The sequence below is a fragment of the Scomber japonicus genome, chromosome 8 (assembly GCF_027409825.1).
Source record: "Scomber japonicus isolate fScoJap1 chromosome 8, fScoJap1.pri, whole genome shotgun sequence".
Lineage (NCBI taxonomy): Eukaryota > Metazoa > Chordata > Actinopteri > Scombriformes > Scombridae > Scomber > Scomber japonicus.
The window spans coordinates 20,604,754-20,658,200 of NC_070585.1; the positions used below are offsets into that span (position 1 = coordinate 20,604,754).

Consider the following 53,447-nt stretch of genomic DNA (forward strand, 5'->3'; position numbering starts at 1 on the left):
CCACGTACACAGATTGGTGTAGAGATAAATGAAATTCATAGCCTCATGCTTAGCACTCAGGCGTTGCGTGACACTTGGGTTGAATTGTGTCTTTTAAGTCAACTGAGTCAGGCTGCCCAATTGTATTACTGTTCAAGTAAAGGCTTTGGGAATGTTTCTTTTAACAAATGATCAAAATATATTTCACATTTTTATTTTTATATTTAAGAGAACAACTTTAATGACACTAAAATAAACTGTGTGGTTTTCTGTAAGGAGCCTTGTATCCAGCGTTTCCTTATGAAAGGATATTATGAGGGGTTCAGGGAGTACTGTACATGCCTGTTACTGCTTTGTGTGTCTATAAAAAATAGTCCAGAACTGATTTAAAAGACACACAAAGCAGTAACAGGCTGTCCTTCATTCAATGGCATTGTGTCTATATACTGTTCTTTCTCTGACGCTATATTTACATAAATAGGAAATGAGTTTTGTCACGGTTATAAAACAGTACACATATCGCCTTTTCCCATTTTTCTTCCTGTCCTCCCAAGCTGTGTGGCCAAAGATAATACAGTTTATTATGAGAGCAGGGCAGTTTCTTAAGTGGACACAGAAAAAATTATAGCATCTAAATTTTGCTTGGAGTTCTGTATAAAATGGCTTGGGGTGGAACAGTACTTTATATTTGTGTCTGACCTTTTTGTACCCTCTTGCCGTCATGTTTAGAATGCCAGACATGACATACAGGCCTTCAGGTCTTTTGCACAATTTCATAATTCTGTTTAATGAGGAAATATAGTTAGTGGACTGCTCCTTTTTGATGTCTGTACATTAACAATAAAGCTACACGGTTTACAGCTGTTTATGACATAATTGACATTTTGTGATATGAAAATGCTTTTATGACCAACTTGTAGGTTCATGATGTAATTGTGGTTCAGCGATTGTCATGAATTAATTCTCACTTTCTGTCTCTTCTCTCTAGAAGGACAAGCCGTCGACACCGCCTGGGGGTCAACGTCCCCCCTCCCCATCTACCAGCCTGGGACGCCATCGTTCACCATCCCCAGCCCCCAATCCATCTCCAAAGAGGACTCCCTCCCCAGGAGCAACCAAGTAAGACTACAAGACTGCTGTTATTTATTGCTTTGATTAATGGTTAACAGTCTAATATTGTGTGTTTGTATGGATAACTGATGGTGGCTGATCAGTCTAATTATTAGCTCATTACACTACGTTTCTATTGGCAGTATGCAGTGAATGGTTGCCCCTTGTGTGCATGTTTTCAAATTACTTTCCTAATTAAAATTGATGTGCTTGTTGGAGTTATTAATGACACCTGATAAAACTTGGAACCTCAAAATTCTTGTTGCCCTTCAGCTTCCCATTTTTAAAGGACACATTCATATTTATTCACCCAGAAAGAGCTGATATTTATTATATGATGTCCTCTTTCTGTCAGCTGCTTTTTGTCTGCAGTGTATCTACTGGTTTTTACACATGATTTCAGGCCACTTGGAGGAGTTAAACCTGTATTATGTACTTCTGCTGTTTCTACTGTATTTTATGCAGTTTGCCGAGTTTCCAAATAGAAATACTTGAACATACATTAGCTTAAGGTGCCAAGATACGTAACAGTTTCTGTGGTTTCTGTGGGCAGTTGTATAGACAGTGTAGCTGTTTTAATGTTGTAAAAATAACTTGTTTCCGCTTGCGTCCAGGATGAAACCTTTTTGAAATGTGATCTAAGAAACGTTAACCCCCCCCCCCCCCCCAAAGATTTATTTTTAAAATTGGTCAATAACAAGAAAAATCAGTATTTAGTGTCACACTTAGGCCAGATGTGGCTTATGTTTCTGCTCCATTCAACAGTTTTTCTTTTTGTAAATTTCCACCAGGAGCAGGATGGGAAATAATCTCAAAATAAATCTAGTTGTGGTCTTGCCAATAATGACCCTATAAGATCTCAAGGCTCGAACAAAGTCAGTCTGTGACTTAACGCAATGATTTATGACACATTGTCTTTGCATGTCAGAGTTAAGTTTTATGTATGGTTGGTATAATCCAACTCCTTGACGACTCACCCAGGAAGTAACCCACCTCTCTACCTTTTTATTGTGTTTAATTAAACAAAACTCACATTTTCTTCCAACAGGCAAAGTTCCAAGACACGCCCACCCTCACCTGGTGCAATGAAACAACGTCCCCCATCACCCCAGCCAATGTCTTCCAAACCCCCACCCATCCAGAAACCAGCTCTCACCCCAACAGGGCCACCCATGTTGCGAAAGAGAGACTCCAAGACTAAGGATGGGTTGTCTCTCCAGGGTGTAGGTTCACAGTCCTCTGATTCTAGCAAGACCAAAGACAAAGATGGTAAGCAGTTCTCAGTAATGTGTAGTCCACAGTGTGAATCTATTTACACACGTATCACAGTGTTTCATATGAACACAAAGGATCCATTAAGAATAAAGGTAGTTTTAACAGCAATGGTCAGCTGACAGATTTCAATTTGTCAGTATCAATATTTGCTAAGACTGAATGTTAAACTGGTAACCAGGATGTTTGCAGTAGTCCATGCAGACATGTAGTCAGGGAAGCTGAAATTAAACAGATGATAAATATTATTGAAATTCTTAGTTATGCAGGTCCAAACCTACCTATATAAAACTCCCCAAAAAAGTAATTAATTTGGACATTTTACTGCAGTCCATCTTGTTCTGGATTACTATTGTAATGTGATAATTGTTCTGGCACTTGCAGTCATCTCCTCTGTATTCATTGTCCTGATCTCACTCCCATTTACACTTAACATTGTACACAGAGCTGAGGAAGTACAGATGGAAGTAAAAACAAGAAATGAAACAATCCAAAAGAAATTATTTCAAGACACAGTGTCAGGAAACCAAAAAAAAGCTTCTCTAGTAAAGCAAGCTATTGAAGCTGCAGGGAAAAAAATTGTATTGTTCTCAACATTTTTGATATTGTCATCTTTTTTTTTAGTGTGTTTGTAAATTAGTTTAACTTAGCCAGTTGCATTGGAACTAGGATAATACAACGTTCCTGCTCTGTGTACAACCTCTGTAATCATGGTTTAAACAAATTTGGTTTGTAGATAATGGTGTATCATCTGTTTTAATAGCCTGACAATACACAGAACTGTGTGTGTGTGTGTGTGTGTGTGTGTGTGTGTGTGTGTGTGTGTGTGTGTGTGTGTGTGTGTGTGTGTGTGTGTGTGTGTGTGTGTGTGTGTGTGTGTGTGTGTGTGTGTGTGTGTGTGTGTGTGTTGCAAACTGATGTGGCAGCAGCTCAGTTTGCTGTGAATTCCAATGGAACAAGAGACCTTTTAAGCTGGAGTGACATCCTGTTACAGTTCTGCTGCTACCTCCTGGAGATAATTACATGGCTGATAGTATTCAGGTGCCGTGCCGGATCTCTGGCGTACCGGCGTGAATGTGGGGGAAAAAAAGGGGGTTCTCTGGATCCAAGAGAAGCGCAACTTTCACTCTCAACCACACTAACAATAGGCCAATGACCAATCAGAAGTGTGGGGGGGGGGGACTTGGGTCTTGACAATCCCTATTCAGCGTGCAGGTGATTGAGTGGTTAAGAGCGCATGCCATGTACGCAGCAGACCCCGGTCCTGGCCGGCAGACCTTTTCTGCATGTCAAATCCCCCTCTCTCCTCTCTCTCCCTGTCTCTATACTGTCAATAGAGGCGTCTGTGGCGGAAAAGAAAAAGAAATGATTCCCAGATGGTGCATATTTTGCACTTATGTTTAAAAAAGTTAATCAGTGTCCTTGTTCATGCCCTTAAGTCAATGGTTAGGCTACTAATCAAATCTTTTTCTACTTTGGAGTTCTATTGCCACCTACTGACCTTTCTTTGTATTGCTGTAGTATAATCTGTAGTCAGAGTATACTAAAAGCAATGTGACAATATGGCAGATAAGTTGCGAGATAGTTAAAAGGGTTATTTTCAAATAATGTTATTTATATTATGTGTTAAAATGGTGCCGCATACATAGCACCCCCACCCCTCACCTCCGGGGCACGGAAAAAAGTTCAGGCTCAGGATTTTTTTCCACTATCAGCCCTGCATACTCTGCAAGATGAAATTGCTTTGTAATGGTTGAATATTACATGCCGCTGGGCAAAGACTGTTGTCCAGTTTTCATTATAATATTGTGAAGATGACGTTGTTCTCAGAGTTACAGGACCAACCATCTCTGACCCTGGCTGTTTACACACATACTTCAAACATATAAAGACAAAGACAATGGTTTTTCCAAGACCATAGTGGTAGTGTTACACAACTCAGTCATGGGTTACAAAATGTGCTGAGCTCATCCTCTGTATTTGTCTTTCAACCTGTCAGACTCAAAGGGCGCAACAGGCACCAGTTCGGCTGCTGAGGCGGCCAAGATCCTGGCTGAGAACCGCAGGCTGATGCGAGAGCAGAAGGAGAAAGAAGAGCAACTCAGGAAAGAGAAGGAGGAGGAAGAGAAGTGAGAATATTTCTTTTTCTTTTTTTTACTTGTTTTCTTGTTTTCATCAAGTTATGATACACAGGCATGTATTATGCATACAGAAATAAATCAGAAAGATCATTGACTAGTTTCAACTACTAAAACACTGTTGTTTGACATTTTATAAGGATTAAAAGTGCAATTAACAAGTTTAATCAAGATTCCAAATATCAATGCAGCTGAAAAGTACCCTAAATGTCTTATTTTAGAAATCAAGTATGTAATATGCTTTCAAACCAAGTGCTGCTGTTTTTTCTCAACTCTAGACTGAGAAAAGAAGAGGAGCAGCGTTTAGCGGAGGAGGCTCGACTAATACGCCTGGAGGAAGAGAAAAAGCTTGCAGAGGAGAGGAAAATTAAAGAAGAAGAAGATGCTGTTAAAGCAGAGGAAGAACGAATAAGGCTGGCAGAAGAGGAGGCAGTGAAGCAGGCTGAACTCCAGAAGGAACGAGAGGAGGCGGAGGCCAAGGCCGCAGAGGAGGCAGAAAGAGTCCGTCAGGAGCGAGACCGCATCATGCAGCAGAACCAGCAAGAACGTATGGAGAGGAAGAAGGTACGGAAAGATAGATGGAGAGAATCTAATCTTTCCTTGTGTCTTGCCTTCTAAAAAAATATCTAAATAAAGTGGGTGTATGTGTGTTAAGAATTTAGTGCTTTTTCACATCCAACAGTGAAAGAAATTCAATTTTAAGATAAATTGGCATATAGATCCTATTAAAAATGTATTGAAACAGTCAACCCTTCAGATCAAAATATCTTCTTTCCAGGAGCCTTCACCAAAAAAGACAGTTTTTCACAATTTATTGAGTTTCTAAAACTGTTTTCATACTGCATTGTATAGATCCCAATGAAAGAAATCAGTTATATAAATATGCTCTGTTTTATTCTTTTTCAGAGAATTGAAGAAATCATGAAGAGAACTAGAAAAGGGGAACAAGGTGACTTGAAGGTGAGCTCATTTTAATTCAGCCTGTATGTTTGAAATCGTCTGTGGGGAAAATCCCTTACACTGAATATATGTTAACATGTTTGTTGTGAATACTTTACAGAGAGAGGACGATAAAGGCATGCAGGAGAATGAAGATGAGGAAGTGGATGAGATGAACTGTGAAAGCAAGGGTAAGTGTTCTCATTGCCAAGCCTTTACTTTGATGACAGTTTCAAGATATCAAGTATATAGAGCGCATTGAGATCCGTGCATCACTGCATTTTTGAATTGGAAATTCTGTCAGAGAGCGTGCTTTCCCATCTTTGTGTTTGGTTTGTATATACTTTACATAAATAGCTAGTTTGTGTGAATTTACATACTTGTCCATGTGACTTATGACTTGTCTCATCCAATTGCGCAGCTGAGATGCTTGACATGGCTGACTACGCTACAGAGGCTGACAGAGATGACTGTGGTCTGTCCTCTGGCGAGCCAGTGCCACAACGAGAAGAGCCCCTCGGCAGCGTGAATGGAAAAGGAGAGATGGACGACAAGGAGAATAAAAATGGCATGAGCACAGATGAGACTCAGGCTGTTAGGTATGATTACAGGAAGGACAGTGGTCATCACAGAAACTGCAAAGTCACTCAGAGTTCAAAAATAACTATGGAAACAGGAGACATACTCAGAGTTCTGCTGACAGCACTGTAATTGTCAGCTGCAGAAAATATAAATATATTCTTCTTTTTAATCCATAATTTACTTGCTAAAAGGATAATGCTGGTAATATATATTTTCCTTAATGTCATGAAATCCTATGAATATGAGAACCAAGAATGAATTGATCCTGCTAATGTACATATTTACTGAAGTAAATAGTCTTTGTAGCCAAAGCCAGATTTTCTCTTAATCATCTATGTTAGAGAGCTTCATTGTTGGTCAAAAACCATTTAAATTCAGAATGAGTCATGCTGTTGCTCTGGCTTACATGTTCCTTCATTAGCATTAAAACGGTTGCTGTAGTTTTGAGTCAATCCCACATACGCAGTCCTGCGTCTGAATTACTCACTGGAGCTGCAGCTTTGTGTTCTGCTCAACTGTTTTTAGGAGATTCATTAATTAGCCTTTTTAAAAAAAATTAAACTATGAATGTGTAAATAGTTTTTAAACATTTATATCTTCAGTTGGACTACATGGCTGAGTGCCACAGACAGGATAGGGAAGTTAAAAGGTACTGAGAAACAGATTCATGAATTGTTGGTTATCATATTTTCATGGTATCTGGTAACAACAAGAAAAATATAGAATAATATCAATTTTATCCTTAAATGGGCTTCCTTTTTGTCACTATAATTGCTGCTTTATCTTTCATTTTGAAAAAGTTGTGTGTACTCACTTTCCCCACTACCTATTTCCTTCTCTCCTCTTTAGCCCACTACCTAAGGGCCGTCTTGTGGAGGGTTCAGAGTTCACGAACGAGCAGGACTCTGCCATGGTAGTCTCAAACCTCAACGGTAAGTCCAACCAGTGGAGCTTCGAGGAACTCATTGACCTCAATGTACACTCAAAGACCCGGCCCCTTATCGAGGCAGAGGACTGCAACCAGGTATTGATTAACTGTGATGGCCCAGATGGGACCAGGGTAGCCTTTGAAGACAAGGGAACCCCAGTCAACACCCTGCATTCCTCAAATCAACCTATAGAAACCCTGTCAGGTGAGGAGTCGCAGTAGTTCTGTATCACATTAATTCAACCACATTTACTTAACTCTAAAATGGACATGAACGTTTTTTCTCATGTGTCTCTGTAGAGATTTGATGCTGCAGCTGTCGCTGAGAAGTCTCTCTTCTTGTTGCACTCCTAAAGTTCCTGTCCAGCTGAGCTCCTTAAAAAGTTCTCTACCAGTTCCAAACAGCTTCCTCCTCTTTCTCCTCCACCTATTCCTGGGGGAGGAGCACAAGGTGAAGCGGAAAGACCACCCTAAGTGCTAAATTTGCACCCTATATGATGAGGAAAAGATTTTATGATTAGTCTATATAAGAAAACATGTTACGCTTCAGGGAAATTCCATATATTCCTTCAATGTGCTTGCTTCAGGTCTCTTTCCTCTTCCTCTTGTGTCTAGTTCTTTTTTTTTTCTATGTCATGTCCAATTTCAGTGATGTTTTTTAAGAGTTTTGTGTTTGTCAGGGGTGCATTGTTGTAATTTATTAATTTTGGCTTCTTTGTTATTGTAATTATTGTTTAGGTTTTTTTCCTCTTATAACAAAATATTCCAGGACATATGCACAACAGGCTGTGACCTGAATATGAGGTTAATATCGTGAGTTTATGGAGGGGTTGGAGGGGGTGGGGGTGGGGGGGTAACATCCCAGATTTAGCATGTGATTCATCTAAATTTACTTGACTGGCTGCTTTTTGCAGCATCCAGCAATATGGCCTTAACTTCCAATTTATAAGTGTGAATATACTAAATTGCTCACACACGCACAGTTTAGCAGTCTCCTGTCATGTGCTTACAGTTGGGGAATCTGTATTCATGCTTCACTTCACATAACTTTGTCCTTTCAAGCCCATTTTGCTCATGCGCATCACATTGCATTTCCTTCCTTGGCCACTAGAGGGCTTTACAAGCACAACTCTTTCTGTTCTAGCTGAAACTGAAAAGTGCTGGGATTCATGACAACACTGTAATGAATTCATATGTTCAGTGAAGTTTAAGCAGTTTGTTAATTTAGAACTCATGGTTCATTAAGGTTTTGTCATTTTTTACATATGTAAATAGATTCTACTACTAACAACATTGTTGTAATTTACACCGGATTCTATGTTGCATCCAATTAAAGACGAGATCTGTTCCACACAACTGAATAACCATACCTGTAACATACTAATATAATTAATTCATAGCTGCTTCTGAGCTTCTTATGTTACTGAACTAAAATGTTGAGCAGTTTTGTCATGATGCCCAGAAATTCACCCTTGTTAAAATTAGAAATCAGGTTTTGAAGAATCTGGTTTTAACTCAAGCTTTTACTGACATATGGATCCATCTTTCTGTCTGTGTGGCTCTTTTATTAATTACCCACTACCCTTCTCTAAAATTCCCAACATACTAGCTGCTACATCTGAAAAAATGCATTTCAACTATTTTTTATAATATAAAATCCGGCTGTTTGTTTATATATGAAAATACATTTCTACATATATTTAAGTGTTATTGTATTGTGTATATAATCAGTATTAGGCAAACAAAGCCATGTTTAGGATGGGATGACGTCAAGATGTGGATAATTGAAGTCTCTGTGTTTGTGACTGTGCTATAAATTAGCTTTCTGTTCGACTCGTGCCCTGCGACAGGGTAGTCAGGTTAGGTTTGGGCAGCCTCAAAACCCAACATTTACAGAAAGCCTCTTCCACAAGAGCTCTACTAAACAAGGGGCCCAGTGGGGACCCACTCTATGTTTCCCAGCACTCAATGTGTGTATTTGTGTGTACGTTTATTAAGAGCTTTCATCTATTACTTCCCTGAGCGTCGGTTCTTGATACTGCCTCACAGAGACTAAACTAGCTAACACTTAGATGGAGAGTGGTTCTGTTCGAGCCCTTGGCAACGTGACTGACCCATGATGAGGGTCGTTGCTATGCCTCACTACGATGCTTTAAATGTCATCCGAACATTTTTACAGGATTTGAGGTGCTGTTGGACAGTTACAGTAGACACACCAGCACAGTTTGTAGCCATTCTGCTTTGTAATAGGAGTCAGCGGACATCCAGCAGTATGAGCTGAGACAGCAACAAAATATGACAGCTCAGATTGGTTTGCATATTGTTTTATCTGTTCTGGGTTTTTCCATGAGCTGTATTGAAATCTTGAAATTTCCTATGCTTGAATAGTCCAAGCAAGAGGTTTGGGAACGTTGATTTTTGCCTTGTTCTTTGCTGGCTTTCACACCCTCTTACTAACTAAAATGGCATTGTACATAAAGACTAGGGCTTTAGATCTTTGCTTTGATTAATAAGCTCAAAGAATGTAACAGACTCAATAAACCGTCCTTCATTATTTACCACTTCTACTCAGAGCTGCCCGCTTTTAGCTTTCATACATTATTCATCCAGGAAACATGAGACACTTTGCACTGTCACAAATGACTTGCTATGTTTAAAGACTTGCTAATGGTTACTGAGGAGTAGCTTTACTGTACAGACTCGTAGGAGAGTTGTGTGACGTTTTGATGTTTTAGAAGTGTCACTCATTACCCAGAACTTGCCTATACCCAAATGGTTTTTACTCCCTAACTCTTGGAGGCTTGTTGAGTAGAGGGGTTGCTCATATGGCACGACCACTCATGAGCAGCACCTGTTGGGGGGGGCTGTTGTAGCTGCTGCTTGAACAGATACTGTATCTACTCCAGGTCCTGCTGCATGTCTGAGGGCTCGAGTCCTCAACGACATCTATAACAATAGGATAGCACGGTGCCTTAGATCAAGATTTAGTATTTTTATTGTATCACTGTTAACTAAGAAAGCTTGTCCTTACCTCGGCCTCGACAATCAGTCTACCCAACCAGGGCAACTTTGTGAATATGAATATGAAATTTCTCTGGAAGATTTACAAACTTAACAACACCCTGTCAACAAATAAAATTTGTATTGTAAATATATCTAAAGTGTACTGAGATGATACAAATCGTTAAACAATAAAGTCTTGCAAAAACATTTATTTTCTGTGTTGTAATTTCTTGCTGCAGAGAAACAAGAGACTTTCACATTACTTCCTCCTTTATTCTTGTTTTGCATTGAACTTCACTCAAAAAGTCTTGAATACATGAGCAGTTTATATTTCAGCAGTTTAGCATCAGTCTCAAAACCCTAATTTATATTTCAATTCACTCAAGATCTCACAATCTATTCAGATACTCAGAGACACAACAGATTATTAATCAAAGCTGATATGTATGAGCAGCAGTGTGCATGTAAGAAGCATCATGCCATCTAGATTCCAGTAAGGCACTGAAAAGGCTTTTATTCAGAATCCTGAATCAGATTAAACTAATAGTGCATATCATGGGGTTAGAGCACCCACCCTATGTGTAGAGGCTACAGTCCTTGCTGCAGGCGACCCCGGTTCAAATCCCGCACCGAGCAGTCCTATCCTGCATGTCATTCCCCCCCTCTCTGCCTCCTGTTTCCTGTCTCTCTACCAACCTATACAATAAAGGCAAAAAGCCCCAAAAATATACTTAAAAAAAAAATACCATTTAAGGAATTCCGTTTGCATGGTCGTATCACACCCTGACAAGTTGCATTTACATATATGAAGATAAATGAGTCAAGCTAATACATATTTAGTTGAAATAACTGCAAGTTTCCACATGAACAGACATTTCACTAAATTTGACTGTTGACATTGTTATGCTATTTCAGAAGCTGTAGCTGCATTTCGAATACATGAAGGCCTCAAACATTTTTTTTATATTTTTATGAGAAAATATGTTCTTTCGAAGAGTAACCGTCAAAAAGTTGGTTTTGGTGAACTTTAAAACCCCTGCACAGGTGATTGTACAGCTCACAGTTTCTTAGCACAGTCAGGGCAGTAGATATGATCTCCATTGAGGACAAAGCGCTTATTGGCCAAGGAGAGACTGCACTTCTTGCAGTTGAAGCAATACTCATGCCAGGAGAATCCCTCGTAGTTCACCACATTGGTGCCATGGCCAAACCCTGCAGAGACAGAGGGACTAGTGTCATATAGCAGCATGAAACACAGGGACCGAAGCAATGTTCAAAACACTCAGCATAGATTCAGCTTTAATGAGGAAATATTGAGGCTTTATCGACATATTTAAACAAGGACGTTTGCATTTCTGTGTGTGTGTGAACTATCTCTGCACTTAAGTGTATTGAGACAAATCAGAACATTTGGTATGATGATACCTCAAACCAAGACCTTGTCCAACAAAGAATAAAATAAAAGTAGCAGGTAGAAAAGGTTAGAAAAATAATCCAATTTCTCTGCTAAGTCACTTTGATGAAATGTCTCGGGGGTATATCATCAATCTGTGAGAATTACAGCTCCTCCTTGTGGCCCTATTGCATCATGGCCTATTGAGACATCCGTCAGTGGAGAAACTGGCCTCTCTTACTCCTCAATGGATATAAACTGTCCCTGTAATTCTGCTGGAGACATCCAGAAGAAGAACGTGTTCAATGTTTGTGGACATCCATCAATCCTCCTATTGTGTAGCTACATTCAAGACATTCCCAGTGTGCATTTGCGTCTCAATACTCATATACTCAGGAACATCTGTGCATGCTGGACCTCACCTGTGATAGGGTTCTTGCAGCCATGGCACTTCTTGGCCACATCAGTCTTGTAGCAGTCCACACAGTAAACACTGTCCTCATGGGAGGTGAAGCGAGCTCCTGCCAGAGGCTTATGGCAGGTTTTGCACACAAAGCACTCAGAGTGCCAGGGATGGTCCTGGTAGCTGATCCCTCCAGAGGAGATTGGCTTAGAGAGAGCACAGAGGAACACTTTCATCATTATACTGGAAGATAATTCATTCTGATGAAACAGGGTAAACTACCTACTGTATAGTTTGTTTTTACATGGATTATTCTCAGAGTTTCGAGCTCACTAAATAACTCAAAAAACAATTACAGTAACAATACAATCAGTATTTGTACCTGCTTGCAGTGGAAGCATTTCTTGGCAAACTTCTTGTCATGGCAGGGTACACAGTAGATCTCATCACCCTTAGCCAGGAAGCTCTGTGTGCGGATTGGCTGCTTGCAATCAAAGCAGGTGAAGCATTCCTCATGCCACACCTTGTTCTTGTACTCCACATTCTGTGAACCTGATGCACAAAGAAATACAATGTGTTACAGTTTGTGTCTTTGAGTTGGACTGCATTGAAGATATAATAATTAAATTCCTCAACATATAGTTTAAAATTTTTGTCTCCTTTTTAGTAGCTTTAAAATCATTGCTTAACTCTCTTTATTCAACACTATCTGACAGTATTAAATATATTCTATATCAGCTTCTTCCACCTCTCCATTATGATGTTTACAAACCAAGACTCCATGTTTTTTTATGGCTGCACCTGCATCAAATGGAAATATTCTGCATGTTTTATGCATAGTGTTTTCACATTTCTCTAAATGTATACTACTTTATAAACTTTAGGATCTCTACTAGAGTTTTAAATAAGCTTTTGTGGGTTTGAACCTAATTTGGCTGCACTACATCCCATCCCAATGGATACTAGGATACCAAGTGGCACAATGATGAAGCTGGCTATTCTAGGTGCTTGGGGGTAACTATGATAATAATCTCCATTTATATAGCACGTGATTGAATTACACAGTGCTTCATATAGAGCAAAACAAAGTCAAACCACAGTTTATGTTTAGTAGCAAAATGTGTTGAACTGTTTTGGAGTCATTATGACAGGAAAAACCTGCTTTTTGTCTTCTTCAAAGCGAAACAGAATGACTGCAAACCCACCTGGCATGACCACCTTGTAGCAGCCCTGGCACCGGTTGCCATCCTCCCGGGAGCCGCACTTGCCGCACATTATCTTGCCGTCATCCCTGGCGTTGAATGCCTCACCGGCCAATGGCTTGTAGCACTTGGCACAGCGGAAACAATCCTCATGCCAGTAGCGGTTCTTATGGTGCAGTTCCTGAACACAGAGAGGAGGCACAGGGTCAGCAGAGGTGCCCTCGCTAAGTCCTCAGGCAGACCTCATTAAAGTGGAGCTTGTTTACTCATCATGTGGACTGAGGCTCGAAGCCAGAACGCAAAACAAGCCCATGTGGCAAGCATTAAAGTGGAGATGAAGTGAATTGGGATGTGGTGAGGCATGAAGGAGTTAGGGGGACTAGCATGGTGAAAATGTGATATAAAGTACAGTATTTAAGCCCCATTAGTAGTAATGACACATCTATTTCACACATTTAACTGCCTGTGACTGAGTGCTGAGAGGACTTTGGAAGAAAGGGTGGCTGCTGGCTGCTCTTTGAACAGATAAGAGAGGACTTGATGAAAACACACACAGAAACATTTTCAGTTTATGTCCTATCTAACTCTCTTGTTATCTGTTTGCATTAACCCAGTAACATCCATAAGTTCAAGGTGGGCAGACCTTGTTCACAGAAGAAATTTCGACAAAAGCAGAGGTATAAACGATCAAATTAATGACAGCTGAATTCAATTTAGATGCTTCGGTTTCAGGGTCCTGCTATTGTGCATGCTGGCTCACTGTCACACTGTCCTTGCTTACTGGTGTACTTGAATACAAAAAAGCCATCATTAGTGTTTTAATACCAGCTTAAAATGTCTGTTGAGAAAAAGTCATAACAGCAGACCATAAATGTGCTGTTTTCTAACAACTAAAAATAGAAAAAAGCTGTGAAACTTTTAGTTTGATGATTTGTACTGGACCAAATTTGACAATGTGTGGGTTTAATTAGGCGTCTTGTACAGATGTGAAAGTCTGCATCTGCAAGCAAGTGAATGATACAGTAATATTAATTTACTGATTTCAACTATTATTTAAACTATCACAAACTGAAATGTTTCTAGAAATTACAATCATCACAATCAACATTAAACTTTTCTGTTTATTATGTTATCACGTCTTTTTTGTTATTGTTATATATTTTTTTATTCCTGGCGTCACTCATTCATTCTTTCCATCACTCACACTCTCAGATACACTGTGTTTTCACCTTGGCATCAGCACCAATGGGGCGTCTGCACTCTGCGCAGGTGTTGGCACAGAGCTTATCAAAGCACTTGGTGCACACATGCTTTTCGTCCTTCTTCACATACTTCTTCCCATGCAGGTTGTCGCGACAGTAGTAGCAGTCGAAGCGATCAGTCATGGTGGAGGTAAGATAACTCCTGGGACCTATAAAAACAAACAAGCCTGTCAGACAGAGCTTCAACAAGGCTGGAGGTTTTTCTTTTAAACACCAGATGGGGACAGTGTTGCCTTTTCTATCACATCCACTACATCCACAATACAGGCTAGAGCTGGAACATCCCATTTGGCAGCTCAGCTCAGTTTATATGTATAGTATGTCAGACACAATGTAATTGACCTAAAGACAAGAAATACAAATTTAAAAAAAGTTCAAGATGAGCAACAAAAGAAAACATGAAATGACAGGAATTTTGTTGACCAGTACATACCCATGGCTACATCTGACCTTTATACCCTCAAATGCAAAAGTCTGTAATGGAGGAAGTACCTCCATTTACCTGTTTCCCCCTCAACATGAGTAGGAAACAGTGAGGTACAGCTCTAACAGCGGCATACCAAACTGATGAGGGAAGTGTGAGTGAGATAAAAAAGCAGCCAACAGATGTCTAGTTGTTGTTTGCGTGCCTGCCAACTTTTTATCAAGCTCTCCCTGGAAAGCTTAGGTCATATTTTTAGGTCGTCTGGCCCATTCCATGAACCCCCCACTGCGCCGACCTCTCTCATTTGTCTGCATTTTGGCGTGGTCATTTTATTGGCTGTTTGTATAAACACTGTAAACTGAGTTGGCTTGATCCTTCATACATCAACATTCCTCTGCTCCCATCACAGGCTGTGTCCTCTGGGAGCAGACTGAGTAGTTTCCTGGAACAACTGTGTGTAGAGTGGAGTGTGGACATTTATATCACTGTCGCTGCTAAAGCTTCTCTCACACAGAAGATGTCAGAGCTGAAGGACAGCGGAACAGTGTGTGAACTTTAACAAAAGTGTTTTATTCCAAACGACAAATATCATTTTAATCTGGTCAGTAGGCTATGACCAGGAGTGATGGGGGAAACAATGGATGGAATGGCATTTTGTCCTAGTAACGATAGGAACAAGGAAAATATTTATGAAAGGGGACTTCAGCTGTTTCAGTAAACAGCCATGTGAAGGGGATGAGCCTCCTGGAGTGCGGCATGTGTCTCTGGTGTGTGAGTGGATGGATGGACAGATAGATGGAGGACTGACTATCTGCAGCTGTGCTCCAGGGATAAAAAGCTAGACTGATGACTAGGCCCTGACACACCCACTCCGCTTATCCATTACGACACTAAAACAGGCAAACTCACACAGTCCAATACAGTCAAATCGCACATAGAATACTCAGGTATCAGGCAGGCCTATTTTAGACATGGAGTCTCTATTTAAAGAGCATTGGCCTTCAAAAAGGGACAAATGGAGAAAGATGCAGAGTGATGACCACTGGGACCATGCAGCTATTGTGGTCCCAGCTGAGACGTGTCCAGTACTTTAATCTTTTGTTACAAACAGTGTGACAGCTGCGTCCAAACAGATATGGTATGCACCGTTGCTAAGCTGTGGCGGGAGAGGGAGTTTGTCACTGTGGTCCCTTAGGGGAGGACTCCTCTTAAGTCAGAAAGGTCACAGAGAGACCAGTTTGAGAGGTGAGTCAGAGCAGCATGAGATAGACTGGTCAAATACAGACTGACCTACAGCAAACACAGTGTTGAAACTTTCCATTCTCTGCCACCTTTGGTAATGACAATGTGTTCTTTTAAATGTAAACCTCTGACACAATCTGCTCATTTTAACACAATCACCTGTTATTGAAGTGCTACGCAGGGAAAAATAAATGAAAAAAGGTCTTTAAATATTCTAATATCTACAAATATTAGACCACATATCTACTTCAAGAATAATATTTCTACAATGATATGATATAATTACAAATTATTAGTTCATTTGTCATTGATTTAATCACAGTAAAAGATTCAATTGTCTGTTCATTAAATACAAATTCCAAATTATTCATACTATTAATGAGTAAAAAAGGCACTAATCCACTTTTAGGTCCTCAATAATTAAATACTCAAACTTCAGTACTTGTCTGTGTTTTTAAAAAATCACAGTTTTGTTGTTGTTGTTGTTGTTTTTGTTGTTGTTTTACCTAAATTAAAAAGAAGTGCATCAACAACATATTATGGACTACAATTTAGGACATAATAATTAAACAGCCCCGCCCTACCAGAGAGTTGGACTTTAGTTTACTTTTTAATAGAAAATGTTGTTTGAATATGTGAAACATCAGCAAAACATCAACGAAAAGCTCCAAAAAGGTGAATGGACCTTTGACCTTAGAATATATTTTTACACCTGTTTACTGCAGCTGGTCGAAATGTTGCAAATAACATTAAAAGATGCTTTGATTTAGTTTGTGGGAGCATCTTGCATCGCATTCACACCATTTTACAAATTCACTTTAAATTGATGCAGAATTCTTCCTGATCTTTAAATAAAGGCACACCAATAGTACACAGGTTTTTCCATTTGCACCTGATTATGAGATATTACATTCAATCACTTGTTCAGCATCCGTACCTGAGTGTCTGTAAGTCATGATTGGTTCCAGTCGGGACGAAGAGTGGAAAAGAAAACAACGCAAGTACCAGAGGAGACGGTAGCATCCACAGAGGGTCAAACCCAGAGACCATATGCCTCGTTATGTTATGGGGGGCTGTATATACCCCTCTGTGACCCTCACACACCCCCAACTCCATGTCCTAATCCAACCTTCGTCCCTCCATTCCCTTTTTGGGTATGCATTAGAGAATGGATGAGTGAGGGGATGGATTAGCTGATAGACTGCATTCCACTGCTGTAACATCAGATGGTAAAAAAAAGAAATGAATGAATGAATCATGGCCATGAGGGATAACAGATACTCCCAATGCCCCAACATAAGATGTTTTGATAATTTGGCTGTTTAGATGACATGCTGGACCAATTAACATCATCACTCACAGGGATGACTCAAAGAAGGAGCAAGTTGACATCAATGACTGAGCTATGGAGAAACAAAGTGGAGTGTTACATAACTCTCCTCCTTGTGTGCATACATATACTGTATGTCAACAAGTATGCCAACATTTCCAAAAGATAACATGAATGTTAAAAACAAAACTATAAAGTAAGCCACAGTCGAATATTTTAGAATGGGGGACCATGACAAGTATACAAACAGATTCTCTTGAACTATCCCACCAATACCAGTAAATAATAAACAACCAGTACTAGAAGAACCTCCTTCCAAAAAAAGAACAATAAAGGAAAAAAGAAAATATTTTATCCTAAAAGGTAGAGATATTAAGACTTTTAGTCCTTTGAATGGGTCAAGTTCAAACAAGCACTGGATTCTACATTTCCCACAATTCACCTCCAGTTTCTAATGTTTTAAACATATAAAAATCATCTGCTTGGAATCATAATTTATGTCTGATGTGAATTTTCCACAAAAAAAAGTTTAATTACATCTTCTCCATTTCCCTCAACAAAAATCATGATTCTATGAATATGCAAATAGTTTTCATTCCTAAAGTTTATATGCCAGACACAAAATATTTCCTACTTCACTGAAAAGTCTCAGTGTGTGTGCACTGGAGGATTCAAATTTCCACATCATACTTGTGTAAATTGCCTACTGGACCAAGATTGGCTGCACACTAATTACACAAATTGCACAAATCATGATTATAGGTGTAAACCTTTAATTCAGATTTTCAATGTTTGAGAAACTTTCCACCTTCAGGAGATTCATATTGAAACTTCCAGATTCATCATTCTGCACAGTGAAGCTCAAACGTCCAACTGCAGGAACAAAAAGAAAAACACATTTTTGAGTGGAGGGGGACTTTAAGTCTTAAGCCTGATGACATCATTAGGGGTTATTTGTTTAAACTTAGGAAAACTCCCTTAAGGCCAAGAAGACTGAACTGAACATCTAAAACTGAAGGAGTGTCCCTTTAATATACATTCAACTTTTTAAGTGTATATTGTGTATTAAATATAAAACCCTCTGTGATGATGATGATGATGATGATCATTATCATCATCTATTCTGCAGTGGAGCAAATGGGGCACCACAGATGATTGTTTGGAGTCTCTAGACTCAAACAACCTTAAATAAAGAAATCCTGGATCATTATGAGAATGAAAGGAAACTGGTGAAGATAAAGTAAATTACAGTAGACGGTTAGATCAATCAAGAATAGGAACCATAATACATCCAAGGTAAAAGGAAAGACTCATACTTTAACTATACTGAATAAACCACTTCATATATCAGACACAAAACAAATCAATGCAGTTAGCTGTCTTGTGTGTGTGTGCGCTTGGTTGTTTAAAGGGCATCTGGTTTTAATTATTGATTTGATATGATCCATTACCATAGAAAATAGAATTATGTTTGTCCTCGTTCATAATCTGTCACCCAATTACCCTAAACCCACAAAGACTATATAATGACTAGGAAGGCGCCATGACTCAAGCCTACAGAAACCTCCCTGATAGAAAAGCTGCTGTGTGTTACATGAGGAAATCTGGTCTTCCTCTATTTCTTTACACACTTGATTTAAGTCAAATTGTTCTCCTCGTTCTTCTTCTTCGTTCCCCATATTTTACATTTTTCAGTCATCCTGTCTTTATTTTTGTCATTATGGATTTCTCTGGTTCCTCAAAGTGTTTAACGAGGATTTGCTGTCAGAGGTGGGGCAGAAGGCTGAACCAATGACAAAACTATATTTAAAACCAGTGTTGACGGATGGAATAATGAAGATTATGACAACAATGAGGCACAGCAAAATTCCTATGACTATGAAATGTTGTCTACAGAGTTGGACCAATATAATTATGGTCTAATATTATCAACCAGAATTTAATTAAACAGTGTATAATTCAGATTAAAGTAAGTGCTTGAGGTAGATTATAAACAGTAACATTATTATCATTAACATCAGTTGCTTGTCCAGCCTCATCTTCTGTGTTAAAGAGGATGTATTATGCACATTTCCAGGTCTATATTTATATTCTGGGGCTCTACTGGAATATCTTTGATTGGCTAGCTTCCACCTCCAAAGGCTACAAACAGGTAAACGAACAGTAGCAGTTGGATCTCTCTTCTTTGTTCCCATTCTTTATTTGAGATATAAACTTGTGTACATGTTTGAACCCGAATCTGGAATAAGTGAGTGGACAACGTGAACAACCTGTGGAACAACTGCAGTAACAAAGGCTACAGATGGATATTTGTGGGCATGTATGAACAATCAGATGTTGACTTGATGGGAATGTAACTGTGCAAATGAAGCAGAGAGCATGCTGAAGCCTTTGACTTGAAAGTGGCATTTACATACTTCAGTTTTGGAACTTTGACTATGTTTAACATAGAACATCTAACATTATAACAGTACATAAATGACAGAACATCACAAAAAGCATGATGAGTGTTAGTGGAACCAAATGGATGAACACAAAAGTTACATGCAAGATGAACACATTGAACGTCCGATTTATGGATTTACATATGAGTGAACAATGAATGTTTTTCATGAAAAAAAAAGCTCTGGAAGCAAAATTGACACGTTTATATGGTCTAAAAAATGGAGTTCATATGTAAAAGCTCTATTTCAAGTTTTTAAGCAGTTAGCGTGCATATAAAATGGAAAAAATGGGAGAATATTATCATTATCCTCTATTACCTTGTAGCAGCCCAGTACATTAGTGTAACAGTTTCCTGAGGCAATGTTGTTAAAGAGCACATGACCCTTGCAATACAAAGGCATATAACTTCCAACTAGATGCTCTGTTAACAAAGTATTTATTTTGCAGCATGTGAGGTGGCACATGATGTCAAATATATTGCTGATTACCAAATATGGGCAATATATCGTTGCAGTTTCTTTCAGCAAAATCTGCTGGTCTTCTGGGTCAAGGCTTTCTCGTGGTGCATTCAAAAACCACTTACTTTATCAGACAAAAACATGTTTCCTTCTTTGAAATTTAATATGAACACCATCCAAAGTCTAATGATGGAATCACAAAGATAAAACTTGGCAATGACTCTAACACACTTGTTTAAGTACAAGTTGTTATATTAGCTTTTCAACTGCAGGACATGTTTGTTTATAGATTGTGTTTCTGCTCTTTCTGTTCACCACTAATATAAGGCATGCACATCTGGTTTCACATAGTCAGTTCAATGTTACCAGTCTCATCTGCAGTGATTATATCAACTGTACCGAGTGTCTGCTGTCTTGATAGGCTTCAAATTGTCACTAATGGAAATAAAGTGTAGTAGTGACATACACTCTTTTGAAATCCTATCATGAAATGCAATACATAATAAAAATAATAATAATAATGATAATGCATTTTATTTATAGGGACCTTTCAAAGCACATATAACACAACAACAGTACATCAAACAATATAAATCAGGTAACTTTTAGTGCAAAGAGAGCATATTCTCATTAGGTGTTGCCTCTTGGCTACAGTCCTATCACATATCACCTCTGGAACTGGAAGTGGTAGATTTGGGCTATGAAGGCACAGAGAAACAGGAAATCTGGCCTGTACTTCCTGAACAAATGAGAGCAAATGGCTCACTATGACTGGAAAAAGCAGCCACCCTCCCTTCACTGTTACCAACAGCAACGAAAGCCTAGCCTGTGTGTCTGAGAGCTCAGTTTTCAACATGACCTCTCCCTGGACATCCATGTGTCTCCTTCACCCTCCATATCTGGTTAGTGAACAGACAGAGGAGTGACAGACCGAGCCACACTATCTCTGTCAGGGGAACAATGACTCATCATACACACACAGAAAACCACAGCGACAAGACAACAACACACTCTCATCTGTAATCACACTGAGTTATGTTACAACACGGACATAAAGTCACCAAGTGGCTAAAGAAATCAAGGAGTGGCTGCAAGACCCAGACACATTGAGGTCAAATATTTGTGGACAAAAGGCCATAAGGGGAGCTCTGTCAACACAGTAACACTCCTGTCCAAAGGATATGTCTTGGGTAGAAGTGTGGCTAACACATTCACACAGCCAAGCACACTCAGATAAAGCCTTCAATTCAGCTCTCATTGGTCTCACATGATTCAGGCTTCTCATTCCTTCCTTCTGAAGTGTCAAGAGGAAACCCAACTGAAGCATGACCATGGATTCAATACTTCAGAAGAGAGAACACATTAAACATTACAAAACATTTTTATATTCCTGATGGAAAGAGCATTTCAGTCTGCCACATTTGAGGATTACAGCTCAAGAATAACATTATTCTACCCTCAGAAAGTTAAAGTGATAACTTTATATACAAACTTTGGGTTTGTATGTAAAAATGGTCAAAAGAAGAAAGCATTTTTCATCCGTCTGACTTCATTCTCCCACCTGAACTACCAAGCCCTGTTTGCTTGGTATCATTTCTTGCTCTGGTTAGTTGAGCGTTGGCAGTTTTCCTATTAAATAAAGGAAGTCATTTTCAACCACTTGTTAAACCAGTGGTGGAAAGTACATACAGTATGCTCAAATACTGCAATTAATGCAGGACTATTACTTACAGGGTGGCATGTGTGGTACTGACACTAACTACTTCCATCACTGCATAAAATTGTGACCACACTGGCTTCTTCATTGGCTTTTGATCTCTTTTAGAAATTTCACAAAAGGCATCCAATCTATTTAGTCTTATTGTCTTTGCTGCATCTATCAATTTGTTCACAGTATAATAAACTGCAGTTCAGTTAAGACTTTTTTCAGCTGTATAGCACAGAAGGGTGAGGACAGTTGTATACAGAAGGTGCAGCTAAGTATCCTCAAATGAGAATACTGTTTCTACTCAGCTTGCTCAGCCCACACAGGATAACAAGCAGCATTGCCTATTTAGGAGTAGCGCACTTGGCCAGTGAAAGCGCTGTTTCATGTGTTTCATCAACCCGGTCATCTACACTCAGACACACCCTCTCTCTCTCTTTCTCTCTGCTCCATTTGCAACGATAAAAGAAATGATGAAACCGTCTTCTCAACAAAAACATGTCTCAACCTCAATAAACTGCAGGCACCAAAGCCTCTTGTTGCCTCAGTGTGGCAAATATCCTGCTGGTGGGATGACGAAGTGGAGACCTCCTGGGTAGTGACATACAACAGCCCCCTTGAAGATTAATATAAATTATAAATTACAGGCTTTATAAATCAATAATCCATTGCTTTTGTTCTGATTTTGCATCAAAAATTGAAAATAAATTACTTCTAACATACATATTATAGTCTTAGTGATTTATAAAATGCACTAAAAAAACATAAACCCCAAGAGAAAAGGTGGTCTTTTTAAGTTGAAAGAGGTTATTTATAATATTCTTTATTATTATTTATAACACAGTGAAGTACAACGTTTTTATGGGTTTTGAAGGATGGTGAAGTCATACTGGAGCCACAGGGAAGCTCAGTGTACCAAAGACAGACCACAATCTTTAGGTCTCTCTAATGACATAATGCGTTTGGTTTGGCAGCTGCCCAAACCAGAAGGCAGGAGGCAGTATATGCTGATGTATGTTTCAACAGTTGCTGGCCACGTGTGTTTGGGAACTTCTGTTTACTATATGGATATTAATATCATCACACACCATTTGATCTAATATGTGTTATGTATATATGATACAGTCCAATCCAATCCTCCTGCATCACTTGCATCAACTGTATTGTATTGCATTGTGTTGTACATCTTAGATTATATAGACAACAAAGTAACAGTCTGACACAAAGATTAATCAACTCTTCTGTGACACAGATAAAAAAAATTAAATCATAAAGTTAAGTGATAGGCTTATATTTCATTTCAGGATATTATTATATTTGGTTGCATTACATGGTATATCACACCATAATACTTCCTCTGCAGCTCTATAGATAATTTACCTTAATAATACTGGTTGTTATAAACAAAATCAGGGTTATATTCTCCCTGGGAATAAGGATAGTTCAGTGGCACAGACAGTTAAGTTTTAAGAAATAAAAACAAAAATATATAGCATAGATATATATAGCATTATAGGCCGATAAGTAATACAAAATAGGTGCCATTTCAGTGCCAAACAAAGCCATCACCTGTTGCGCATCGAAACACAACTGTTCCCAAATTGGTGACTTGGGATGAAACTTATAATAAAAACTTAAAATAAAACTTATCTTATATCATTAATTTTCGGTTGATACCACCTCTGTGTCCCCAAGGATGACATTTTCTCAAATTATGTGCGTTGTATCCTTCCTATAAAATAATAACGCATTTACGGTACCACATCTGTGCGTAAATTAATCCAAAACATGATTCTGTCGCGCTGTTTAATATCACCTGAAGTGATCTGCCTGATAGTCTGTGATAATGTATGGTTTGGGACTCACCTTTACTGAGTGTACAGATGAGCGTCTGTCAGTCGACACCAGCAGTGCGTCCGGTGGTTTTGGCCGAAAGGTAAAATCTGTGGAGGCAGCGCAGCTTTAAAGACAGAGGGTGCAGCAGTGAAGAAGAAAAAAAAACCTCAGGACATGAGCCAAACCTCTGTAAGCTCTCATAAACAATGACCTCAACCAGGAATTTACAAGCTCTCTTAGTAAAGCTTTCATTGGCCCTGCTTACGAAACAAACGGAATCATGAAGAAAATAAAGTCATAACTTTTCAGCATCAATGAGCGCTGAGACTTAACGATTACCTTTTGTGCAAGAGGCACGTCTGCCGTGCAATGATATCCACTTATGATATCAGTTATCCCCTCAACACTTCGGCTTTTCTACTGTTCATTTAAAAAAAAAAAAAAAAAAGACTTGTTAACTCAACACACTTTCGTCCTACTTCTGTATTGGCTTCAGTTGTCTCCTTCTTTGGTAATGAATAGAGGAATTACATCAAGATGACTCATTCTTAATCCAAAGTAAATACATGCAGCCTCGGAGTTAACCCACTGCACTAACAAATCGATGATGAAATGCCCAAAATGTGTTCCTGTTATGTAATACATATGTCAGCTATAATTTCTGCTGTGTCAAAGGAGATGAACTGCTTATTGTAATCCAACGGATACAAATGTACTAACTCACACAAACAAACTCTAAAACAAAGAAAGAGTAAAGGAGAAGGAATGTTTTTAGGTCATATGGTCATATGTGTTGTGGTTAAGGGTGTCTGGGTTACTCAAACAGACCAAAATACAAATATGAACCTTTTTTTTCCTGCAGGGGATGGTGAGTGAATGTTGTTACAGTTGTTGTTTCTTAACCTTGTTTTACCTCTGCGTAGGTAAAACATTACATTACACAAGTGCTCTGTGGGTATAATTAGCATACATCATCAAGACATGAGATCAGTGTTATTGAGAGCCACATGTTTGGCTCAGTGTCAAGGTTACCATACATATTGAGGGCAGGTTATTTGATTCTATAATAACAGGAAGAAGCTGAGATACACACAGTTCTTACCAAATGAACTGTAATGCAGTATATAAGGTACACAGCATATTTCACCTTTATCTTTTATTTAGTCTTTTCTTAAGACAAGTAAGATACACTTTTTAGTTGATTTAACACCATTATACAATATAACCTTAGTTTTTAATTTGAGTGAGATTTACGGAACTAATTTCAGTATTTGGCATAAGCATTGAGCAGTTTGTCATGACATCAACAATTTTGGAGACAGTTCAGTTGAAAGAGAGAGAGAGAGAAAGAGAGAGAGAGAGAGAGAGAGAGAGAGAGAGAGAGAGAGAGAGAGAGAGAGAGAGAGAGAGAGAGAGAGAGAGAGATATGTGCTCAAGCATAAACTAAGTGGCCCTTTAAAACTACTATTTCCTCCTTGGACAGTTACTCCACTATACAGACATTCTTGAGCAGACTGGAGGGAGTTGTGCCCATATTAGGAACATGTTACCTGATATCTGGCACAAATCTTGCCTGGGAGGATAATGTGCCATCAGTCTCGGCTGTGTGGGGTGTGGCTTTCACATTCACATAATTCTGCTTTGTTTTTCTCAGATAAATGAGAAATATTTAACATATTTTGTGACTTTTTTAGTCATAGATGATTGCTGTTGCTTGTTTTATTATTGAGAAGTGATAGCCATTAATACGTTAAGATCATACATTTCTCGGGATGTTTCAAATAGTTTTATAAGATGTTGACTGAGTGAAGGAAAAATGTATTCATTAAATGGGATGATGTCAAATACCATTTGTCATATCATGTCTTAGATTTAAAAATATATATATATATTTTATTTAATCATGAAAGCAATGCAAGAAGAAGCCATAACAACTTAACTCTTTCCACATCACACACTAGTGAAGACTTGACCTTTCAGTTGAGAATAGAAAACGTCTCCCACTGACAGAATTCATTCCAGCGCTACCCGAGAACAAGGAATGATCCGTGTATACTTACCATCATTCACAGGTCCGGACTATTGGTTTGAAAAACAAGTGACACATACTGCAGAACTTGAAGTCCCCAACGTTTTAAGCTTATGACCTCTTAAAATGACACAGTGTTTAGCTGTGACTACTCATACGTTGTGAGCAGTATAATCAAATACTGACTTTTCATTCTGAGATAGTTTATTCTCTTCAAGCCTCAACTAAACAATCTGCTGTTCCACAGAAAAAGAGAAGGAAAAAACCTCTGAAAAACATAACAATTTTGTGCAGCAGAAATATATTTATAGCTCCTCTTCTTTGCTCACATTCCTAGGTGGAGCCCTGAATCCCAGGTTGAGAACCATTGGACTTTTTAATTTTGGCATGAGCCCATGTTGACCCTATTTGACATCTTTAGTAGTTGGTAGGCTTGAACTACCTGCCGTATAGCAAGGCTGTGGAGAAACCAGTTCTCAGTATAGTAATAATAATAATACTAATAAAAAATCCCTTCTCAGATTTATGCTCCTCAAATAAAATCTCTTCTGACACTAATCTAGTTTCATATTTCTTGTGAATGGAATGATCTCCAGAGTTTGACAGTTACAGTCTTACACAACCCAGACTTCCAGAAAAAAAATGAATGAGGTAAATGATGAGACCATTACGGAGAGGGCTTAATCAAAAGCACAGGCTTCTGTTTATTGATCTTTGCACGCACATGAACAGGTGAGAGTATATTTATACAGATGTAAACAGTCAGTACCTGCAACACAGAGCAAAAGAGAGAACACTATGTCTCCCTCTTTGTCTCACACACACACACACACACATATACTCATTAATACCCATACACACTTGCAAGCATGAATGCACACAAACACACACACACACACGCACACACAGACAGACACACTCACACAAGCAGAATTTGCTGTATAAAGATAAAGTGGACTGTCTGAAAAAACACAGAGCACAGCAGGCCTCTTTGGTCAGCTACTTCAGACAAGAGTCCAATGATCAAAGCCTATGGTAAGTCACCATTCAATGAACAGAGAGAGGGAGAGAAAGAGAACACATACTGGCAGAGCAGTAGGCAAATACCAAAATCTGTATGAGCTTTTGTGGAGTTCACATTATTTAATGTGTCAGTTAAAGAACATTGGCACACAATTCTGCTTTTACATATTTTTACCTTTTTTTTTCTTCTTCAGAGTTCACCATCAGCGGAGGATGAATAAGACTGATTCATGCTCTGTAGGAGTCACGGCAACATCATTCAAACAGCAGTTTGTTGCAAACATACAAAGTACCTGAATGGCAAAGTGATGAGATGGATCAAGTACAGTATGAAAGGAATTATTTCTTCAAAAAGTAGCAATTGAATTTATTTTCTATTCAACATCAACCCATTCATTAAAATGACATGAATTTACTCATTTTTTATATAACTTTCCAACACAAGGTGAATCATATAAAAGCAGCTGTTAGATAAAAACACACATCATAGCAAAATAATAAGACAGAAAAACATTCTGAGTGCAAATAAATGACCTTTTTTTTACTTCATCGTTTCCCTTCTGCCAAACAAAATATTCACAAACAACAAGTATAAAATGGTGGACAGAATAAATCATTTCCTGGATCATGTGGTGTCAAGAGGCATGTCCGATTAAAAAACAAAAAAACAAAAAAACAAAAAGGCTTTCTATGAGAAGTTCCTGCACAGCAGAAGATAACTGTGGAAGGAGTAGCAATATCAAAAAGCCTGCTCTTCCTTCCACCTCCATATCATCCCTGACACACGCACACACAACCCCAAACTATCCATCCTCATCAAGCTCTTTCTCTATCTATTCTCCATTTCTCTCACTCTTTTCTTTAGACCTGTTATCATCCTCTTACATCCAGTCATTTTTACTCTTCCGCTCACCAAGAGGGCTAACAGCAAAACCATTGTGTTTAACTAAGTCACCATGTCTGGAGTGTTTTCTGGCTTCTGTCCACATCAACAGTGCGTTGCTACGGTGACGTCCTATCAACATTTCCTGTTAAACCCGCATTAACAGCTGCTACTCCGAACCCCAAAGGAGATCAACAAAACCTTCCGTTCTTCTTGCACCAAAATAGCCTCTACAGTGTACAACGATACACTGAAACAAGACTAGAAGTTAAATGTAACACATTCCTCAATTGGTACCCTTTTAATAGTAGGTATTTATATGACTCGTGTGTTATTAATGCTCCTTAGCATCTTAATGCTACTGAACTACTGTTACACTATCAAACTACTCATCATTCAGTCAGGACCATCATTCATTTGTGTACAGCAGAGAAAAAGATCCAGCATATAAATAACTGTTTCCATTTTGGCAATTCTCCTAATGATGAACCACCACAGTGCCAATGCATATATCTGTTCATATCCAGCAATTAATTAATTTAAATAATCACCTTATTCACTAATGTCATGGCTCTCATTGAAAAAAATTAATACAGGGAAAAACTATTTTCTTTACTAACATCAAACTGTGTAATACCAATAGCCTGGTAGTAAGTTGCTTTAGTGTCAAATTGTTTTTTTTTTATTTTTTAGATTTGTTTCTTGATAAAATTTGATCCAAAGTCTTGACACCAATGCAACAATTGTAACAGAAAAAGAATGCACAAAGCTAAATGAGTATGAGAAATGTGATTTAGCTTAAAGTACTTAAGCTATGTTGCAAAAAAAGAATACAAAACATTTTAAGGTCGTCTGCATCCGGTTTTCACAAAACGTCAAATGCAGGACAAAAATGGCACTAAACCTTCTCCATTTGGATTTCATTTTTTAAACGACAGCCCTTCATTCTGCTGCAAGTGACATCAGCGTCTAAAATAAGGTGTAAATTCTCTCTCTATGTCACAGTCAAAGGTCGTTGGGAGAGATCCACAACTTTCACTGCCTTGTTGCACTGACTGCATCAGTGGCATTACATTGTTACACACTATTTACAGGCGAAAAGCACAAACTGACAGCCCAAACACCCACTGAGTATATTGCTACTTTATGGACGGAGGTGTCTGTTTTGTTTTTTAGTATTTTTTTTTTTTCTGTTTTGTACAAAGAAAAAATACCTGACTGCCCATTCTGAACTGGCTCGGTTTCCCAGAGCTGATCCAGTGTGGGCTGCCAGGTTTAAAACTATAATTCCCAGGCACTTGATTGAAACCAAATGTACAGTAAAGTTGTCCACTGGGTCAGCATGCCTCCAATCACACTAAGTGATGCACAGAGAGAAGGCAGCAACATTCACGGTCAGACCCAAAACACAAAAGCCCTCAACCTCCGGTACAAAGTAAACAACAAGCATCCTTTAGCATGCATATCAAAGTTATAGTACTCTTGTGATATACTGTACACAAATTAGCTAGTGGTTGGTACTTTGACTTGCATTACACACTAACACATGCTGCTAGACCCCCTGTGCAATGCTACAGTAAGGTGACTGACACACAAATATAAGCCAAACTAAGAGAAACTGGCTTTCAATTGAATACCGAAGAAACTCTGCAAATAAATAAGACTATATTACACTTATGCCAGATGGTATCGAAACAAGCAGAACAAGAATGAGGTAGAGACAGTGATTTGCCACTAAAGGAAGTGAGAAAATGTAGCTGCAAGGAAATATGTGGAGACAAAGCATGAGGAATGAGGAAAGGTGCAAGAGCAAAAAGAGAAAAAAGTGGAATATTCATGAGGAAAAAGTCAGGTACTGGTCTTTTGCTCAATGGCTCGGGTCGGTTGGAGTGGGACGGTTGTCTGGGTCTGCGTTGAAGGACAGATCTTCACATCCGTAAGCGGTGATGGGGGTCTGTGAAGGGAGGCTCTGAGTCATCCATTGGAAGCACCAGACGTGTGCCCCTCATCACCAGCTCATGGTCTCCATACGTTAGCTCTCTGTCCAAGTCGTCAGAGGTGACAGCACCAGCAAAGGCTGGAACGCCACTGGTGTGGGCACCGGAGGCGTCTGTACTGACCGTGATGTCGCCATAGGTGAGGCTGATATCACCATCTGTCAGGATGAGGTCGGAGTCATCATCCTTCAGCTGGCACTCATTCTAGTAATGAGGAAGAGAAGGATGTCAGATACTCATTTACTGCATTTAAACTGTGCACAAAGTAGAATAAAGGAGAGGATGTGACTTTAACGCTCTATAACCACTGAATGAAGCAAACATTTCACCAGTAAAATAAGAGTTTAAAATAGAACGTCTGGGCTGCATGATTCATCATAATAACTTTTTGTGGAGCAGTAATACAGGATGAAAACTGAACAAACATGGTCCTGTCAAAAATAGCTCCTGTATGAACCAGCGTCTGACCTCAAAGGCCTGTTGGCTGGTGAGGAAGCGGGCGAGGGGGCCACAGCAGGGAGGCAGTGTGGCTGTGAGTGGGGGGCCGCTGTGAGTCAGGATCGGCTTCAGGTAACTGGAGAGAGGGCTCAAGTCAAGGACAATTAACATAGAAAACAAGCTCTGACTGACAAAGAGAGATATCTGTGAATGCTAACAAAGTATACTGATTACTGTGTAATTATAGGACAAAATAACACAAAGTAAATTCATGAAATTAAGCAATTCATTAAAATAACTGAACCTTAATGACCGTAACACAATGACCTTACATGACCGATGAAGATCATTTGTCTTCATGTCTATACGTGGCACTCCCTCTACTGTCTGACACTGTAAACTACAGAAATCAACACAGCCACAAGCAAGCACTATCACTAGCATTATCTGTCTAGTACAGTGATTCCAAAAGAGGGGGCTGTGGCACCCTGAGGTGCCGAAGGACTGAACAAGGGTGCCACAACATTGATCATCATTGTTCAACTATTCTGTGCTTTTAATAGTTTCACCACATTAAAAATAATCTACAAATATCAAAATCACCATATTAAATGCAGGTAGTTGCAGTTAACAAGACAACCCACAATTGCAGGTTGTCACAGTAACAAAACATGTTTTCTGCAGGAGCTCAACAGTGTGAGCACCAGAGCATTGATGGAAAGAGTTTAGAAAGTAAACAGAGCACAAAGAAATGCTGAAACACCTCAGCTTCCAAGTGACAAAGCTACTCTACTACAGGGTTCATAGACAGGTTTTGGCTGCTTGTGGAAGACAAATATCCATCAATGTCCATGAACATTCACTATGGTGTTACACATTCCCAAATTCACAAGACAAGGACAAGGATGTCCTGTCAGTGGATCAGAACTGCAGGTTGTTCTCTCTCTCCATTAAAACAACCAAAACATTTTTATGGTTTTTGTTTGTTTGATTTCCCTTGTACATATTAAATATAAGCTAATATAAGCTTTAATTGAAGAAAATGAATTAAATACATTTAACATTTTAATGTATTGAAAATGATATATCTGTAAATCTGCACATCTCTTGGCTTTTATTGAAATATTGACAATGGGCCATTGATATAATATAAATCATATTGTAATTGTAATAATATATCATATTGATATAATATAAAATTAGTATAATTTAAAATAATATATTATTATATCATAATAAATTCTTAAAATTGACATGCTTCTGTGTACATTTAGGTGCAACCTATATTGGGGATTGGGTGCCATGACAAAAAATGTCCTTTAAATTGGTGCCATGTCAAAAAAAATTACAAATTTATAAAGTTCTAACAATTGTAATGAGAATTAGAATTACAGCAGCTTATTAGAAATATACAATTTCTGTGAGCACAGACAAACCAAAACATGTTTTTATTCTCTAAAAGTTTATGACCTTGTTAAAAAAAACAAACAATCTGTTGCCAAAGGATACTTGTGGTCGAAGTTGTACCAGATTCTGAAAAGCCAGGCACTTTCTTGTTTGGTGCTCCTTCTCTCTGGGCCTTCAGCAATAGTCATCTGCACACACGTGCACACACACGCACACACACACACGCACACGCACACACGCACACACACACACACACACACACACACACACACACACACACACACACACACACAAACAGATAATGTGGTTTCAGTTTTTTCATGGTCTCTGTATTCTAGACACATTACAGTAGTAAGTATTTCACAAGGGCCACACTTACGGAGTTATCTTGATCAGAGTCCACGCCCACTCTGTTCAAAAACAGGAAAAGACACACACATGCAAATCAGTTGCTGTAATCAACTGTCAGAGCAGTACAGTGAAGTGGAGCGCGTTTCCCTCGTTTAACAAGTTCCTTCAGCAGCGAGGTACCAGGGAAACGTGTGCATACTGTATATTTTAAAGTGTCAAGCACTGACCAGAGTAAGGCAAAGGCTATCTTGAATGAGTCTTGGAGTTTTAACCTGATATCAATACCAGTAAGTTAAAAAGAACAATACCATGAGTGGAACAAAGTCTGAACAATCAGAGAAAAGCATTAGAAAGAGTCAATCTACCTGAAACCACCTAAAATATCCTGATGTGTTAAACTCCATCAGTGTCACAAAAAAAAAAAAAAAAAGAAAAACGCAGATTGTTTCCAAATCCAGTTTAATGTAGGACTGGATCTGATAGGAGGAGGAAAGGCATACCGTATGTGCTGGCAGGACAACATCTGGGTGGTGCCACCGCCACAAACCCAAACTGTGAAGAAGACCACTAGCAGTGTGGTGGAAAACATCATCTGACGGGCGTATGTGGCCGTGTCTCTGATTGACAGGGCAAAGGTCATTGCACCTCGCAGTCCTGCAGAGCACAGTGGGATCAATGTTAGACACCAACAAGCATCTAAGCTCCTTCATAAGACATATCAGTTGGTTGACAACTCTGTTTTTCTAGATTTACTTTTTTTTTAACTGTTATTTCAATCAAAATTACAATACAAGTCTTCAATACTAACCCGCAAACATCATCATGTGCTGGAAGTTGGACCTGATCTTGTTGCGTCGTCCCAGATTGAGGAGGAACGAGAGCGGGTAGATGTTAGCAGCTCTTCCCACGAACACCGACAGCTGGGTGGGAACAAGGTTAAGGAGAGGACAACAGAACAGAAAGGTAGTGCAGCCTCCTCACACACAAGCCACAAATATGATCAAGCAGCAGCTCATCAGGCTTTGTGTGCATTGGGTCATTTCGTATGCAAAGGATACAAAAGCTCCAACGATGAACATGGGATTAAAGATGTGGCTCTGGAAGGTGAACAGGGTCAGACCCATGTAGGAGAAAATGAAATTCTCTGCCAGGAAATTCAGCAATTCAAATAGCTGCAACACAAGAAAAACAGCATAAACTGCTTGATTGATCTACTGCTGGAGGGAATAAAAAGAAATAATTATATTCACCAATAAATAAAATATAACTAACATGACATCCACATCAACCAAAGTTGTATTTTAACAAGAAATTTGAATTTTTTTTGTTCATTTAAAAAAATAATAATTCTGCAGTACTAAAATGAAGGGTGTCATAAAGAGTTTTTATGACACTGCAATAGTGAAAGTAACTGAATATAAATATGTGCTGAGCCAAATGACATATACTTGCTTTGCCAACAAAACTATTGTATCACATTATAGTTTGTAAACTGGCACAATACTTTTTCACTTTCAAAACATTTCTTAAGCTGTTAACCACAGTCACAATGTGTTCTCAACTTTTGAGGAGGCACAAACACAACTCAAATATACTGTAAAAGAAAGGAACAGCCAGTTGTGTGTTATAGTCCATGTCTGACCTGTTTGGTCCTGTCCTGGGACTCAGGAGACAGGTTATTGAAGGTGTAGTGAGCCTGAGTGATGCCACAGAACAACACTGCGACCACACCTGCAACACACATTGAAGAAACATCAATACAAACTGATTATTGAAATCCTAATTTCTTTACCTAATGCTCTTTTGTAGGACAGCAAATTAAATTACAATATATTGTCACTATCTTGACGTGTGTCATGTTTGTATGTGGATGAGCACTGTGTGTGTGTGTGTGTGTGTGTGTGTGTGTGTGTGTGTGTGTGTGTGTGTGTGAGTGTGAGTGTGAGAGAGAGAGAGAGAGAGAGAGAGAGAGAGAGAGAGAGAGAGTGTGCGTGTGAGTGCGTGTGTGTGTGTGTGTGTGTGTGTGTGTATGTGTGTGTAAGTGTGTGTTACCTGTGAAGCCACAGGCCTCAGCCAACAGAAATGTGCTCCATGACATGAGGAAGAACAAAGCTGTCTCCAAAAGTTGGAAATCTCTCAGCTTGGTGAACTTGGTCACGTAAGGGAAATAGTCAAGGAGCTTAATAAGACCTCAGGAGAGTGCAAAACTAACTGTGCTAAAATTTTATCTGCTGCTCTCACAACACCTAAGAAACTATCAACTTGAAATAAGTGAATCTAAAAATAAATCTGCTATTGCAGTGGTGAGATCATTTCATTTGTTTCCAAAGCAAAGTCTACAGTGACTTTGCTTTCAAGGATAAAGTGAAAGCTTCAAACAGAAGCTGTCAAAACACTGTCGCCTGTTTCAAGTTAAATCTGACAGAGTACAAGAGCATACACAAGTAAAATATATTGCAACCTAATCCAATTATCTCTGCCTTTTTTATAAAAGGTTGTACAATTTACTATTTATTAATTAAATTGCTAATGGTACTATGCTGTGTAATTAAAAAAAACTGGGATTACTAACAATAAGTAAATAGATTTGATAAGATTTAATTTAACATTTAACTGTTGCTCATGCTTTGTAAACATGCCCTAGTGGATGGACTCAACATTATATTAATTAAGAAACTCGTGTAACAAATACTTAAACAATAAAGCAGCAGGAAGGATATGAGAGCTGTGACGACTCCTGTGGCCACTCCCAGAGCAAAGGAGCCACTGAAGACTCCAAGAAAAACCCCAAAAGACTTCAGCATTGCCATGACCTCAAAGATGTGACTGTTGTCTCCTTGTGGCTGGTACGCCACTATAGACCTGACAGAACAACAAATACATCCATACATTTAATGGCAAACATGTACAGAGAGTGTGTAGAGAGAGTAATTCATGTCTGAGAAATGTCTGTCTGAGAAATAACTGCTGACTGAACACATTGATGGAGTTGCACATTAGCTTATTATACTTATAAGTTATTAAGCTGCAGTTAAAGCCTGCATGATTATGCCTAACATGTTAATAGAGGACTTATTAGGCAGCTGCATAATCCACTGTTACAGTAGAGCCCTTTGTGTTGAAAACTCACTCATGTATACGAGAGGAATTATTTATAAGAGCAAAGCAGAGTAATGTAGAAGTCTGAGTGTTGGAACAAAAGTATATCAGACTCTATTTGCATAGTTCACTGTTAATACTTAACTACCTACGAAGGGAGCACAGTATCATGCATAAAAAGTCTCATACATACTCATACTGCTTAGAGCAAAGACCACGTAATGTATCCTTCATACTGCATATACACAGGAAAATATCCTCCAAGGTCAAGATGTAATGCAAAGGATACGGCACAAGACATCCTGTGCAGTGGTGGAATAATAGATAGTAAAAATACAAAATGTAATAGTGTCATTTTGCCGTTTCACCATTACATGCTATTAAATTCATGGTGTCAGTAAGGGAAAGCCATGACTATAGAGCTATTTCCTTCCTCTAAGAAGACTCAGTGAAAATAAAGATAGATTAGATAGCTAGATCTTATGATGTTTAGAGCATGTCAGGAAAAGTTGGCAACATAACTTTACTGAAATACCTCTGTCACTGCGTTATTGTGTGCTGTGCAGTACAGTTGTTCATAAAAGATCATTTCTTAAAGGAAAAAATCATCAAAAGTTGTATCAACACTAGACTATCCCCAGAAAGTGTTACCAAACCACCACACACACACACTTGGTTAAATCACTATTTGAACCAAGTGTGATTTAAGTAGATTTATTCATCCTCTACATTCACGGCCCCCACACTTATAGAACAAATCACCAGCTGTTTTGTCGATAAGCATTTTTGGCATTCTGCCTTCTGCTTTGGCTTTTGCATTTATTTAGAGTATGTCCAAAGATAATAGCAATGTGTCCTTAGTGGACCCACAACTCGCGAAAAGCAAAAACTAAATGAATAAATAATGTATGAATGAATAACCTAAAAACAAATTGCCGGTGATTTGTCATATTTGTCCCAAGGCACTGCAAAGGCACACACTGCCATGCTCTACTTAGTCCACCCGTTCAATGGGTTGGTCAGAGTCTCTCCACGGGGACTGGTCCCTCCACTGTGCTTGCTATTATAATTTAAAATTCTGTGGAAATAACGACAAGTCCCATGTAGAGCAGGAGAAAAGCTGAGTGTTAGCTTAGAGACCACTTAGTGTTTAGCATGGCATTAATGAAAAGCTGATATTAGGTTAGTTTAAGGTCATTGCTCCAGTGATACAAAATGCATAACTTGCACTTTTGCATTTTCTCTCGTGGGACACAAGTAACTTAGCAGCTCTGTGCACATTCAAGATCAATCGATGTAGACTGACGGTGCGTGTGTGACGTGAGACTTACGAGGACAGAACCACGGCCACAGCATCATTGAGCACACTCTCCCCAAACAGCAAAGCATACAGATCCACGTCTACCTGCAGCTCGTTGAAGATAGCTAGGACAGTCACTGTGAAACAAAGAGAAATTTTATTTTTACCACATCAGGATTTACCCAAATTAGGATACATCTCACTAAATGACATGGAGGAGGTTGTCAGTGGCTACGTCCCAATTCCAAACTAAATACTAAATAGCATGAACTATATATTCAGGTTAAAAGTGGACTATTGTGGAAGTAAGTGTATGAGAAATGAATATTCTTTACTATTATGTATGAACAGGAAATAATAATGGCCTTATAATTTGTGACATCTACAACAGCACTTGTCCCAACAGGGGTAGAATGTACTCAATGTAAGTCACATTTAGTAAGTTGCATAAAAGCAATAAAACAAATACAATTTTTGATCATTAATGACAATTTGACAACTTTGGCAACAGCAGCAAATACTAGTTTTTGATATTTCTCACATTATTTTTCTGTTTTCTGTGATATTGCGTCAGTTGTTTGCACGAGCAGTGAACCGATCCAATCTGATATACTGGCCATGACAAGTACCACATTAAATACATTAGAGTTAATACAGTTCTTTATCAATGGCATTATAAAAGTCAGTATTTCCACTGTCAGTAAAAATTATTCAATCATGTTGGGCTACCGACTCTTGGTGCCTGGTCCCACGTTACATTAAATGAAATCACCTCCAACAAAATAATTCCTGCCTGCTTTTGCAAGTCATACCCCTCTCTCTACCCATGTTTGCTGTCAAATTACATCACTGGTAAAAACGGCAATTGCACAAAAGCACATTTATGAAAAAAAAAATACTTATGTGCTACCAGCATTTAACAACTCCAGGAGCTAAAGTAAATCAAGCTGATCTTTAGTGTAACCTTTAAGCAGTAATTCATCACTGGACACTGAGCAGCAGCATACGCACCAGGGTCTGTGGCAGAGACGATGGCGCCAAAGAACAGACAATCGGTGAAGAAGAAGTCCCCACCCAGCTGTCCCAACTGCTTCATTAGTGTCACACAGCCGTACATCAGCAACCTGAGGGAGGAACAGCAGGTGGGTTTTCTTATTATCAAAAATAACATGGACTTTAATAGCATTGTGGATATTGTAACACTACTGTAACTGACATCTACCAGTAGTGCTTTGTCATGTCATGTCCTGTGCATAACGTGGCAGAAATTGTAAGAGGACTACTCGATTACTTAACTTCAGTAACCTTTAAAGTAAGAGACTGAGAACAGAAGTCGCAGAACTGAATTTGTGAAAACAGAACAGTGGAGCTTTGTCTTATTCTTACCCAATGACAAAACAAGAAATCACTGTCCCCAGAAAGGCATAAGCCAGGATGGATCCCATGTTACGGAAAAAGTGTCTCTGAAAGAAAAAAAACATTAAACCTGTCAATAATCTACATACTGACTATATTTTAAGTCATTCATCCACAATAAATGCTTAGAGAGATGAGAAAGTGGATTTAAGCATCTCACACTGAACATGTTTAAAGGGAGGTGTAGGCGAGAGCACTACAAATGGGCTGGAATTGGTGCTTTCTGCCTTATACCTGATGTGTATGTATATGTGTGGGGGCTGGGAGGGAGGGGGTACATGTGATGTGCTGTGTCCATCTCAAGGACATATGAATATGTGTAATGGAATGAATGTGTTTATATACTATTCTTACCAGTGAGACCAAAGACAGTTTTTTTGACAATAAAGTTTTTTCTATTGTATTCTATTCTATTCTAAAGCAGTAGAATGAGTGCTGGAAATACTACTTTACCCTTTTCAAGCTGTAGCCAGCATGAAAGATGATAGGTGGTAGGAGAATATTGAAGAACACTTCAGGGTCAAAGGTCACCTGAATCACAACAGAAAACAGCATCATATCACAGCTCTGAATCACAGTGTTAAGAAATCAAAGAAACAAATTGCTTTAATACTTCTAAGCGGTTGCATTATTGGATAACTGAAATAAAAGTATTAATTATAAATTACACATTTGGAAGAGCTTGGGGTAGCTTCCAGAACAATGAACAAAAGATAAAAGTCAAATGACAAGATGGGGAAAAACGGACAGCTTCTACACACAAACTCATCACAGCTGCAGCCTCTGTGGCAGTATTCATTTATTGCTTGTTTATGTGATTTTCTGAAGAATAAAGCATGAAATTAAAATGCTAGTCAGCAAACTGTAAAGTTCCAGATGTCAAATTTCAAGTTACCCTCAAGCAAAGGGAATCTGTCATCTTTCTTCCATATAAACATCTTTCTGTGATGTCTTTATACATCTCTGAGGGGGAGGGGCCATTTTCCACCTACATAACCAGAAGCACCCAAAAGTACTTTATCAGGCTTTAGATCCCCTAACTTGGTTCTGCACTTCTATAACTGAAAAAGCTATTTACTGTGGAGAATGTGAAGATCTCTGCCAATAAAGATGGAAAAACAAACCATGGAGTTTTACAATTTATATAAAAACGTCACGACACATTCATAAAATCCAAGCAACTCTGGCAACATACAACTTCAAACGATAACAAGATGACCTTTACCTTGCGCAGCATCTCGTTATCTTGCACCTCGTTCACCTCGTTGGCACTGATCTCTCCTTTCAGGGTGTACTCATAGAATTTGCCGCTGACGTTGACGAGCAGAGTGGCAGGGCTGGCATTCACATGGCAGCTCATTGTGACATTGCTAATATCCCGGGGAACGTGGATGCCATAGCGCAAGACCACACCAACAAGTACGCCTGGGTAGAACAGAGAGAGAGAAAGTGAAGAGAAAACATACAGAGGGGAGAACTGATTGACGTACGTAGGTTATGTTGAAAAAAGGGACATGCAGAGTGGAGCCTGAATGGATGCACTCGCTAGGATTGAAAGGTGGATTGGTCATGATTCTTGGGCTGCTCAAAGAGTCAGTGAGTCTTCCAATGTTTCAGAACTATTATTTAATGGGAATTAAATGGATGGGATGGGGACAGAGTATATTCCTAAACCCAGAAAGCCTGGCTACATATGAGCTTTTGCTATCCAATTTAAGTCTGGGAAACATCCATTGAAGTATAATTTGCTCTGTTTGAATGTGTACAACAATGTGGAGTGTTTAAATGATAACCCTAGAAAAGTTTGCAACTTTTAGACCTGTAGATCAGACCTGTAGATTAGACCTGTAGTCAGGGTGAAGTTGAGTGTAGCTTTGCTGGGAATTTCCCAAAACAAATTAAACTAAACAGATTGAGGGAAATGTCAATCAACCCATGCATGCCCACTCTTCCTGAGAGAATACTTAATTGCCCTTTTTCAGAGCAGACAGATTTACTTATCCCAGCAGGGAAACATAGATTAAAGTGCTCCAAAACATTGAGCCAGTGAATGAGCATGCACAGTACATGGACCCTGGAAGTGACACATTTAAATGGAATGCAGTCCTTATTGTTGATCATACCATTTGCGGTTTTCCTACTATGACATCAAAAAAATGTTTATTGTGAAAAAGGCAAAGTGAAACACCTGCATGGTTGGACTGTGTGTGTAGGGACTTTATCAACTATTAAAATTAGTCATTGTAGATATAAAATGACATTCAGATAACTGGCTGGGGGGAATTTTGATAAGAACCACATCTTATTATGGTTTTAAAATGGGATACAAAGACCAATAACTGTCACATCAGGTGTAGGAAGTGTTCAGATTGGTGTCTGAATGAAAAGGGGAACAGTCTATCACCTATTGTGCTGCGTATTCAAAGCAAAGTCTGTTTAACATCTTACCAGACACGAGCCTAAAAATAATGTACCAAAATAAGAAGGTTACTGTTTGTACTGTTGTACCTTTTGAGTCGAGTCATGAACCAGGTCTCATTTAAAATGTAAATCTTTGGCACAGTGTCACATAACAGGTTAAAAACTAATCTTTGGCTTTGCCAGACCAAACAACATCTAGGGAAGTGAAATTTTGGACTGGCTTTGCGATGCTAGTGTTTCTCAATCAGTAGTAGAAAGTACATTTACTCAAGTACAATTTTGAGATACGCTACTAGAGTATTTCGATTCTACTTTATACTTTCACTCTACTACATTTCAGAGTGAAATATTGTACTTTTCAGATGTCTATGAGTTAACAGCTCCACCAATAATTATAATATTTTCCCTCTAACCTTCTCAAATGGTTTAATTTCAATAAATGTAATCATTAAATCATCTAATATTTCACTAAAGATTCAGGAAAAAGTCAAAAAACTGAAAGCAGATTGGTGTATCAGAACTTTGTTTTTTCTTCTTTCCTCTCACATTAATCAACTCCTGACCCCTCAGATTTATCTGGTGACCCTTTGTATCATTAGGTTGGGAGCCACTGGTGTAAACTAGCTAACTGTAGGCCTATGTAAATACGTTAAAAGTAGCTCCACCTCCAGCAGCTACAACAGTAACATGCTGCTTACACACTGTTGCTTCAGTATTCATGATCTATTGATGTTACATAATATACAAAATATAACAGTCAGAGGGACCAAACCATTACGTTTACTGCAATACGTTAAATACACTTTGCTGCTTATGTACTTTACTTTCATGCAGGACTTTTACTGGTAATGGAATACTTTTATATTGCTGTATTTGTGGTGTTGTTTAGGTAAATGATCTGAATACTCCTTCCACCACTGCCAAAAATGCTCAGCTGCTCAAGTTTCATTTCAAAGACCAGGCAGGGTGCAGAGGTACAGCGGTAGCTGAGCCTGTTACCTTACAGCATCCACCTGCAACAACCTGGTGACTAACAGCTGACTAATTCATTGGCAGGATTGAGAGTCTTAAGCCTGCTACTGACATATAATCATTTCAAATCTAATCAACAATACAAAGTGATCATAATGGCACTGATGACGTCTCAGTCACGCTGGGACATCTCACCATAAATCATCGCCAGCCCGGTTTCGTGCAGAAACCTGAAGCGCCGGTGTTTGAACAGCCAGATGGTCAGGATGGTGAGGGTGAGGAGCATGATGAAGATAAGCAGGTCGGCGCTGTCCTGCCTGTGGCTCTCCTCAGCCTTCTTCTCTGTAACGATATTCTCCATGGCACTGTCTTCCTGAGGTGAGGATGCTCGGCAAACACAGACGCACACAGACAGGCTCACCAGCAGGAGCAGCCACAGCGTCCTCGTCGCTCTCCTGGCGCTGTTGACAGTCAATTTAAAGCCCATCTCAGCTGCTCGGCGGGCAAATGCGCCAACGTCGTCGTAGATAAACCCCAAACTTTGTGTATATATGTTACATGTACTGGGGGGGAGTGGACAGCAGAAAGACGACAGCAACAGAAGAATCGACCTCGGCCCGGAAGTGAAAAGTCTTCCCCTCCAGAAAGTGCACAATGTTTATTTCGAAATAAAAGCACCAAAGAAAATAATGTTGCTAGTTTGAACCAATTCAAAGAGACGCGATTTGGGGCCACGTATTTATTATCTCTAATGGGGAATGTAAATGATAAATACATTTTTATACATCCATATCTTCATAGCTGACGAGACTATAGTTCTATTTGAGAGCTTTTATTTTGTCTAAAAAAAGGTTTTCGTCATCGTTCTGAAAAGGAAGTGAGACTGAGAGCCATGTTTGCGATATTTTTCCTAGCACGGCGAAGGCAACGAGTATTAGCCAATCAGAGACAAAATAGGGCGGGCCATGACTTCTCTATCCTAAGAAAAGAAATAGCCTACGGTGTGTATTTGTAATTTTTTTTTTAATTTCAATTATTTAATAGTACCATCTGATTAATTTATATACACAAACTAAAGTCAAATGAGATAAGAATCAAACGATGATTTTTTTTTTTTTTTTACTGATGATTTTTTTTAAACTTTTTTAGAATACTGAGTTTATTTGATGTTCAAAAAACAGAAGGATATTATTTTATTATTTATATAAATATAATAAATAAGTGATATTTGTATTCGTTTTTATTTTTTCGACACTATCATGGCCAAGTCTCGCGATAGAAAGTAAAAGACCGGAATTTATGTGCCATTCAAATTTATCGGAAATTATTTATCTAGTTATAAAAAAGGAAGCTAACCTTTGTCCGTTATTTCATATACCAGCACTCAAAAGTGTGCCCTTATTTAGTCTAGTGTTTATGATTATTTCATACAGCATATATCGTGGGTTTAAGTGGGATTTTAATTTATACACAATATAATGAGACGTGTGTGTCCTTGTTGCCGGAAAGGGTAACATTCACAATTTCCGAGGGGGACTTGAACGCAACAAGACGTCTCAGCAAGACCTGGTTGTGTTGTGTTGTGTTTCTGCTCGATTTTTTATTGTAATTGGCACATTCAGTCTTTCCTTCTTAGGTGGTGTTTATTAATTATTTGAGCACATTTGTGCAACGGTAAAGTTCACGTAGCAAAAACGAAGATGACATCTAAAATCAAAGGTACGTTAGCAGCATCTCCCATTCACGTATCTTGCTAAGCTAACGTTAGCTTTTTAGTTTTTACTCGGTTTTTGTGAACAGTAACCTGTATGTCTGCTTAGCGTTGAAAATAACATACTCATAATAACAATTTAATATAATTATGACCATGTGGATACCACAAGGCGCGATCCCATTAGGGTCCCATTAGGGTCGATCAATATAACAAAACCCAGCCACAGTTGTGGGATGTATCATATTAATTGTAGGTTACCTGGTGTTTTTGTTTTCCATCGCTGCTATTGGTTTGTTGCTGTTTGAAATGATTAATCGATGTAGATCAGTGTATCTTTACACCCCCATTATAAAGTAGCTCTAAATAAATTATTGCATTGTACTCCTAAAAAGTACAATTAAAAAAAGATAGAATACATGTAAATGTTTTCTTTATTATGTGGAAGAAGATATTAAAGGATATCAGAGAAGCTGAATTTACTCTGCAAGACTATTGCAAGTTCTATTGCAAGTTCTAATGGCAAGAGCAGGGTGCATCTTTTTTATTGTGCCCTAGTTAGTGAATGTAAGGCAGTGGAAGCTTCCACTGGAAGCTCAGAAATGTGCAAATAGAGTAATCAAAAAGAAAATTAAAATTAATCCTGAATGATGAAACTATCAAAGCAGGTACTTCTGTTTATTCAACATAAGACTAAAAGTATCCTCTTCATTTCTAAACAGTATATTACTGTATATTACATCTATCTGTATGTACTTTGTACTTGCATAAATACAAAGCCAGCAAAATTAAAACTGATGTACTTCTTTTTTCATTGTAGTTGGGAAGGCTGGCTCCAAGAGCAAGGAGGATGCTCCTTATGAGTTGGAGAGTCAGTTTATTCTGAGGCTTCCTATGGTGAGAGTGTTGTGCACACTGAAAACATGTTGCTCTGTTAAATCCATTGTGACCATTTGCTGTTAATGACGTGGGTCATCTTTTTCTCTCGTAGGAGTACGCCTCAACAGTAAGGAGGATTGCCCAGTCCAGCAGTATGAACATGAAAGATAGGCTCACCATCGAGTTGCACCGTAAGATGGTTTATCAGTGGCTGTAGTCTGACCTTTTTGATATTTCTCAAATGTAAAACTGTCTGGTTGTCCATTTAAAATCCAGTCAAGAACTAAGTTGAGGTTGTTTTTAAATTTGAGAAATATACATATTGAAAATATGCACTAATATATATGGAGTGAATCATTAGTGTCTTAATTGCACTAATGTTCAGTATCTGCATTTTAGTACTCTCAGCATACTTAAATTTTAACTTTTAGTATGCATGTCAGGGAAAGCTTAAAGGATGGGTTTACAGTTGTTCTGTCTATCTTTAAAAAAATGGTCAGGTGCCCAAATGAACATTGGAAACGCATTGTAAGCACATCTGGAGGGTATATTTTTAATGATATGTGTGAACAGGAGGAATGATTACAGGAATAGAAGAAGATAAACCTCTTTTATTGTTCATACAGACACCTGACTATTGTTTTGAGACAGACTTGAAAAATTGTGAACATGTCCTTTTGCTTGTTTTGCAAGTCCTAAGCAAATAAATGGGTACACATCTACTGTTTATCATTTGAATTGTTTATATTTTCTGTTCTTAACAGTGACTGTTCACTCCTAATTCTACTTGATTACTCCATTCTCACACTCAATATGTCATAGTAATTAATCATGTTGTCCTTTTGAATCATAGCTGATGGTCGCCATGGTATAGTGAGAGTGGACCGTGTCCCTCTTGCCTGCAAACTGGTGGATCTGCCCTGTATGATTGAGTCTCTTAAAACAGTGGACAAGAAGACATTTTACAAGACTGCAGATGTCTGCCAGGTAGAACAGCAACATAGCATGACATTATGGATGACCTCTTCATTGGATACATTGGTTGTTATTCTTGTCTAGAATATTTATTGTAAATAAAAAAAAGTGCTTTTAATTTTTAACATGTTTACATCAATCAGCAGAATGCAGTTTCATTTAACATTAATTTCTGCATCTGTGGGTTAGATGCTGGTGTGTACACTAGATGGAGACCTTTACCCTCCTTTAGAAGAGCCCACTGGCACGGACCCGAAGAGCAAGAAGAAGGACAAAGACAAGGACAAGAAGTTCGTTTGGAACCATGGCAGTAAGTAGGCAAACGTGTACACGCAACAACTTTTTGAGAACTTTGCAAATCAGTAATTCAGGAAGCGTTGTTTTCCCTCCACAGCTGATTGTGCCATTTTGACTCCACTAATCCTTTTGTTTTGGTCTCTAGTTACCTGCCCTCTGAAGAACACACGCAAGAGAAGATTTCGGAAGACTGCGAAAAAGAAGGTTTTTGACATTTTCTTTTGCCCCTCAGCGCGCTCCCCTCCCATCCATCTCTTTAGCATCGTGTCTGATGATCCATCTCTTTTCAAGGCTTTCTTCCACCAAGACATTTACATTTCATAAAAGAGAAACTGTGGTGAAAGTGAAAAACTAAGATTTACATATAAATAAAGCCTTTCCATCTTAGTTTGCCCCAAAGGCTTGCAAAAAAAGCAATTTCACTATTGCTCTGATCAAAGTGAAAGCGAGTGTGCTTGAGAACTACACTTCTGCTTTTGTCTTTTGAATAAATCTTCCTGACGATGCAGAGCTGAGCCATATTGATTTGTCCGCATCTGTTTTTAATCGCTAATGTGCTTCCTGGCATATGTCCAGCTGCCTGTGTGTGTGTGTGTGTGTGTGTGTGTGTGTGTGTGAGAAAGAAACGCTAGATGTAACCCTATCTCTCTCTCTCTCTCTCTCTCCTTTCTTGCAGTACATTGAATCGCCTGACGTGGAAAAGGAGGTGAAGAGATTGCTGAGCACAGACGCTGATGCTGTCAGTGTTCGTATCCTTTTTAAACATTTACAGATATTTTGTAAGTCCATCTTACACAGCCGAAAATAGCAGAAAGAATGTGTGTGTGTTTCTCATGTACCAGCAAAAATATTTCGGGCCCAAAGAAGTAGTGTGCTTCATGTCATGTAGAATAAATTGGACGTTTTTTGTGACATGAGGACAAACTTAACCTCACTCCCGTCTTGCAGCCAAAAAGGTTGATGTGGTGGGTGTTCTGACTCCCACTCAGCTCACCTGACTTGACTCTGTCTAATGTCTTTGTGTAAGGGATACACTTTGCAAGGAGGCTATTAGTGCTCTAATGAAACTCTAAACTTGCTTGACAGAATAAGAGCACAGCAGGGCTGCTTTGAGTGTCTGCTTGCTGTGTGTTAATTGAGATGGACTGTTCATTATCATTGCTTAGTTGGTCACAGTGAAGCTTGTTTCTAATTATAGTTTTACCATTGCATGCAGCAGAAGACATACACATGACATGCTAATGAATGTTAACATTAAGGCAGTTCGTATGGATTATTATGAGGTCTTTACCCTTCAGTTCTACTTCAGATGAAAAGTGAGAGTTTTTAGGACCATGAGTCTTTTAGTACAGCACTTCTGACGGTTGAGAGGAATGTACAGAGGGTATGTTGACCTTAACCTGTGATGTTCAGGGTGGGAAATAATAGCGGAGGATGAATCCAAGGATGCTGACCAGCATGGCTCTCTGGCTAACCTTGACTCATCACCTGGCACCTCAGGACACAAAATGGGCCATGGGTCCTCTGGTAAGTGAAATATATGATGAATTATATGTTGAGCTGCAACGATTAGTCGATAAATCCCGTTGATAGACAGAAAAATAATCATAATATCTTTGGCTTTTGGACTGTTGGTTGGGACAAAACAAGACATTTGACGTAGTAAATGAGGCCCTTTGTCTGTGGAAACGGTGATAACTATTTTTCTGGGATTTTATAGACCAAAAAACTAATTGATAGCTGCAGCCCTAATTATGTATTTGGTGAATCATCAGGAAGAAAATGACTAAAGTGATAGGCTTTTCTTAGCATGGTGGGAGAGGTGTGCCAGTTCCCCTATTCAGTTAAAAGGAAGAGTTAGAAGGACAAACTTCAACCACATCCTACAGACCAGTGGTTCCCAACCTTTTTCTTGAGAGACCCATATTTTTATCATTGTAAACTTTGGTGACCCCCCACCCAGCAGCGGCATGGAACAAAGAAGTCGTGACTACTGTAAAATGACAGCCTGACAGTTTCCTTTGTTGCACTTAGGGCTGGGCAATATATCGATATCGTGATATGAGACTAGATATCGTCTTAGATTTAGGATATCGTAATATGGTGATATGTCATCAGTGTTGTCTTTTCCTGCTTTTAAATGTTGCATTACTGTAAAAATGTGTAATTTTCTGAACTTACCAGACTGTTCTAGCTGTTCTGTTATTTACCTTTTACCCACTTTTGTCTTTATAACCACAAACTTTTCATCGTGTAAATATTTTGGGAAAGCATCAAGAGTCATTTCTACATTATCGTTGCAATATCAATATCAAGGTATTTGGTCAAATATATCGTTATACTTGATTTTGTCCATATCGCCCAGCCCTAGTTGCTCTATGCCTTCACTTCAACAGTATTTTTCTGTCTTCATTTTGAACACACGCACACACACACACAACACCATTGCTACTCTTGATAGCCTCTGCACCAATGGTATGAAAAGGAAATAGAGAGCACCTAAGCATTAGTTACCCTTTGGCTGAAAGATAATTTTTGCTTCTGGATTCTGCAGAGGAGATTTTTGGCTTGTAGGTGCATAGTAAGTACGCTGGCACTCTTAGGCGAGAGCTGTGCATGACTGGAATGACTAATATTACTTTAAAACACCCCAGTGCTGTAGTAGAACAGTGTGGTAACAAAAGCATTTCACAAGTAAAACATGTACCTCATACATATACTTACCCACTACAATTTCACACAGTTTTTCTTTGCCAAACACCATGAGAATACTGGAAGTCTACAGTCCACGTGAATCTTTTCAGGCTTTTATCATATGAGGCTGTAACTCATAACAGCTTTTGTTTTTTATAACTCTAAATAGTCTTGTCTCTTTGACCTAGATTGAAGCAAAGGAAGTGCTCTGAATTCTTGCTGTCTCCATCTCATGTTAATAACACTAATGTGCTTTCCGCATGGCCAGTCCAGCGTGACGAACTGAGGGAGATTTTCAACGACATCAGTAGCTCCAGTGAGGATGAGGAGGACGAAGGGGACCGGCACGAGGATGAGGACCTGAATATCATGGACACGGAGGACGATCTGGTCCGACAGCTCCAAGACAAACTCAACGAGTCTGATTCTGCACAGCATGAAACTGACAGAAACAACCAGATAGGTGAGAGGATATCAGGCTTTCTGTTTAAAAGTTACAGGTCTTAACACATATCTGAGATGCATGAAAAGCTTATTGACATATGAAATATATTCTGTGTTTTTATAAATACTGATATGGTATTTGTTGTTGTCAGCAGGTCTAATGCCTTATCAAGTTACATTAGATGTATTAGGTGTACCTAATAAAGTGCTTGGTGAGTGTATATTCTGTAGATATCATACACGTGCATGTGTTTATAAAATTAAGCATGTGCACACATACTCAGGGAAGTGGATGAAGTAAGTGCAGCATTAGTATTATGCAGTCTATCGTGCTGTGCTTGCAATATGCGTTTCTCAGTGTGAATACTTATTCTTTCAGCCTGGGCACACTGACAATCTTTCATTCTTCAGTTGTAGTGGTCGTGGCAGAGAACTTGACATGCTGATTTTTTGAATGGACTTGGGAGTAGAGTCTGATGAAATTAAATCAAACTCGCCTCCGCCCTCTCAGATACTTATCAAAGAAGAGGTCAAAAATAACCTGGGTGAGGTTTCTGGACTTCTAATCAGAGATGATTTTTTTAGGTCACACACATAAATGTGTAGCCCTGCTCTCACCTGATTATACGTGCTGTGTCCTCACCCACAGAGATGCACACACTGACAGCGCTCTGCTCTCCTCCTCCACTAACTAGTCTGACAGATGTAGTGGCTCAGCGTGTAGCTCAGACAGCTGTCCAACCTGACAGCTCAATACCTCCTTATCTACATACATGGAGCTGTCAGTCAGCAATATTACCAGCCAGCTCCATTGTAGCAACCCAGCAGAGCCTCTCCCAGTGCGTCAGAGTTGACGTCTGGCTGGTCATAATCCTGGCAGCCCTGCAAAGTTTTAATAAATGGGTTTGCAGGGGCTCCTCCCTGCTTGCTTTTGCATATTAGATGGGCTATATCAGAGGATTGAGAGTCAGCTGAGGGAAGAAGAGGACGGATACATTTAGTTTGGAAGATAATTGATGGTGGTGGAGCCACAGGTTTTTGTGAAGCACTATCACTTTGGCTGAATTTAATGAGAACCCTCTGTGGAGCCCAGAGCAAACTGATTTAGTTGTGTCTTTTAGTGCTTCGACCTGCTGGCTCACGTCCTTTTTAAATGGATTTGTTGTTCCCATTAACTGCAATTTGTCAAAGTGAAATGGAGGCATCTTCGTGGTTCAGCAAGCAAGGGTGCATATCTTCGTCATCTTTGCTCTCAAATTATGTCACATCATCATCTCTCTCCATCTTTTTGCCTCTGCGCTTCACTGTGCCAGAAAGCAGAGACATAAATGACACATTTGAGTGTATTTATGACAATCATAACACATACGAACCTCCTGCTGTGCCCTGCAGTGATGGAGTATCAGGTGCAGATCAACAGCGTCAAGGCCAAGCTCCAGGAAACCCGCGCCCGAAAGAAACAGCAGGAGGAGCTCATCATGAAAGTGGAAAACCAGGCCCTCAAAGTGAGCAGTAAACACACGCACATGCACACACACACACACACACACACACACACACACACACACACACACACTCATGCTCTTTTTTTTTTTTTTTTGTACAATCAGAGTCATTCAGAAACTAGGTCTGCATGTACAGAAACGTAAACAAGAACATGTAGATGAGCTTGGAGGCAAATCTTCATGTAGCATAAGGTCTCTAAACAGTGATGTGAAAAATATGAAAAAACCCCACTCATTACACGCAGTGTTGGAGGCCATTATTTTGTTTTGTTTTTTGTATTTTTTGAAGCCCTAGATATTGCATTTCTCCCGTCAGCCCTTTACTGTATAAGCATTAGCATGCAGAAAAAACGGTATGAAAATTCATTGTTCTAGCAAGCGTTCTTTAGTGGAGACTTTACAATGAGTGAAACATGAGCAGACACAGCCCTTTTTAACGTTGCCATTTAGAGCTCTCATTGCCCGGTGTTTTGGGACCGTCAGAGCCCCATCTCCAATCGTTATTATCACAGTCGCAGGGAAAAGGTCAGCTGTCTCTGACTGTCATTCCAAGTGGCCTTTCTGTCAGAGAGGAGATAGTGACACGAGCAGCCCAGGCAGACACACATTTAAAGCCATCACAATTTAATGAGGCTCAGCATGTCGACTCAAACAAATCTTGTTTGTCTCTCTCTTCTCACAGAATCGCTTCCAAGCCTTGTTGGATGAGATTATTCAGCAGGAGGAGCGGGAGATGGAGCAGGTAAGAACCTTTTTTGTAAAAGCCGAAGATCAGAGCTCGCTGTGAGCTTTTCTACAGCTTTCAGCACTTTGCATGAATTTATTTTGTATGAATGTCAAACACCATGCTGGCACATGGCACTGCGCTCACTGTCCAATTGAAATCCAACAGTTTTCATGCCTAATAGCAAAGTTCAAATTCAATCATGCAAAATTGAATTTGTCAGCAGCTACCGGTGGAGTCCTTTTTTTTGCAGCCAGTTATGGCATAGTAGCCACCTACTGTCATGCGTTGTTGTTTGTATTGACAAATGAAGGCAGTGAATTAATGTGAAAAGACATGTTAATCATCATCCACTTACCCTCCAATTACACCCCGGGGCTGTCGGGCATCAATCACGCCTTCTATTTTCTGCTCCAACAGCTGGCCTCCCTGCAGGAGCAGCTGGACTCACTGATAGAGAAGTGACCACCAGGGGGCAGCCTCATGTCATCTTCAGCCACACTCACCCGAAGAGGGGGATTGGAGCCTTCATCCAGGGAGGAGGGAGTCTTTATTAGATAACTTGCTGTGTCATTCCTTTCAATTTGTCATTTTTGTGAATTACTCATCAAGCATACAGCTTTCTGTATAAAAAATGTAATGTTTTTATTATTAAATTGACAGAATGTGCTGTTAGTTACTCTGTGATTAAAGTTTTTGTTTGGCTTCAAGGTGGAATATTGTGTCTGTTTTGCTTGCCATCTTAAAACTAATTGTACTCCTACTTAACACTTTTACCTCAGCTCACCCTGTTTGTATTTCATTACCTGTTTGAGGAATAGATTGTGGCACAACTCAAGTGTCAAACAAATGTCATTTTTATTGCACTCAAGTATATATTTACGCGTGTGCAGTAACTGTTGATTTAATGTAGATAAACCACCTTCAGTTTTTTTATTAGATTAAGATATCACAGACTGTGGCATTTTTACAAATTCTTACTGGTTTATTTAGTGCACTGTCCACTGAGCTGACTGCTAAACCATGCTAATAACTCACCAGAATGCTGCTTTATATATTATTTGAGTTTGTTTGGTATTCAGATAATTCCCAATCAAATGTCAGCAGTGATGATTAAAGATTAATAGCTACTTCCTGTCCACTTGCCTGTGTGGCATACATGACAGACAGCTGTCATTCATAGACATCCTCAGATTACTCTTGTTTCAGAATAATCTTGTTCGAGAGTGATCTGGGCCTTTCTCGTCCACATAATTCTGGGTCCGGTGGTCATCCCCGCCTCTCCTGCTCTTTCCTGCAAGGATTGCCCCACCAATCACAGGAGTAGGCAAGGGATTAGTCTCTTAAGATTAACGTGGCCATCTCCAAACCCTGCCTAATCCTGCCATCTGTCAGAGAGCAGCTAACCAGCCAAGTCTCCCAACACCAGGTTAATTAGAAAGCCAAAAGAATACAGACCTAAGAAGAAGGAAAAAAAGAAATCTCCAAAACACACTGAAAATGGAGGAGACATACCTTGTCAATCATCCAGGGGTCAAGAAGAAGATTCTTGCTGGAGGCAAGGGGCCGATGCCACACTTTCCACCTGGGACAAAGGTAGCCTAACAGCCAACCTGATAACCCGAATTATCCTAGATTGAAATCTAGTATGTTAGAAATGATAATGGCTTGCATAATTACCACTGTGATGTAATTAATGTTCCACGGAAAAATTTCTATTTTTAGGTTTGTGTTGCATTGCCCACTTCAATTAGATTCTGATGAATTATTCATGAAGGGAGGGAATGATTCTGTATCTGGCTCTTACACACAGAGCAAACATTTGGTCAACCAAATTGCAACATGTTTCTTGGCACAGTGTCTGTATTTCTGTTCATGCACTGATCTACCGGTCGCTGACTTTTTTTCCCCCTTCTAGTCACATCCAGCCATATGGCACTGAGCCTGGACACTGTGACAAACATTTTCCATGACAATGCCAGCATGAATTTCCATTTACCTGCGTGTCCGTATTGCTGTGTGTCTGTGTTCCTTACCCAGTGAGGTGATTCCCAGTTGCTCGCACAGTTATCAGACCCATTATTCACAATCTGTCAAGTTATAAATAGAATGTTACATGGAGCCGACAGACTTTTACACTTTATCCCTTTCACATGCATGCAAACAAACAGATTGAACGCATAATAAATACCAGAATGTCTGTGTTACAGAAAAATGATGACAAAGTGACTGGAGTACTGTGACATCATTCAGTCCAATCATATTTACTTTAGACGATTTTATAAAGTATTTAAAAAAGTAAATATCAAATTGTTTAAAAGAAATAAGAAGAATTTTGAATATCTATCTGCACTTTATTCAGGTTGACAAATACATTCTTTGTTTCAAGCGTTATATTTGTAGGCCAACACATACGTGCACACATCAATATACAATTACATACAGTACATATATTGGTGAAATTGTGTATAAAAAATCAAAGGCAACAATTTCCCCCATGTATAACTTTGTAATTTAGGAGGCGAGAGGAAGAAGGTGGTACATTTTTGTTATCTGCAAGCCAAATATTTAATTGCTGTTTTGTGGAAAAACTTGATAAAACGATCTATTAGCTGGTGGTTAAAAGGTCTTTCAAGTTCACCATCACTGGAAACATCCTCATTAGCAATGATGGGAAAATCTGACAGAGGACTCTATTTGTTTTAACCTACAAAGTAAGACTTCTAATAGATGGAAAACCGGCGACCATTATTAGATTAATTTATGTATTTGCATTTTTTCCCATGATATTTTGTTGACATTTAGTTCCCTTTATTAATTTCCACTCTTTAAATATTCATGTTCTTCTGCTTTCTCCTCCCTTCCAAGCTGGTTTTCCATTTCCAGACTCTGCTGGACGACTTCGAGCGGACTGTCATCGATGACAGTCGATTGGCTGGCAGACCAGCTGAGATCTTTGTTGGAAAGATGTTCAAGATGGAAATCTGGGAGACCCTGCTGACATCCATGAGAGTTGGCGAGGTGTCTGAATTCTGGTGTGATGCTGTTGTGAGTTGGATTATGGACTACACACACACACATACACACACACATACACATTGAGATATTAGACCCCTAAAACAGATCCTAATGAGCAAGCTTTTGCTCCTCATTACGATGCACACAAATCTACTTTCTGTAGCCTCTTACATGCTCAATATTATAAACAGAAGCAAGGCAATGTTTTTGTGC

At 39.0% G+C, this 53,447-nt stretch overlaps 4 protein-coding genes across 4 annotated transcripts in view; 2 read left to right on the forward strand and 2 right to left on the reverse strand.

The window, feature by feature from the left end:
* Positions 1-7,772, forward strand: part of map7d3 (MAP7 domain containing 3) — a 26,306-nt gene extending 18,534 nt beyond the window's left edge. Inside the window, exons 12-20 of the mRNA XM_053323892.1 lie at positions 968-1,098; positions 2,138-2,358; positions 4,361-4,490; positions 4,778-5,063; positions 5,406-5,459; positions 5,560-5,629; positions 5,860-6,037; positions 6,870-7,153; positions 7,249-7,772. Coding sequence (XP_053179867.1) covers positions 968-1,098; positions 2,138-2,358; positions 4,361-4,490; positions 4,778-5,063; positions 5,406-5,459; positions 5,560-5,629; positions 5,860-6,037; positions 6,870-7,153; positions 7,249-7,256 — 1,362 coding nt within the window. The 3' untranslated portion in view covers positions 7,257-7,772. The remainder of the gene's footprint in view (positions 1-967; positions 1,099-2,137; positions 2,359-4,360; positions 4,491-4,777; positions 5,064-5,405; positions 5,460-5,559; positions 5,630-5,859; positions 6,038-6,869; positions 7,154-7,248) is intronic.
* Positions 7,773-10,698: 2,926 nt separating this feature from the next.
* On the reverse strand, positions 10,699-23,950 carry fhl1a (four and a half LIM domains 1a). The gene is made up of 6 exons (XM_053323732.1): positions 23,682-23,950; positions 14,179-14,360; positions 12,953-13,130; positions 12,130-12,299; positions 11,767-11,953; positions 10,699-11,163 (listed from the first exon to the last, which is right to left on the reverse strand). Exons 2-6 carry the CDS (start codon positions 14,332-14,334, stop codon positions 11,009-11,011), a joined length of 846 nt encoding a protein of 281 aa, XP_053179707.1. The 5' UTR covers positions 14,335-14,360; positions 23,682-23,950; the 3' UTR covers positions 10,699-11,008.
* A 2,412-nt stretch (positions 23,951-26,362) lies between these two features.
* On the reverse strand, positions 26,363-41,582 carry slc9a6a (solute carrier family 9 member A6a). The gene is made up of 16 exons (XM_053323941.1): positions 41,183-41,582; positions 38,820-39,019; positions 38,048-38,125; positions 37,565-37,641; positions 37,190-37,302; positions 36,210-36,315; positions 34,500-34,641; positions 33,832-33,937; positions 33,422-33,510; positions 32,838-32,951; positions 32,588-32,699; positions 32,280-32,433; positions 31,808-31,838; positions 31,531-31,616; positions 30,052-30,157; positions 26,363-29,787 (listed from the first exon to the last, which is right to left on the reverse strand). Exons 1-16 carry the CDS (start codon positions 41,472-41,474, stop codon positions 29,515-29,517), a joined length of 2,079 nt encoding a protein of 692 aa, XP_053179916.1. The 5' UTR covers positions 41,475-41,582; the 3' UTR covers positions 26,363-29,514.
* Positions 41,583-42,528: 946 nt separating this feature from the next.
* Positions 42,529-50,926, forward strand: taf7 (TAF7 RNA polymerase II, TATA box binding protein (TBP)-associated factor). The gene is made up of 12 exons (XM_053323766.1): positions 42,529-42,706; positions 43,519-43,595; positions 43,690-43,768; positions 44,431-44,564; positions 44,742-44,862; positions 44,995-45,053; positions 45,526-45,598; positions 46,263-46,376; positions 47,812-48,006; positions 49,380-49,492; positions 50,175-50,234; positions 50,637-50,926. The coding sequence occupies exons 1-12, from the start codon at positions 42,688-42,690 to the stop codon at positions 50,679-50,681; spliced, it is 1,089 nt and encodes a 362-aa protein (XP_053179741.1). The 5' UTR covers positions 42,529-42,687; the 3' UTR covers positions 50,682-50,926.
* Positions 50,927-53,447: the final 2,521 nt, after the last annotated feature.

Bases quoted from the DNA above. Each gene is read 5' to 3' on its own strand.
- fhl1a (XM_053323732.1), bottom strand. From the start codon at position 14,334: ATGACTGATCGCTTCGACTGCTACTACTGTCGCGACAACCTGCATGGG. The intron at 12,300-12,952 runs GTGGGTTTGCAG...TTTGTGCATCAG, and splicing joins CTACAAGGTGGTCATGCCAG to GTTCACAGAATGTGGAGTAC. The intron at 11,164-11,766 runs GTGAGGTCCAGC...CTGTCTCTGCAG, and splicing joins CTGCAAGAACCCTATCACAG to GGTTTGGCCATGGCACCAAT.
- slc9a6a (XM_053323941.1), bottom strand. From the start codon at position 41,474: ATGGGCTTTAAATTGACTGTCAACAGCGCCAGGAGAGCGACGAGGACG. The intron at 34,642-36,209 runs GTAAGTCTCACG...TTGTTCTGTCAG, and splicing joins GTGGCCGTGGTTCTGTCCTC to GTCTATAGTGGCGTACCAGC. The intron at 32,952-33,421 runs GTCAGACATGGA...CTTGTGTTGCAG, and splicing joins CCCAGGACAGGACCAAACAG to CTATTTGAATTGCTGAATTT.
- taf7 (XM_053323766.1), top strand. The intron at 45,599-46,262 runs GTATCCTTTTTA...TGTGATGTTCAG, and splicing joins CGCTGATGCTGTCAGTGTTC to GGTGGGAAATAATAGCGGAG. The intron at 50,235-50,636 runs GTAAGAACCTTT...CTGCTCCAACAG, and splicing joins AGGAGCGGGAGATGGAGCAG to CTGGCCTCCCTGCAGGAGCA.